General features: G+C 32.9%; 1 protein-coding gene and 1 long non-coding RNA gene across 7 annotated transcripts; both read right to left on the bottom strand.

Annotated features, from left to right (window-relative positions):
- Positions 1-33,220: 33,220 nt before the first annotated feature.
- On the bottom strand, positions 33,221-34,302 carry LOC128284378 (uncharacterized). The gene is made up of 2 exons (XR_008274805.1): positions 34,177-34,302; positions 33,221-33,478 (listed from the first exon to the last, which is right to left on the bottom strand). It is a non-coding gene; the product is annotated as an uncharacterized LOC128284378 (long non-coding RNA).
- Positions 34,303-51,024: 16,722 nt separating this feature from the next.
- On the bottom strand, positions 51,025-59,948 carry LOC108473667 (phosphoribosylaminoimidazole carboxylase, chloroplastic-like). 6 transcript variants are annotated; one of them, XM_017775361.2, is made up of 19 exons: positions 59,756-59,948; positions 59,530-59,642; positions 56,321-56,610; positions 55,223-55,568; positions 54,859-55,077; positions 54,665-54,776; positions 54,454-54,516; positions 54,214-54,352; positions 53,751-53,806; positions 53,494-53,567; positions 53,219-53,366; positions 52,943-53,116; positions 52,674-52,761; positions 52,448-52,564; positions 52,200-52,297; positions 52,000-52,117; positions 51,814-51,908; positions 51,636-51,742; positions 51,025-51,530 (listed from the first exon to the last, which is right to left on the bottom strand). In XM_017775361.2, exons 4-19 carry the CDS (start codon positions 55,474-55,476, stop codon positions 51,437-51,439), a joined length of 1,956 nt encoding a protein of 651 aa, XP_017630850.1. In that variant the 5' UTR covers positions 55,477-55,568; positions 56,321-56,610; positions 59,530-59,642; positions 59,756-59,948; the 3' UTR covers positions 51,025-51,436. The 6 variants fall into 6 exon arrangements, with proteins under 6 accessions (XP_017630850.1, XP_052877068.1, XP_052877067.1 ...); XM_053021108.1 differs by having other exon boundaries at positions 56,321-56,672; positions 59,756-59,935; XM_053021107.1 differs by having other exon boundaries at positions 56,321-56,603; positions 59,756-59,935.
- Between the last annotated feature and the right edge of the window lie 12,141 nt (positions 59,949-72,089).

The raw sequence follows: 72,089 nt of genomic DNA, 5'->3' as shown, positions 1-72,089 counted from the left end.
ATTATCCTATCATATAGATACCAAATCAACAAACCAACTATGCATTATAGGTTTCAAACAAAACTATGTCATCAAGTACCAAACCAACCAAAATATCATTAAGTATTTACATCAAAACACATATTTCATATTTCAAATGGCACAAAAGATGACCAATTGATCTTAAACATACATATACCAAAACTCTATTTACATGCCACTTATAACCGGGACAAAATGAACAAATAGCTACTAAAAGAGTTGAAGAATAATGTGATCTCCAAAGACGATCCAATCGACAACTCGAATCTGACAATCTACAAGGAAGAAAATGAAACAAGGTACGCTTAAAATAAGCTTAATAAGTTCGTAGAACATAACATTGCATACCTTCCATTTTAAATATACAAATCATACATAATTTAGAATTAGCATTCCTTGCCATGTTTCATAATTCCTACCGTATCAAATGGTTAGATATGAACATATAATATCATCAAGTTCACAAGATATCAAAGTTCAAATACTAAATCATAACCAACAAAACTTTTCATGTCATATAATTTGATTTCCATTTCTTTTACTAGTTATTTTTCCTGGAGAACAATAGCAAATTAACTTTGGAAACGCAAGAAAAAATGCTCACACGAGCTGATCATCGAGACGTTAACGATTATACGATATTGCTCACACAAGCTAACGAGAATCTACAACAAATTCTAGAATTAAGCCGTCGGTATGGTATCCACCACTTGTATGTAGAACCTGGAAATATATCAGCGATACAGAGTGCCTAGAAACTATAACACCGGTACATAACAACTCAAAATATATCACTGACATAGAGTGCCTGGAAACTATAATCATCGGCACCTAGTGTTAATTCTAGTGGAGAGACAACTGTAGCCAACTCAAGATCGTGTGTCGGATAATTCTTTCTATGTGTTTTAAGTTTTCAAGAAGCATATACAATCACCTTACTGTCTTGCAACAAAACACACCACAAACCACTCAGAGAAGCATCATTGTGAACAAAAACTTCTTTATAGAATTCAGGCTGTGTTAACACTGGTGTTTCTATCGACATACTTTTCAATTGATAAAACTTCATTGAAATTTAGCAGACCACTCAAAACTATTTCTGTAACAGTTTCGTCATCGGTAAAGCTATTATCAAAAAGTTCTTAACAAAATGTTGATAGTTCCAACTAAACCTAGAAAACTACGTACATCAGAAACATTTTTCAGAAGTTTCCAATTCAAAATAGCAGAAATCTTGCTTGGAACAACTCCTATCCCTTTCGCTGAAACCACATGACCAAGAAATCCGACTTCACATGACCAAGAAATCCGACTTCTTTGAGCCAAAACTCACATTTACTAAACTTTGCGTCCAATTATTTTTCACACAAGGCTTGCAATACAGTTCTCAAGTGTTATGCATGCTTAGATTTTTTTTCTCGAAAAAATCAAAATATCACCAATGAAAACAAAAATGAACCAATCGAGATGCAGCTGAAAAACCCAATTCATCAGATCTGTAAATGTTGCAGGGGCATTAGTCAATCTGAAGGGCATAATTAAAAACTTGTAATGTCCGTAATGGGTTTTAAATGTTCTTTTCAGCACATTTACATCTTCAACTCACAACTGATAGTATCCAAATCTAATATCAATCTTTGAAAACACCATAGCACATTTTAAATGATCAAATAGGTCATCAATACGAGCCAATGGATAATCAACCCATCTTTCCTTTTCACAAATAGTACGAGTGCGCCCTAAAGTGACACGCTCGGTCTAAAAGGACCTTTGTCGATCAATTCTTGCAATTGAGTTTTTAATTCTTTTCATTCTGTTGGAGTCATTCTGTATAGGGTAATCAAGATCGGAGAAGTCTCCAGCACTAACTCTTAGCAAACTCGAATTCTCGCTCAAATAGTAAACTCGACAATTCCTCAGGAAATACATCAGTGAACTCACAAACTATCGGTACTTAATCAACTTTCATTTCAGATACTCTAGAGTCCAAAATATAAGATAAAAAGGTATTACAACCTTTTTGGTTGAATTTTTGAGGAAAACAAAAGGAAAAAAGTTTTGGGGGTTTGGGGGAAGTAAAAGTTTTGGGAGAAAGTAAAAGGAAAAAAGTTTTAAGAGTTTAAGGGAAAGTAAAAGGGTTTGAAAGGGTGGGTTGGGGGAAGGTATGTAAAAAGGTTTGGTATTTGGTTTATTTGAATTATTGGAGTTATTCGAATTCAAAAGTTCAACTCGATTCGAATTTAAAATTCAAAAAAAATTGAATTGATTCAATTAACTCGATTAATTCAATTTGAATAATTCGAAATTCGAACTTTTTTTTATTTTTTTCAATTCGAATAGAATTTTTCTCACCCCTAGTCGTAACATGTATATCAAATCGAGGTGGCATGTGGTTTAAGTCTCTTGTCATTAAATTATGTAAAACTGACTTTGAATTTTTTTATATAATCGTTTGTATATAATGAATGGTGGCATTTCTCCAATTTATTAACTTTTATGTTATCTGAATTAGGCCTTACTTTTATTTTTCCTTAATTTATGTCTTAATTCTTTTAACCCACCAAGTGACCTTTTGGAATGTATACCTTTATTTTATTTTGGTTTTGTTTTAAAAATACTATTCTGCCAAACATCATTTTAAGATTGTATTATTAAAATCATATTGATTGGCTTAACTACCAAAACTAATGTTTTTGTTATTATGAAATGATTTCTATATTTTGGTAACATCGTCGTTCACTGGTCAGACGGTCGAATTGGGGTGTTACATGCTTAAACTCCTAAAATGGTTACATTTTACCTCTCAGTCTCAATTTTATCAAATTAGACAAGTTAATCCGATTTATCTCTCGATCTCACCAGCTAACCTGGGACTAATGAATAGATGCTCAACAAGATTACTTCTCAGTCTAACTTGCCTAGGTTTTCCCTTAGGGGCATCAATCCTAAGTTTTTAAGTTTATTCAATTTAGTCCAATTTGTTGCACTTTAGTCCCTTTCTCAAAAATCAACTTACCTATATCTCTTTCAATCAACCCCTTTAAGGTTTAGTTACTCATGATAAAAACTAAGCTAGAAAAGAATAAAGAAGGAAGCATGGCAGCCATTAATATCAAGGTCAACAAGAAAATGAAAGCTTTGATTTTTAACCTAGAAAACTTAAAAGAAAAGTAAAGACAAGTTTCTAACAACCAAATAATAAATGAAGAACACTAAAGATGATTTTTTTAATAGATGAAAAAAAAACTGAAATAGTATTAACATAAAGAGTTGAATGTCATTACAACTAAAGAAGAGGCACTAAAGGTGAAAATAAACCCTAGTTACAGTAAAAACTAACTTAAATAACTTAAGAAATGGAAATAACAAGAAGAAAATGCTACAACTATGGAAGAAGATAGAAAATGATAAACCCTAGAAAAGATTAAGAGAAACCTAAGGGAAAATTAAAGAAAACTATCTAAAACTATGCCTAATGTTCTTCTTCTCTCTCATAAGCCAAAATCGATTATTTTAGCAGAAAATTCTAACCCACAATTGTTGACCAAAATGCCCTTGAACATTTCTTTCTGATTGGTGCTTCGGTTGGACAAGGGCTACCCCTGGTGTCATTTTTTATCTCCTCGCAATGTCGATATCGCGATACCCAAGTATGGATGTCGCGATATTGTTGGTAGTTTCAAAATGAGGAATCCTTGGGGTTGGGCTATCGTGATACCTAAAGAGGATACCGCGATACCACTGTAGGTGGTCTCTATTGTAACACCCCTTACCCGTGTCCGCTACCAGGACAGGGTACGAGGCATTACCAGACTTAAACATAACTAATCATACAAAACCAGGCCATAAAATTTTCATTCAAATCAAATTCATCCATACATGTGCAAACTGTCCCTTATACGTGCCTACGAGGCCTAAAACATACATCGGAGGCGATTGGGACTAAACCGAAGACTTTAGAAAACTTTGGGATAACCCAAAAATTTTCCTACTTTGGAGAGTCACATGCCCGTGTGGAATGGGTTGTGTGGTCGCACATGCCTGTGTGGCTTGGGACACGCCCGTGTCCTCATCCCGTCTAACTCTCTCTTTATGATGTCATCAACCAAATAAGATCACACGGCCAAGCCACATGCTTATGTGCTTAGGCAATGTGGCGAATTAAATTCCAAAAATTAAGTGCAGACTTCACACAGCCTGGGAACACGCCCATATCCTAAGGCCGTGTCCTTCACACGGTCGTGTCTCTGCCCGTGTGTTTACTACTGAGATTCTGTTTTGCATAATTAGGGTGCAGGGGACACACGACAGGATCACACGCCCATGGGGCGGACCGTGTGTCACACACGGCCAAGACACATGCCCGTGTGTCTAACGGTGTGGACAATTTCTAGGCTATTTTCCAAGCCATTTTGTAACACCTCTAACCCTAAATCGTCGCCGGAACAGGGTTACGAGACATTACCAAACATATCAGACAATTTACAAATAATTCTTAAATAAATAACAAACATATTATAATATAATCATAAATTCATATAAAACTTTTGCTAATTGACTTTAAAAAATAAAACTCAATATAACCCCTTTATAAATATTTAACCTTCCCTACAATTTCAAATCGCAACCAATTTGAAACCAATATCACAATCCATACAATTTCATAATCAAATACACCTAAACATAACTTAAACGTCAACTTAGTAATTTACTAAAAAAACATCCGCATATATTGTTTAATTTAATAAACTTCATTCATTCTATTTCAACTTGTTACCAACTATACCAAATATTTTATGATAATTCTATTTCCATTTCATTAAACCAAGTATCAAAATATCATTTCAGTATCAATTTCAAACAGAAGCATAAGACATTTTCAAGTGACCAATATAATACCCTAGTACATGCCACTTTACCAAAAGCAAGATTACATCACCAAATTTTGTGCTGGAGTCGGGATCACTCTAAATGCTAAACCGAAACCTTAATTTCCACTAACTTGCGCACGGAAACAACCGTACACTGAGTATTTCATACTCGGTGGTATTACTATAATTCAAATTATTAACCAAGTAAATTAAATCATTTAACTTTAAAATTTACCAGACTAATTCATATATAACTTCCATTTCTCAATATTTACAATTCAATTTGGTTTTTCATTTGTTAACATCATATACTATCACATTGAGCCATTATTTATCTTATGAACATTTAGTTCATGCTTTCTATTCACATTTTCATATTCAATTCAAATTTTCAAATCATATTCCACATTCACGTTTCTTTTCAATGGCTCAACTGATTCATTTCTTCTGATTTAACTTTTCATTTAATTACCCCTATTAACAGACTCGGACTTTGGCGGATACATGGATCCAACCAAACACACCAAAAAGGCACCCAGTGCCTCATCAGATAGTTCGAAGTAATATTTGACACCCAGTGTCTCATTGGCCTAGCCAAAGTAAAGTGGTACCCAATACCTCATCGAATCTATCCAAAGTAAAATAGTGACACCTAGTGTCTCATCGACTCGAGGTTGAAGTATCCCTGAACTCTTCCAATCCTATGGCATGCCAACTATATCCGACTCAGCCCGACTAGTTAATAGGATATTCGATCCATTTTCTCAATTCAATATCACTTTCAATTCATTTACAAATCAATTCAATTTCACTTTATCAATATACAAATCAATATTAATACTTATCCATCATCAATTCAATTTCCTTTTCAATTCCATAATAATACTTACCTCATAATTTACCTACCATGCATATAATTAAAAATTTAACATTTAATCAAAATAACTTGAATTATAGTAATACAAACCCGGATTTGTTCGATTACTCCTCGACAATTTTTTCCTTTCCTTTCGGTGCCGGTGCCTCGGGTTCTTTCCTAACTATGGAAATTAAAATAATTATACTATTAATTACAGCATTAATTGTAATAAATAATTAAATTTCTAATCAATTCCTACCTTATTCCCAATTTAATCCTAACTAAGTTTACTTACGTTCCTAATTCAATTCACTTTCTATTTCTATTCAAATTTTATCCAAACTCAAATTTAACTATTAAATTTCCAGCATATTTTCCAAATCTCGAATTTTTCTCAATTTAGTCCCTGCAACATAAAACTTATAGCTTACTTCACAATTTAATTATTTTTTTTATCAATTCTAACTTGAAATTCATTCAATTAAATCCCTTTTTCATCTTTTTGTTCAACATAAACTATACTTGGAAACCTATGAACTCTTAAAATATCAACTTAATTTCAATAAAACCTTGTTTTAAAAACTTTTAAAACATCAAATTTAAGAGAAAAGGACTTAGTTTAGCTTACAATTAAACTTGAAGCTTCCAAATCCCAATTCACCCTTTTTCTTTTCTTTCCCCTTTCCTTTCTTTCTTTTTCTTCTGTTCTCTGTTTCTTCTTTCTCTCTTTTGTTTCCTTTTTATTTTATTATAGTTTATTTACTTTATTTTATTTGTTAGCTTAATATATATTATATTTTTATTCTAAATTTCTATTAATTTTCAATCATATATTCACATTTGTACACCATCAATGCCATACATTTGTCATATACTTAGCTTTCAAGTAAATAAATAAATATAATACAAATGTATATATTCTCATTATTACAATTGTCACTAGTTAATTTGTTTATTATACAAAAATCTCACAATTTAATTATTTATCTCATAAATATTTTTTAATAATAATAAATATCTATTTACTAATTAAATAAAATATTACAAATGTACATACTTAAATTAATACACTTGTATTTTATCTTTACCATAGACTTGGCAAAATCATAATTTATTATCAACTAAAAATCTTATACTAATTATTTAATTATTAAATATCTTTTAATTTAATAATAATAGATAATAAATAATAAATATCTTGTGCTTAATTAATAAGCAAATTAAATCTATAAAATACAATTGTATACATATTTTAATTACACATGTATTATTTTATCACCATCCATTTGTTAAAATCATAACTTATTGATCATATAAAAATCTTATAATATAATTATTTTAAATTAATTTAATACAATTTATAACTAAAATAATATATTTATAATTTATAACTTAACAAAAATCTTAGATTTTTGTTTTAATGTTTGCCGCCTCATATACCAAATGTGGCTTAATTGTCCATTTGATCCTTTATGATTTCTTTTAATCTATAATTCAACTTTTACACATTATTCTATTTAGTCCTTTTTCCTAATTATTCTTAATTAGACTAAATTCACCTAATTAAATCCTAATTAAGCACTCAACTAAACTCATAATTACTTCTAATAATTATTTATGACTCAGTTTACTAAGACGGAGGCCCTATAACTCACTTTTTCGGTGCTCGTGAATTTTGGGTCATTACACATTTACAACCCTTAAACACTCACATACTTACACTCACTTCATGGCATGCAACATGGCACATTTGATTACTTAAGCATTCACATTCATGGTTAAATTATGACTTGGTAATGTCAACATATCACCTATTCAAACTATCATGCTTTCATATGGCATTCCACACCAATTTCATATTTGTCTATCATCTTTACTAACCTACTTTCAAGTTACACACTTGCATCATTTTTATTGTTATACACATTAATCATATTTCATACATCAAACATACATGCCATCCATCACACTCATTAACCATAAGCAACCATAACCACATTAAAGCATAAGCACATTTGCATGCATGCACCAATAATTAGGGTTACAACCCAAATAATCAATATGAGCCACCTCTCATGACCATATACAAAATAATCACAAACTTTCATGAGCCATACTCAAATGATGAGATTAGCTATACCCAAATATTCAATTGATAGTGTGATCGAGTCTCCTACGTCCTCCAATCCCCGAGCTAGCTTGGCGACACTATAAGAGATGGAAAGGAAAGGGGGTAAGCATTAAAGCCTAGTAAGTTCACATGCAAATAAAATGCAACTTAAACAAGTATTAATCATACATTTAACATAATGAACATAATCTTATATTTTATCAAATCTCTTAAGCTTATTCTTTATATATATATATATATATATATATATATATATATATATATATACATACATATTCTTACCACAAGTTAATCATATCTCATGTCATTCTCATGAGTTCGATGTACCTACCTGTGCCCACTTGCACATAATGGCGTACTTTTTTGTCTTTGACGTATTCATCAAGATTACCCATTAACTTCTCTTAGAACTACCCGTTGAACACTTGGAATACCATCGGATACATCAGAAACTCGCACCTAAGTGCCTCATATATAGCCAATGCTACCTTAATATCACATATCACATGTTGCTCACTTTTGAGCTACTCACGGGTTTGCTCACACAAGCTATCGATTAAGATGTAGCTACACAGTTGCTCACACAAGTTGTAAGGTATCCGCAACACATGCCGGACTACCAGCCATCGGTAGAACATACAAGACCAGTACCCGGAATGCCAAAACATGTGTAACATATATCATGAACTAAGACCACAACTCATGAGTTCAGATGTCACATATATCATGAACTCAGACCACAACTCATGAGTTCAGATCACATAGTCCCTAGTGACATGTCACTTGTATCCTAAACTATTCCTAAGGTTCAAACGGGATTCTTCGATACCACATTTCTGTCGAACTTGCTTGTAATGTCTATTTCAATACTCATAGCACCAATCACAAACTCATGGAATAATCAAAGCATAATTCATAATAAAATTTAAGCATTAACACATGGTACGACATCACATTAATTATATATATACTTACCATACATGCAATATTAAAGCATTTAAAGTGTCGAAACTGTAACACCCCAAACTTGGCCCAGACGTTAAGGCCGAATCCGACGTGCCACTTTGAAGTCAAAAACCCGTGTTCCCTTTTTAGTGTTTTAAAAAAGCCGACTTTTGTCAAACTAACCAAGTGAATGGAAGCTGGGCACCAGGTAGGTATCCATAACAGAGGAGGTGAGCCATGAAGGCTACTTAAGTACCAAGCTCTCCGATTGGATCCAATCCTAGACATGTCTACATCCATTACCACACTTGGTTATAACAAGTTGAAATTTCTTTGGTAAATCGAATATTCGTGACGTCGCGTTATTTTAAAAAAAACAAGTATCGTTTTGAAATCACGCCCTAAGTCTAGCCCATTTGAATTAGTATGCATCAATTTAAAGTTGTTTTTAATAATATAATCCCAGAAAAATCAAATAAGAAAATAAAGTTAAAATGGCCTCATTACAACCCAAAAATTAAATAGTAATTAAAAATAACTTAAGAAAACCAGTCTCTTTTTTTTTTCAACCCAAAAGTATTCACCATGGCCACTCTGAATCCCCTCCGGCTCCAAGTCACCCACATCAAGGCTCACCTGCAAGGTTAAAGAAGGGGTGAGTTTGGGGAAACTCAGTGTGTAAGGAAAACCCATTCAAAGCCCAAGTCATCCCAAGCCCATTGGGCCTAAGCCCATTCAGGTAACAGTGGTATTAGGCCAGAGCCCTTTTCAGATTACAATAAACTGGGTCTTAGCCCCTTATTCAGATAACAGTATGGCCCATAGGCCCATTTCAAAATACATGCAACATCAGTAAACATATGCAAGCCCATTTGGGGAGACTACTCAACCCACCAACCACTACACTCCACCCGTACCAGCCATACACTCCATGTGGGGAATAGCTCAACCCACCCAGCCCAACACTCCACAGTTGCAGCCTTGCTGCTCAATTAACAGTAAATTGAGGCAAAGCCTCCAGTACATGGACAAGCCACTTTCAGTACTTCCTCCGTCAATATCCCAGTCCCATGCATCAGATAATAACAACATGGCATGAAGTAAATAACAACAGTCAAACATGCATTTAGGTCAATTTAACCCTAGGGGTATTTCGGTAATTTATCTCCTAGGGGTAAAACTGTAAATTTTCCACATTTAAAGGTATTTCAGTAATTTATCTATTTTAGGGTTTTTCATGCATATTCCTACCTTTTACGTACTAACAGAATCACTACCTAGGGTTCTTACCGAATTGGGCCTGTTGGCCCATCATTCCAATTTTGGCCCATTAAGCCCAAAAATATCGAGGGCATAGAAATCATGCACTTTGCAGTCCAAACATTGCAGCTTACCAAAAACATTAATCGATTTACCTCATGAGCATTCGCACACTCGTAAATCTACGAAATACCGGTTTTCGACATTTCGGCTTTTCGACTTTTGCCGATCTAGACTAAGAAAGAGGGTGTTAGTTACACACCTGTTTGTGACGATATGCTGATGAGATCCACACACAAACCGCCTACAATTAGATTACTAACACGTTAATCAACTATTCAAATACAAACTACGTATTAACCCCTTACAATATTCCGCCAACCACACCTACAGATCATAGTAAGCTTATAAGAAATCAATAAGCAACTCATTAACAAATTTTTATCAATGTTTACCACATAATCATAATTTCACTGCAAGCTGTCTTCCTGAGCAACAGTCACTAAATCATTTATAACTGGAGCTACGAAACTCCAAATCAAGTGCCGTTAATTTTCCCTGAAAATAGACTCGTATATCTTCTATCCATAAAATTTTCAGAATTTTTGGTATGGCCAATCAATACCAGATTTTTCTTAAAGTTTCCCATGTTTCACTGTTTGACTAATCTGACCACTCTTCATTGCAAATCAAATTTCTCATTGTGCAGAATTCAAAATATGTTCTTGTTTATTTCATTTGAAACTAGACTCATTAAGATTTAATTACATAATTTATTCAGCTTCTAATTCATCTCCCACAATTTATGGTGATTTTCCAAAGTCACGTTACTGCTGCTGTCCCAAGCAGATTTATTACCAAATCACTCTTTCACACCTAACTTGCATGCTTGTTATTTAAACATGTATATCACCAATCAATCATCACATATCTATGATTTTACTTAAGTATAATCTCCATTTCATCATTTTAAAGCACAACATGTTAGCCGATTTTTCTCCTTAGCATCTAAGGCACATGCATGCTCATTTGTTTGGCTCAAATTCACCTATCTTCCATTTTTCATCAAAAGAACATGAAACAACAACCAAAAACCAAAATATGCTTCATGAGTTAGGATAGAATCAAGAAGAACTCATGAACATCAAGATAGAAGCAAAGTACCAAGAACTTACCTTCAATTTTTCCCCCTCCTAGTGACCGAATATTCAAGGGTTTCCTCCCCTATTTGCTCTCTCTCAAATTCGGCTATGAAGAACAAAGAATGAACAAAAACCTTCCTTTACTTCCTTTTGTTATTCTTATCACTCAACATTTTATGACACATAAATGATATACTAATATTTGTGCCATACTCATGCCATAATTCCAATAAAAATATGCCCATAATGCTTACCATGCCCATCATCCATTAACTATTAAAATGCTAATGCCCATCATCCATTAACTATTAAAATGCTAAAATGCATACATTATCAACTATCCATCACCTTGGTCGGCCACTACATTAAAAGTGGGGAATTTGACATGCAAATCCTCCTATTTTGCACTACTATTTATCTGGCCACTACAAATTAGCCTATAGCATTTTCAAACATTTTCACATAGGTCCTATTTCATAATTTCACTCCCTTTTTTCTTATGGAACAAAAATTAACTAAAATTACCGGGTTCTATATTAAGTTGGGCCTTCTAGAGGCCCACTAACATAATTAAACCTATGCCAACATTCACAAAATTCACGAAAATTGGGGCGTTACAACTCTACCCTCCTTAAAGAAATTTTGGCCTCGAAATTTACCTGATCCAAATAGTTGAGGGTATTGTTGACGCATAGTCTCTTCTGATTCCCAAGTAGCTTCTTCCCTTCCATGATTACGCCACAGTACTTTTACCAACGGAACCGACTTCCTTCTTAGAACTTTAACCTCTCGATCTAAAATTTGTATGGGTTCTTCCTCAAAGGTCAAACCAGTCCTTACTTCAATCTCCTCCACTGGCACAACATGTGAGGGATCCGATCGATATCGTCTTAACATAGATACATTAAAAACGTCATGGATTTTGTCTAACTCTAGTGGTAATTCTAACTGATACGCTACTGGCCCTACCCGCTTAAGAACTCGATAAGGCCCTATAAATCGCGGACTCAATTTGCCTTTCTTACCGAATCTCAAGATCTTCTTCCAAGGTGAAACCTTTAAGAAAACCATATCCCCAACTGCGAACTCTATCTCTTTGCGCTTTAGATCCGCATACGACTTCTGTCTATCAAATGCCTCCTTTAATCGATCTCTTATCAACTTAACCTTACTTTCAGTATCTGCCACCAACTCCGGTCCAATAACTTGTCGTTCACCCAACTCTGTCCAACACTTAGGCGTATGACATCTCAACCCATAAAGTGCCTCATATGGAGCCATCTGAATACTTGCTTGGTAGTTGTTTTTGTATGCAAACTTCGCCAATAGCAAGTAGTCCTCCCAACTCCCACGAAAATCGATGATACAACCCCTTAACATATCCTCCAAAATCTGAATAACCCTCTCCGATTGTCCATCTGTCTGTGGGTGAAAGGCAGTACTAAAATCCAAACGTGTACCCAATGCCTCCTGCAACTTCTTCCAGAACCAAGATGTAAACCTAGGGTCTCGGTCGAAATAATCGACACGGCACTCCATGTAGTCGCACTATCTCGCCACATACAACCTAGCCAACTTTTGCAGGAGTAATCAAGATCGAACCGGTATGAAATGGGCAGATTTTGTTAACCTATCCACCACTACCCACACAGAATCTTTCTTGGTGGGTGTCAAAGGTAGCCCACTCACAAAGTCCATAGTGACTCTCTCCCACTTCCACAATGGAATTTTCACCGGTTGCGATAATCCGTATGAAATTGATGTTCAGCTTTCACTTGCTGGCATGTCAGACATTTCCCCACGAACTCCGTTACTTCTCGTTTAAGCCCAGTCCACCAGTACAGTTCTCGCAAGTCGTGATACAACTTATTCCCTCTAGGATGCATGGCACAAAGTCCCCCATGAGCTTCCTTCAATATTGACTGTCTCAAGTTAGAGTCCTTCGGAACACAAATTCTTCCTCGGAAGCATAAAACTCCTTCAGTATTCAGTCCAAAATCCTCATTCTCACCTTTCCCAACTTGCTGAAACCGAAGAACCAACAAGTTATCCTTCAACTATTTTTCTTTAATTTGTTCAGTCCAAATAGGCCTCACTTGTAATTCTGCTAACAGACTTCCATCATCAAACAGACTCAAACATGCAAACAAGGCTCTCAAATCAGAAACAATCCTTCGACTCAACGCATCAGCCACCACGTTAGCCTTACCTAGGTGGTACTCAATCGAACAGTCGTAATCCTTAAGCAACTCTACCCATCTTCGTTGCCTAAGGTTTAACTCCTTCTGAGTTAACAGATACTTTAGGCTCTTATGGTCCGTGTATATGATACACTTTTCTCCATATAAGTACTGTCTCCAGATTTTCAATGTGAAGATCACTGCTGCTAGCTCTAAGTCGTGCGTAGGGTAGTTCGCTTCATGAGACTTAAGCTGCCGCGAAGCATAAGTGACCACCTTACCCTCTTGCATCAGTACACATCCTAACCCCACATGTGACGCATCGTTGTACACAGTGAAGTCCTTCCCAGACTCCGGTTGAATCAACACGGTGCTTCATCAACACCTTTTCAAATGGTCAAAAGCTTTTCTTGACTCTCGGTCGGACAAATGCTACCCTTTCCTTAACAGTTTCGTCAATGGTGCAAACAATCGAGAAAATCCTTCACGAACCTTCGGTAATAGCTTCGCCAAACCCGAAAACTCAATTTCCGATCATCGATTTTCTTGGCTTCCATCCCGAAGCGCTTCAACTTTTGAGGATCCACTTTAATTCCTTCAAGAGAAACCACATGACCTAGAAAAGCCACTTCTTTCGCAACCAAAATTCACACTTACTAAACTTTGCATACTGTTCCTTCTCTCTCGACTTGCGACTGTACGTAGATGCTCCTCATGTTTCTCCTCGATTTCTGAGTATACCAGAATATCATCGATAAAAACTACCACGAATCGGTCCAAGTAAGGTTGGAACACTCGATTCATCAGATCCAAAGCGGCAGGTGCGTTAGTCAACCCAAACGGCATAACCAGGAACTCGTAATAACCATATTGAGTCCTGAATGCTGTCTTATGAATATCCACTTCCTTTACCCTTAACTGATGGTATCCAGATCGAAGGTCAATCTTGGAAAATACCGAAGCTCCTCTAAGTTGGTCAAATAAATCATCAATCCTTGGCAGAGGGTATTTGTTCTTTATCGTCAGTTTGTTCAACTGGCGGTAATCGATGCACATGCGCATTGTCCTGTCCTTTTTCTTCACAAATAACACCGGTGCTCCCCATTGAGACACGCTTAGCCTAATGAAGCCCCTTTCCAACAACTCTTGAATTTGAGCCTTTAACTCCACTAACTCCTTCGGTGCCATCCTATACGGTGCGATGGACACAGGCACCGTTCCAGGCAACAAATCTATTCCAAACTCAACTTCTCGATTCGGAGGCAATCTTGGAAGCTCCTCCGGAAAAACATCTTAGAACTCCTTTACAGTCCTAACCTTATCCACTGTCAATCCCTCCTCTTCTGACTGACTTACAAATGCCAAATAGACCTCACAACCTTTCCGAATCCACTTTTTAGCTCTTAATGCCGACACCACATTGGACAAATAATCCCTTCGCTGACCTATCACCATAACCTCCTCATCCTTTGTGGTCCTTAACACCATTCGTTTAGCAGCACAATCTAAAGTTGCTTTATGCTTAACAAGCCAGTCCATTCCCAAAATGAGATCAAACTCTCCGAACGGTAACTCCATCAGATCTCCAGGGAAAATCTTACATTGAGTTTCTAAGAGTACATCCTTATACAGTTTGTCTACCCTAACCGAGTGACCCAAAAGACTTAGTACAGATACCCCACTCACAATCTCCTCAGAGTCCACACCCAACGACCCAGATATGGCACATGCAACATAGGAATGAGTAGATCCAACATCCACCAAGGCAGTATACGGCATGCTAGAAATCAAAAACGTACCAGTCATGACGTCAGGTGCGTCACCCTCCTCGCGGCGACAAGCAGCATATACCAAAGCTGGCTGACGAGCCTCAGTGTTAACAGTACCCTTGCCAAGTGCCCCACGTTCATGGCCATTGCCACCACGACCTCAGCCATGACTTCTCGACGGCGACGATCCACCTCGCACTGTTTGCACGGGTTGCATAGCCCTTTGTTCAACAACTTGAGCCTGAGCTGGCCTCTTAGGACAATCCCTGATCTTATGTTCCTTTGATCCACAACGAAGACAAGCCCCAGAATGTTTCCAACATTCCCCCAGATACATTCTACCACAATCTCCACAAGCTTGTGGTCTAACAGTATTCATCGTAACTGCTCGAACTGGTTCCTCTATCCTAGCTCTCTTAACATTCCGATTTGCAGCACCAGTTGGTCCAGCATCTCTCATGAATCTATTTCGATCCCTGTCGCAGTTCTTTCGTTCAGCTTGCTTCACCTCTTCAGCTATCTTAGCCTTTTCTACCAGTGCAGCAAAATCGCGCTCTCTCTGCGGAGCTATGAGCACCCTTAGCTCATCCCTGAGGCCATCCTCAAAGCGAACACTGCGCTCGTATTCGGTAAAGACAATACCATTAGCATACCGGCTCAATCGCAGAAACTCTGCCTCATATTCAGCAATGGTCTTACCACCTTGGGTCAGGTTCAGGAATTCCTTCCTTCGCGCATCCACATAGCTAGCTCCGACATACTTCGCCTTGAAGGACTGCTTAAACAACTCCCAAGTTACCCTCTCAGCTAGGGTACCCTATCTCACAGTGATCCACCACTGATACGCCTCGTCCCGTAGTAAGGATACTGCTCCTTTTAACTTTTTCTCTACTGAGCAGTCCAAGTCATCCATAATTCGCTCCGTGGCTTCCAGCCAGTACTCAGCCACATTTAGGGCTACTCCAGATACACCCCTAAAAACTTCTGCTCCGTTGGCCCGGAGTCGCTCAGAAATGGACCCCCTATTCATGGGCCAGATATTAGCTCCGGCTACCCTTTCCAAAACTCTTAACATGGCTTGGGACAGAGCGTCATCCCCCGCGGCCCAATCATACGGCCCATTCTCATCCACCGGTGGTGGTCGTGCTACTCCAGCGGGTATGTGTTCAGAAGACGAAGATCCAGCTTGAGTACTACCTCGGCCTCGACCACGGCCTCGACCACGGCCTTGACCACGGCCTCGACCACGGCCTCTTCCCCGAGTAGCTCTCGTACTCATATCGATTTACCTAATTACGAATTTTATGCAGTTTGTTTACTGTTTCCACTGTTTATTACAGAATATCTTATGAACAGATAAGGTTTCAGAGTTGTTCTCGCGTAACCACAGTTTAGCTACTGTCTCAGTTTCCTAGGGATTAGTTTACCCTACAGTCTCAGTTTCGTAGCCTTTACGCTATATTATCTATAGTACTATCTCTAAGGTTTAGTACTAAATACAAGATCTGATTCGATATAAAAAAGCGAATAGGACTTACTGACCTTGGTGCCGGGATTCATGTGCCACCTCATCAGTTTTCAGATAAACTCAAAAGATTTAGACTTTTTGAAATCCATTTTCCAAACATTTGTGTTAAAAAAAAAACAAGTTCGGAGATTATCTCCTTTAAACAGGAAATTTTCAAAAGTCAGATTTTTCCAAAAATACCCTCTCTTTTTTTTTGGCATAAAGTTTTGAAAACCCTTTTTGAACCCGATCCACAGCCGAGTTGTTGTAACCTAGGCTCTGATACCACTAAATGTAACACCCCAGACCCGGTCCAGACGTTAAGGCCGAATCCGACGTGCCACCTTGAAGTCAAAAACCCGTGTTCCCTTTTTAGTGTTTTAAAAAAGCCGACTTTTGTCAAACTAACCAAGTGAATGGAAGCTGGGCACCAGGTAGGTATCCATAACAGAGGAGGTGAGCCATGAAGGCTGCTTAAGTACCAAGCTCTCCAATTGGATCCAATCCTAGACATGTCCACATCTATTACCACACTTGGTTATAACAAGTTGAAATTTCTTTGGTAAATTGAATATTCGTGACGTCGTGTTATTTTAAAAAAAATAAGTATCGTTTTGAAATCACACCCTAAGTCTAGCCCATTTGAATTAGTATCCATCAATTTAAAGTTGTTTTTAATAATATAATCCTAGAAAAATCAAATAAGAAAGTAAAGTTAAAATGGCTTCATTACAACCCAAAAATTAAATAGTAATTAAAAATAACTTAAGAAAACCAGTCTCTTTTTTTTTTCAACCCAAAAGTATTCACCATGGCCACTCTGAATCCCCTCCGACTCCAAGTCACCCACATCAAGGCTCACCTGCAAGGTTAAAGAAGGGTGAGTTTGGGAAACTCGATGTGTAAGGAAAACCCATTCAAAGCCCAAGTCGGCTCAAGCCCATTAGGCCTAAGCCCATTCAGTGCAGTGGTATTGGGCGAGCCCTTTCAGATTACAATAAACTCGGCCTTAGCCCTTATTCGAGATAATGATATGGCCCATAGGCCCATTTCAAAATACATGCAACATCAAGTAAACATATGCAAGCCCATTTGGGAGACTACTCAACCCACCAACCACTACACTCCACCGTACCAACCATACACTCCATGTGGGAATAGCTCAACCCACCCATTAACACTCCACGATTGCTTGCCTTTGCTCGATTAACGATAAATTGAGGCAAAGCCTCCAGTACATGGACAAGCCACTTTCAGTACTTCCTCCATTAATATCCCAGTCCCATGCATCAGATAATAACATGGCATGAAGTAAATAACAATAGTCAAACATGCATTTAGGTCAATTTAACCCTAGGGGTATTTCGGTAATTTATCTCCTAGGGTAAAGCGTAAATTTTCACATTTAAAGGTATTTTAGTAATTTATCTATTTTAGGGTTTTTCATGCATATTCCTACCTTCCACGTACTAATGAACCGATCTGGGGTTCTTACCGAATTGGGTCCGTTGGCCCATCATTCCAATTTTGCCCATTAAGCCCAAAAATATCGAGGGCACGTAAATCATACACTTTGCGGTCCAAACATTGTAGCTTACCAAAACATTAATCGATTTACCTCACGAGCATTCGCACACTCGCAAATCTACAAAATATCGATTTTCGGCATTTCGATTTTTCGACTTTTGCCGATCTAGACTAAGAAAGAGGTGTTAGTTACACACTGCTTTGCGACGATATCTTGTGAGATCCACACACGAACCGCCTACAATTGGATTACTAACACGTTAATCTAACTATTCAAATACAAACTACGTATTAACCCCTTACAATATTCCGCCAACCACACCTACAGATCATAGTAAGCTTATAAGAAATCAATAAGCAACTCATTAACAAATTTTTGTCAATGTTTACCACATAATCATAATTTCACTGCAAGCTGTCTTCCTGAGCAACAGTCACTAAATCATTTATAACTGGAGCTACGAAACTCCAAATCAAGTGCCGTTAATTTTCCCTGAAAATAGACTCATATATCTTCGATCCATAAAATTTTCAGAATTTTTGGTATGGCCAATCAATACCAGATTTTTCTTAAAGTTTCCCATGTTTCACTGTTTGACTAATCTGACCACTCTTCATTACAAATCAAATTTCTCATTGTACAGAATTCAAAATATGTTCTTGTTTATTTCATTTGAAACTAGACTCATTAAGATTTAATTACATAATTTATTCAGCTTCTAATTCATCTCCTACAATTTATGGTGATTTTCCAAAGTCACATTACTGCTGCTGTCCCAAGCAGATTTATTACCAAATCACTCTTTCACACCTAACTTGCATGCTTGTTATTTAAACATGTATATCGCCAATCAATCATCACATATCTATGATTTTACTTAAGTATAATCTCCATTTCATCATTTTAAAGCACAACATGTTAGCCGATTTTTCCCTTTAGCATCTAAGGCACATGCATGCTCATTTGTTTGGCTCAACTTCACCTATCTTCCATTTTTCATCTAAAGAACATGAAACAACAACCAAAAACCAAAATATGCTTCATGAGTTAGGATAGAATCAAGAAGAACTCATGAACATCAAGATAGAAGCAAAGTACCAAGAACTTACCTTCAATTTTTCCCCCTCCTAGTGACCGAATATTCAAGGGTTTCCTCCCCTATTTGCTCTCTCTCAAATTCGGCTATGAAGAACAAAGAATGAACAAAAACCTTCCTTTACTTCCTTTTGTTATTCTTATCACTCAACATTTTATGACACATAAATGATATACTAATATTTGTGCCATACTCATGCCATAATTCCAATAAAAATATGCCCATAATGCTTACCATGCCCATCATCCATTAACTATTAAAATGCTAATGCCCATCATCCATTAACTATTAAATTGCTAAAATGCATACATTATCAACTATCCATCACCTTGGCTGGCCACTACATTAAAAGTGGGGAATTTGACATGCAAATCCTCCTATTTTGCACTACTATTTATTTGGCCACTACAAATTAGCCTATAGCATTTTCGAACATTTTCACATAAGTCATATTTCATAATTTCACTCCCTTTTTCTTATGGAACAAAAATTAACTAAAATTACCGGGTTCTATCTTAAGCTTGGGCCTTCTAGGGGCCCACTAACATAATTAAAACTATGCCAACATTCACAGAATTCGCGAAAATTGGGGCGTTACAGAAACCGTTTTTAAATCGAGTTTTGGAAAATAGGAATCAACTTTAAGAAAAACGAAAAACGAGAGTCGCCACCAATCTTTTTAGGTGTGATTGGATCACCTTATAAAATATTTTATTTTAAAACATTAATTTTGGTCTACGAAAGTCGAGAAAATGGATTCGGGAGTCGGTTACGTACGAGGAAGGGTTAGCACCCTCGTAACGCTCAAAAATTGGTACCTAATTGATTATCAAGTGTCTTTAATGTTAGAAATTTGAAAGTTTTAAGATGCAAACCTCTTTTAATTAGAATGTCTCAATTTTGAAAATTAAGGCTCACATATTTTAAACGAGTCAAAACATCACGTCCAGTAAGTTAGGACGCAACATTTTAAAACCTTCAAAACTAAGCTCGTTTTTTGAAAATTTCTATCTCGAAATAACAAAACGCCATATCCAGTAAGTTAGGACACTATGTTTTGAAATCTCGAAATAATTGTTTAAGTTTTGAAAACTCAAAATCACTTAGAATGGTGCTTGACTATTCGAATTCAACGAGAAAAGTCGCAACCCGGTAAGTTAGGACACTACCTTTCTCGAAGTTTCCAAACATCAAGCATTGCCTTTTATATATTTTTTTTTTAAAAAAACCTTGGAATATTATTTTAAATGACGTTTTAGGATGACATATTAATGCATCATGAAGCATAGATGTACAAAATATTCTAACATTTCGATACAAACATAAATAATATCATTAAGACAAAACTAAATAACATGAACATACGTTTAATGAAAAAAATCATACTAGGGTAAATATAAGATAATAAACAAATAAAAATATGAGTAAACTAAAAGAAAAACATAATACATGCAAAAATTATACAACAATATATATCATAAAATAGCATATAAAAGAAATAATTAAACATAGCATATAAAAAAATGAAACTATGCACAAATAAGATAAATGACATACACTAAAAAATGAATAAATAGAACATTTACAAATTATAAAAATATAATGCAATAGTTCAAAATACATGAAATGATAATATAATATATATACATGCATAGAAAATATATATTTGAAAATAAACTATATAAAAAGGTTAAATATTATAATATATAAAATACATAATCAAATGTATAAAATATAGGAATAAATATACATATTTGAAAAATGAAGAAATTAAAATAAAAAAAGGGTTGAAAAACTAAGATAGATGAAGAATAAAATAAGAACAAACCACAGAGAGTAAAAACGCAAGAGGGAGAGAAATTTGAGTGAATGCTCTCAAGAATTCTTATTGCTTCCCAAAACTCAAGTGATTTACAATGAAGGGAGAGGCCTCTATTTATAGTTGAGCCTCCTCAAATCCAACGGTACAGATCAATTACATCAACGGTTAAGATTAAAGGATATCTACAAATTAAATCTCCAAGATTACAAGATCATATCTTCAAGATTGCATATCATATCTAAGATTGCATATCATATCTAAGATTGTATCATATCTAATATCGCATATCATATTTAAGATTTCATATCCTTAAAGATTATATTTCCATATGAGTCAAGCTCATAGATGGACCTTCAATCTTTTCAAGTAATGGGTCATTTCGATTGGGCCAAATTATATGTTTGTAATTTTGTACTGGACTTGGACTTTGTTTTTTTTTTTTTTGAACTCATTTCTGGGCCCGGGCAAAATTGAGTGTCTACATAAAGTATGGTACATGTTGCATAATTTGCAAATGAACTTACCTTGGTACAAAATGATAAAAACGAGCCTAATCATCGTAAACCTTATTTTTCCCCCGATCAAGACCCGAATCACATTTTTCTTAATCTATAATGCCAAATTTAACTTGTTCAATACACACATTGCTCATATTGACTCATAACACATACTTTGGTAAAATTACCTTTTACCCCTAACTTTTCACTTATTTACACTTTAGTCCCTACGCTTGTAAAATGAAATGCATGCATTTTGTTTGTTACCCAAGCCTAGCCAAACCTACACCATGTTCATATCAGCCCAAATTTTCCTTTATTTCACATTTTACTACTCATTTTTACACCTTTTACAAACAAGTCCTTTTTAGGTGTTTTCACTAAAAATCACTTAGTAAAAAATGTTTATCATACATCAAACTTTCATATTCCTCCATTAAACATCAAAATACAACCATGTCACACATGGGTCAAATTTCATACATGAACCTAGCTCAAAATATGGCTAGAAATAGGTAAATCGGTTGATGACAGCTTCAAAAATGCAAAGAACATTAAAAACTGGACTAGGATGCACTTACTTTTGAGCTTGAAAAGTGAACAAACCCTAGCTATGGTGTCTCTTGGAATTTCGGCACACACATGTAGAAGATAAGCAAATTTTGCTTCATTTTTCCTTTTTTATTCTTTTATTTACCAAATAACCAAAATGCCCTTAAGGCCTTTCTTTCAAATTTTTCCTATTCATGCCCATTTTTGTCCAAAATTTTAGAACTTGGTCAATTTTCTATTTAAGGACCTCTAATTAATAATCCAATGCAATTTCATGCTTGAAGCTTCTAGAACACAAGTTTTACAACTTATTCAATTTAGTCCCTAAAGTCAAATTAGACACTTTAGGTATAGAATTTCTTCATGAAAATTTCACACAAACATGCAATCATATCATGGATCATCAAATAATCATAAAATAATTATTTCTATTTTATATTTGTGGTCTCGAAATCACTGTTCTGACTAGACCCTAATTTGAGATGTTACATCTATTTTCTTTATTTCAACACTGTTTAGGGTATCACGATTCTCAGGCTTTGATATCGTGATACCTCTTCCTTTGGTGATGTTCTCATTCAAATTCGACCACCAACATGTTCCTACTACACTTAATCATTCGTTAGGGTCCCCAATGGCACAATTGGCCAATTTGGGTCTCAAAATGAGTAAAAATAGGCCTTCACACTTATTTAATTGCAAAAACTAAAATTAAGCTAAAGTACTAAAAAGACATTTGAATTGCTTAAAAACAAGCTAGGTAATTGACACGAGGAGCCTAATTTGACATATCAAATTACATCATATCATAGGTATTTGAAATTAGTGTATAGGTTAAAAACATCAAGAGAATTCCTAAGTTGGTGTATAGCTTATAAAAATTAACTAAATCATTGATTATCACTATAGTTTGATTCCCCACTACCTAAGCTGGTGTATATCTCATAAGTAGCCTCATAGTTGGTGTATATCTTAGTGAGCTAGGTACTAGTTCACTAAGGTTAATCAAACATCTTATTGCACTCTTTCCTAGTATTTTTATTAACCTATTTGTCATCTAGATTAACTATTAACAATAAATTAAATAATTAATTTAATCACGGTATAAACCTATGTTTAACCTATTCCAATTATTAATTCATCAACCGACAATTTCACAATCACTTGGAAAGATTAGTTCATTATGAAGTTCAAATTGACACAAAACATAAACGCGAACATAACAGCAATGGAAAATATTAAACAAAAAAGTAAAGAAATCTCCTTCTTTTGAAGCAATGGTCTATTTAATAATTTGATCCAAGAGCTTATTAAAACCTACAAATGAAATCCCTAAACAACCACTCTTAAAAAGAAAAGAAAACTGAAAATCAAAAGTCTAAATAACCTTATGTCATAGCATACTTAACATAGCCTAAAAGGTGTTATTTATAAGTATTTACATGGCTTTTCAATGTTACTACTTGTACTTAGCACTAAAAGGACAAAAAAGGGTCGAAAGAAGACAAAACCTCGTCAAATTGGCGTGTACGGTGAGAAAATGAGTCATAGCCGCCCACATCCTGGTTCTCGTGGTGTCATTTCCTCAATTTCCTTTTACATTTTGCCTTCTATATAATCGTGATCCTTTGCTCCTAGCTCACTTTAACCTACGGAAAATCCATAAAACACTTTTTAAAGTTAAGCTACCTAAAAACATATAAAATGTAATAAAAAAAACTATGAAACATGCAAAGAATGCAAAATATATGCATAATGTGCAAATTACACTAAATCCTGCAAACAAATGTAATATCACTTAAAAGAAAAACCAAAATGAAGTAAAAGAGGCATAAAATATAATTATAATAAGAACTTATCAACACTGTTTAGGGTATCACGATTCTCAGGCTTTGATATCGTGATACCTCTTCCTTTGGTGATGTTCTCATTCAAATTCGACCACCAACATGTTCCTACTACACTTAATCATTCGTTAGGGTCCCCAATGGCACAATTGGCCAATTTGGGTCTCAAAATGAGTAAAAATAGGCCTTCACACTTATTTAATTGCAAAAACTAAAAGTACTAAAAAGACATTTGAATTGCTTAAAAACAAGCTAGGTAATTAACACGAGGAGCCTAATTTGACATATCAAATTACATCATATCATAGGTATTTGAAATTAGTGTATAGGTTAAAAACATCAAGAGAATTCCTAAGTTGGTGTATAGCTTATAAAAATTAACTAAATCATTGATTATCACTATAGTTTGATTCCCCACTACCTAAGCTGGTGTATATCTCATAAGTAGCCTCATAGTTGGTGTATATCTTAGTGAGCTGGGTACTAGTTCACTAAGGTTAATCAAACATCTTATTGCACTCTTTCCTAGTATTTTTATTAACCTATTTGTCATCTAGATTAACTATTAACAATAAATTAAATAATTAATTTAATCACGGTATAAACCTATGTTTAACCTATTCCAATTATTAATTTATCAACCGACAATTTCACAATCACTTGGAAAGATTAGTTCATTATGAAGTTCAAATTGACACAAAACATAAACGCGAACATAACAGCAATGGAAAATATTAAACAAAAGAGTAAAGAAATCTCCTTCTTTTGAAGCAATGGTCTATTTAATAATTTGATCCAAGAGCTTATTAATACCTACAAATGAAATCCCTAAACAACCACTCTTAAAAAGAAAAGAAAACTGAAAATCAAAAGTCTAAATAACCTTATGTCATAGCATACTTAACATAGCCTAAAAGGTGTTATTTATAAGTATTTACATGGCTTTTCAATGTTACTACTTGTACTTAGCACTAAAAGGACAAAAAAGGGTCGAAAGAAGACAAAACCTCGTCAAATTGGCGTGTACGGTGAGAAAATGAGTCATAGCCGCCCACATCCTGGTTCTCGTGGTGTCATTTCCTCAATTTCCTTTTACATTTTGCCTTCTATATAATCGTGATCCTTTGCTCCAAGCTCACTTTAACCTACGGAAAATCCATAAAACACTTTTTAAAGTTAAGCTGTAACGCCCCTTACCCGAGACCGTTGCCGGAGTCGAGCACAAGGCACTACTAAACTTATTTGAGCACTTAACCAAATTTAGATAATTTATATAATACTTTTCAGACAAGCTGTCCAACTGTGTCATAGTTGCTAAATAATTCATATCTCGAGTTATAAAACTCGAAATCCAAATCCGTAAATTTTCTATGAATTTATACTCATATATCTACTTACCAATTTTTTTCTAGAATTTTTGGTCAAGCCAATTAGTACATTTTATTATTTAAAATCTCCCCTGTTTCAGGGTTTGACTACTCTGACCTTTGTGTATTACGAATCAGATATCTCTCTGTACAGAGCTTCAATGACTATGCCGTTTGTCTCTAATAAAACTAGACTCAATAAGCAATCTGTACATATAAAGTATGACTTCTAATTATGTTTGTAAAATTTATGGTGAATTTCCAAAGTCAGAAAAGGGGATCCAGAAATCGCTCTGGCCCTGTTTCACAAAAATTTAAACATCTCATAAAATATAGCTCATATACCTGTTTTGCTTCTTCCATATGAAAATAGACTCATCAAGATTCGATTTCATAATTTATTCATTATTTAATTCCATTTCTACTATTTTTAGTGATTTTTCAAATTCAAACTACTGCTACTTACGAAAACTGTTTTAGTACAAATATTGTTAACTAGTTTATAACATCTTTACTTCAATTCATTCAAACTCTATACATGCCATATAAATCTTTAAACATAAAACAAAACTACGGAATTGATCTGAATAGTGTGCCTGTTGTGTTGATCCGATCTACCCACTTCACTTCAAGTCAATCTACATAAAAATATTAAACACACACAAGTAAGCTTATTGAAGCTTAGTAAGCTCATAGGCATATAAACACAAATCATATCAAAATATCGTACACAATCATATATCTATTAGTTTAACTATTTCATCCTCCAAATCACAATTTCATTAATAACTCATTGGAATAATTTCCATATGGCAACTCACAATTTAACTCCCTTAGGCCCATTTCTCATTTACTTCATTGTCAAATTAGGGAACAATAAGGAATTGAGTGCTTCATTATCACATTGCCATAGTAAACTATGGACTTTCACATTGATCGCATCACACACGAAGCCATAGCCTTGCCATGGTCTTACGGTTCACATATCATACCGAAGCCATATCCCGGACATGGTCTTATACGGAATCACATTATCACATTATACCGATGCCATAGCCCACTATGGTCTTATCTGAGTCACATTATCACATTGCACCGATGCCATAGCCCAGCTATGGTCTTAAACGAGCACACTTGTCACATATGTTTCATCAACTCATCGAGGTCACGAATAGAAGCACTCAAATCCATTGTTCCTACTAATTTGTACTTTTAGTTACACATTATTCATTAGTTAATGCAAATTGATAGTATTCATCAACAATAAAATACTTTAACAATCATAATATTTTCATATCAAAACATTGAACTTTGCCATATGAACTTACCTGGACTAATTTGTAAAAGTCGTAGAAATTCAAGGACTATTCTTGAATTTTCTCCTTTCTACGATTTAGTTCGTTTTCTTGATCTATAATTATAAAATCATTCCTTCATTAGCATCCATTTCAATTCTATTTCACTTCACAATTTATGCTGTTTAAATTTTGAAATTACACTTTTACCCCAAAATTTACAATTTTCACAATTTAGTCCCTTCTCAATTCACCCATCAATTGAACTAATTTTTCTAAATTAACACTTTATTTTATCATTATAAACTATTTCAAAACCTTTTATATTCTTAATTTCAACAGAAACCTTCAATTCACAACTTTTTCACAATTAGGTCCTAAATATCATTTCCTATCAAAATCACTTAATAAAACCACCTTAATATAAAATTAGAACTTAAATTTCATAATAATTCATCATAAAATTCCCTTATCCATCCAGGGTAACTTCCAATTTCACCCATAAAATCAAAAACTAATGAATTCTACAAGTGGACCTAATTGTAAAAGTCATAAAAACATAAAAATAATCAAGAAAAGTAAGAATTAAACTCACATGATGTAAAATATGAAAAACCAGCTTTCTCCAGACCTTCTATGGCGTTTTAGCTGAGAAAATATGAAGAAATGTCTAGATTTTTCAATTACATCATTATTTAACTATTAACTTTTATGCTATTTCCAATTTTGCCCCTTGTTCACATTGTTTTCTTGCTTATTTCATACCCAAACCGTCCAGCCATTAACCTTTGGGTCTAATTGCTCTTTAAATCCATCTTTTTAAATACTTAAGCTATTTACTCACAATTTAACAAATTTTGCGCTATTTTCAATTTAGTCCTTTTTAATTAATTAGCCATCCAAACGTTAAAATTTTCTAACGGAACTTTAATACTAACTCAATGACACTCCATAAATATTTATAAAAATATTTATAGCTCGATTTTCAACTTTGAGGTCTCGATACCTCATTTTTGACCCGTTTGACCTAATAAATTCTTTTAATTCACTAATTTCACCATTTCACAAATTCTTCTAAATTCTTACTTGACTCATAAATATTAAATTACTATCTTGTTCAATCTTATTTTTCGAATTTAGTGATCTCAAATCACCATTTCCGACACCACTGAAAATTAGGCCGTTACATAAGCTCTCACCTTTAAAAATTTCGTCCTCGAAATTTGTTACCTGAAAACAGATTTGGATATTGTGATCTCATTGACTCCTCTGTTTCCCAGGTTGCCTCCTCCAATCCATGTCTATGCCATAACACTTTTACTAATGGTACTCGTTTATTCCGTAGTTCTTTAACTTCCAGAGCTAATACTTTCACTGGTTCCTCCGAATAAGTCATATCTGATTGTAGCTCTATCTCAGTATGAGGAATCACATGTGAAGGGTCTGATCTATATCGTCTCAACATAGATACATGAAATACATTATGGATCTTCTCAAGTTCTGGAGGCAAGGCCAATCTATAAGCTACCGGACCGATCCTCTCAATGATTTCGTATGGTCCGATAAATCGTGGACTAAGCTTTCCTTTTCTACCAAACCGTAAAACTTTCTTCCACGGAGAAACTTTCAAGAACACACGATCACCCACATTGAACTCTATATCTCTTCTTTTCAAATCTGCATACGACTTTTGACGATCGGAAGCAGCTTTCAAACTTTCCCGAATAATCTGAACTTTCTCTTTAGTTTCCCGAATTAAATCCACTCCGACTAATTTCGATTCACTTAATTCTGACCAATACAACGGGGTTCTGCACTTCCTTCCATACAGAGCTTCAAACGGTGCCATTTTGATACTAGCTTGATAACTGTTATTATAAGCAAATTCATTTATAGGTAAGTACCTTTCCGGTGCCTTGAACTCGAGTATACAACACCTTAACATATCTTCCAAAATCTGAATCACTCGCTCTGATTGTCCATCTATGTCCGAGGGTGAAAAGCTGTACTAAATTTTAACTTAGTACCTAAAGCTTCCTGTAGTTTATTCCAAAATCTCGAAGTAAACCTCGGATCTCGATCGAAATAATTGATGTCGGCACCCATGTAATCTCACAATTTCGACACATATAATTCCGCTAACTTATCAAGTGAAAAATGCATTACGACCGAATAAAATGCGCCGATTTAGTTAATCATCTACTATCACCCAAATCGAATCTTTTTCTTGAGTCACCGGCAATCCGGATACAAAATCCATCGTCACATGTTCCCACTTCCATTTCGGAATCATTACGGGTTGTAACAAACACAGTAGGCACTTGATGTTCAACTTTTACTGTTGATGATTAAACATTTTGCCACAAATTCACAAATTTCCCGTTTCATACCAGGCCACCAATACATTTTTTTCAAATCACAATACATCTTCGTACTACTCGGATGAATCGAGTACATACTACTATGAGCCTCTGATAAGATATCCTTCTTCAATTCTAGATTATTCGGGACACAAATTCTATTACGATGGTATAACATACCACTATTATCAATAGAGTAATCTAAGTTCAAATTATCCCGAACCATTTGTCGTTTCAACACCAACTTCGGATCTTCATCTTGCAATTCCGAATTCGTTGAAAGAATCTGGTTTTGTCTTTAATTCAACTAATATAGAACCATTTTCATTAATGAGACAAATGAGCATTTAACGCTAGAAGAGCAAATAATGATGATTTCGACTAAGTGCATACGCCACTACATTTGCCTTACCGGATGATAATCAATGATAAGATCGTAATCTTTCAACACTCTAACCATCGCCTCATCTCAAATTCAGCTCTTTCGAGACATTAAATATTTCAAACTTTTATGGTGCGTATACACATAACATTTCTCTCCATATAGGTAGTGTCTCCAAATTTTTAAAGCAAATACTATGGCAGCTAACTCAAGATCATGTGTAAGGTAGTTCCTCTCATGTGGTTTCAAGCGCCGAGAAGCATATGCTACAACTTTTCTGTTGCATCAATACACAACCTAAACCATTCAGAGACGCATCACTATATACTACATATGGCACTTTTGATTCATTTGAGTTAACACCGGAGCCTCTGTCAACATTTTCTTTAATTGATCAAAACTTTGTTGGCACTCATCGACCATACAAACTCAACATTCTTACGTAATAATTTAGTTATCGGTGAAGCAATCGGTGAAAAATCTTTCACAAATCGACGATAGTAACCAGCTAATCCAAGGAAACTTCGCACTTAGTAACATTCTTTGGAGTTTTCCAATTAATCACCGCTGACACCTTACTCGGATCTACCCGTATACCATCAACTGACACAATGTGACCTAAGAATCCCACTTCATGAAGCCAAAATTCACATTTACTAAATTTTGCATATAACTGTTTTTCCTTAATATCGTAGTACAATTCTCAAGTCTTGAGCATGCTCGGATTACGTCTTTGAATAGATCGTTATATCGTCAATAAACACAACCACAAATCTATCTAGGTAAGACTGGAAAATTCGATTCATTAAATCCATAAAAGCAGCAGGAGCATTTGTCAAACCGAATGGCATAACTAAGAACTCATAATGACCATACCGAGTTCTAAAAGGCATTTTCGGTACATCACATTCCTTTACCTTTAAGCGATAATACCCAGATCGAGATCTATTTTTGAAAACTTGTAGCATCCTTAAGGTGATCAAATAAATCATCAATACGAGGCAAAGGATATTTATTTTTAATTGTTACCTTATTCATTTGCACTGTAATCTATGCACGACCTCAATGAACCATCCTTCTTTTTCACAAATAAGACAGTGCACCCACGGCGACATACTCGATCCGATAAACCCTTTGTCTAATGACTCTTGCAAGCTGCGTTTTTAACTCTCTTAATTCTGCTGGAGCCATTCTATACGGTGTCACCAATATGGGAGCTATTCCCGGAAGCACATCTATCACGAACTCAACTTCTCTATCGGGTGGTAACCCTGGTAATTCTTCAGGAAATACATCCATGAATTCATTTACAATAGATAGTTGCTCTAACTTTGATTCGAACTTGAGTATCAAGAATATAGGCTAAATAAGCCTCATTTCCTTTACGCAACAATTTACGAGCGGACATAAAGGAAATCATTCTAACCATGTCATCCAAATTTCCAGACTCAACCAAAATAATGTCTCTGTTTGACATTTCAAGCTAATTCGTTTTCTCGACAATTCACTATTGCGTCATGTTTCATTAACCATCCATGCCCAAGATAACATCAAATTCCGAAAGGGTAGCAACATCAAATCGGGAAATCACACCCTTAACTTTCGGTGGGCGGTTATGACATATTAAATTAACTACCACACTTTGACCTAACGGATTTGTAACTTGTACATCATAATCGATAGGCTCAACAAATAAGTTCTTTTCAGATGCTAACATAGTGCAAATATATGAATGAGTAGACCGGGGTCTATTAAAGCATACAGGAACATCATAAAGATAGAAAGTACCAGCAATTACATCCGGAGTGTTGCTTCTTCTCTCGCTCGAATGGCATAAGTACTGAGCGAGGAGCCCTAACCGATCGGCTAGTAGTATCTTTCATACCCGAACGAGTAGCCCTGTAACCTTGCGCTTCGACGGGCGTCTTCCTTTGAGGAAGAATTTTCGATTTCTCCTCTGTTCCACTTCTTCTACTTGTAATTGGGGACAATCACGAATAAAGTGATCGGTGGCCCCACATTTATAACAAGCCCTAATTTACTTCTACATTTACTGGGGTGACTTCTTCCACAATGTTGACACTTGGGCCTTTGGGTATTTTGTACACTACCCACACTAACAAAGCAGGTCTGTCGGATGCTTTGTAATCAGATTGTCTTGGCCTACTTTTTCGATCTTTCGGTAATCAAGTGGCTCATTGAATTCCTCTTTAGATTTCTTCTTTGGTAAAGCCGAAAATGACTTAGATGCACTTCTTTTGAAAGATTCTTTACTTCTTCTATCTCGTTGCATCTTTTTATTATATACTTCTTCAAGCTTCGAGCACGATCGATAGAACAACAAATTCTCGTAACTCAATGCCCCTATCATCATTTTAATCTCATCATTAAGCCCTTCTTCAAATCGATACACATTTCTTCTTGATGGGTACTATATCTCGAGCATATTTGCTCGGATAAACAAATTCTCTTTCATATTCAGCCACGACTTGTTTCCCGTCGCATAAGTCGAGAAATTCTCTTTTCTTCTTATCCGGATATCTTCTACCGACATATTTCTTCTTAAATTCATTTTGAAAAAATTCCCAAGTGATCTTCTCGGTAGGTACAATGCTTCTATTGTTTCCCACCAGTTATAAGCTTCTTCTTTCAATAATGACACGGCACATATTAAGTAATCATCTGGTGAGCACGCCATTTGCTTAAAACCCTCATTATACTTTGTAACCAATACAGACTTTAACGGGTCATCGTCTATTCTTCCCAAATTCTTCACCCCATGTTTTTCGAGCTTTTCAAATGGAGAACGTTTGCGATTCGGTTGTCGGAGGAGGTGGAGGAGCAACCGGGGTACTACAGATGTTGAGATAGGGGGAGGAGGTTGCGGAGTCTGATTTCTTTCTCGCACATTCTCATTATACCACTGATTCATGAATCCATAAATCATATTTTTGAGTTCTTGTTCTCGCATCAATGAAATCGGAGCTTCACTACTTGTTCCTTGTTCAGAGATTTGTACTCTGCTATTAACTTCTTCTTGCTCAGTTTGTTCTGGTCTATCGACATATTTTCAAATCGAAGATAATCTATAATAAAAACAAGGATTAGATCGGATCATACACAAGACACTATCACGATTTATATGGCATGTAATTCTAGACACTTTTCACATCATACATATTCCGAGAATCGGCTAAACCGAAGCTCTGATACCAATAAATGTAACGCCCCTTACCCGAGACCGTTGCCGGAGTCGAGCACAAGGCACTACTAAACTTATTTGAGCACTTAACCAAATTTAGATAATTTATATAATACTTTTCAGACAAGCTGTCCAACTGTGTCATAGTTGCTAAATAATTCATATCTCGAGTTATAAAACTCGAAATCCAAATCCGTAAATTTTCTATGAATTTATACTCATATATCTACTTACCAATTTTTTTCTAGAATTTTTGGTCAAGCCAATTAGTACAGTTTATTATTTAAAATCTCCCCTGTTTCAGGGTTTGACTACTCTGACCTTTGTATATTACGAATCAGATATCTCTCTGTACAGAGCTTCAATGACTATGCCGTTTGTCTCTAATAAAACTAGACTCAATAATGAATCTGTAAATATAAAGTATGACTTCTAATTATCTTTGTAAAATTTATGGTGAATTTCCAAAGTCAGAATAGGGGATCCAGAAATCGCTCTGGCCCTGTTTCACAAAAATTTAAACATCTCATAAAATATAGCTCATATACCTATTTTGCTTCTTCCATATGAAAATAGACTCATCAAGATTCGATTCCATAATTTATTCATTATTTAATTCCATTTCTACTATTTTTAGTGATTTTTCAAAGTCAAACTACTGCTACTTACCGAAAACTGTTTTAGTACAAATATTGTTAACTAGTTTATAACATCTTTACTTCAATTCATTCAAACTCTATACATGCCATATAAATCTTTAAACATAAAACAAAAACTACCGGAATTGATCTGAATAGTGTGCCCTGTTGTGTTGATCCGATCTACCCACTTCACTTCAAGTCAATCTACATAAAAATATTAAACACACACAAGTAAGCTTATTGAAGCTTAGTAAGCTCATAGGCATATAAACACAAATCATATCAAAATATCGTACACAATCATATATCTATTAGTTTAACTATTTCATCCTCCAAATCACAATTTCATTAATAACTCATTGGAATAATTTCCATATGGCAACTCACAATTTAACTCCCTTAGGCCCATTTCTCATTTACTTCATTGTCAAATTAGGGAACAATAAGGGAATTGAGTGCTTCATTATCACATTGCCATAGTAAACTATGGACTTTCACATTGATACGCATCACACACCGAAGCCATAGCCTTGCCATGGTCTTACACGGCTCACATATCATACCGAAGCCATATCCCAGACATGGTCTTATACGGAATCACATTATCACATTATACCGATGCCATAGCCCAGCTATGGTCTTATACGGAGTCACATTATCACATTGCACCGATGCCATAGCCCAGCTATGGTCTTAAACGGGCACACTTGTCACATATGTTTCGTCAACTCATCAGGGTCACAGAATAGAAGCACTCAAATCCATTGTTCCTACTAATTTGTACTTTTAGTTACACATTATTCATTAGTTAATGCAAATTGATAGTATTCATCAACAATAAAATACTTTAACAATCATAATATTTTCATATCAAAACATTGAACTTTGCCATATGAACTTACCTGGACTAATTTGTAAAAGTCGTAGAAATTCAAGGACTATTCTTGAATTTTCTCCTTTCCACGATTTAGTTCGTTTTCTTGATCTATAATTATAAAATCATTCCTTCATTAGCATCCATTTCAATTCTATTTCACTTCACAATTTATGCTGTTCAAATTTCGAAATTGCACTTTTCCCCAAAATTTACAATTTTCACAATTTAGTCCCTTCTCAATTCACCCATCAATTGAACTAATTTTTCTCAATTAACACTTTATTTTATCATTATAAACTGTTTCAAAACCTTTTATATTCTTAATTTCAACAGACACCTTCAATTCACAACTTTTTCACAATTAGGTCCTAAATATCATTTCCTATCAAAATCACTTAATAAAACCACCTTAATATAAAATTAGAACTTAAATTTCACAATAATTCATCATAAAATTCCCTTATCCATCCAGGGTAACTTCCAATTTCACCCATAAAATCAAAAACTAATGAATTCTACAAGTGGACCTAATTGTAAAAGTCATAAAAACATAAAAATAATCAAGAAAAGTAAGAATTAAACTCACATTATGTAAAATATGAAAAACCAGCTTTCTCCAGACCTTATATGGCGTTTTAGCTGAGAAAATATGAAGAAATGTCTCGATTTTTCAATTACATCATTATTTAACTATTAACTTTTATGCTATTTCCAATTTTGCCCTTGTTCACATTGTTTTCTTGCTTATTTCATACCCAAACCGTCCAGCCATTAACCTTTGGGTCTAATTGCTCTTTAAATCCATCTTTTAAATACTTAAGCTATTTACTCACAATTTAACAAATTTTGCGCTATTTTCAATTTAGTCCTTTTTAATTAATTAGCCATCCAAACGTTAAAATTTTCTAACGGAACTTTAATACTAACTCAATGACACTCCATAAATATTTATAAAAATATTTATAGCTCAATTTTCAACTTTGAGGTCTCAATACCTCATTTTTGACCTGTTTGACCTAATAAATTCTTTTAATTCACTAATTTCACCATTTCACAAATTCTTCTAAATTCTTACTTGACTCATAAATATTAAATTACTATCTTGTTAAATCTTATTTGTCGAATTTAGTGATCTCAAATCACCATTTCCGACACCACTGAAAATTAGGCCGTTACATAAGCTACCTAAAAACATATAAAATGTAATAAAAAAAACTATGAAACATGCAAAGAATGCAAAATATATGCATAATGTGCAAATTACACTAAATCCTGCAAACAAATGTAATATCACTTAAAAGAAAAACCAAAATGAAGTAAAAAGAGGCATAAAATATAATTATAATAAGAACTTATCAATATCATGACTGAGGTGGGCTTGATACTCTAATAAAATCTTACCTTACTATTGTATCTCAATAAATAGGGCCAATCTAGAAAAAGAGTCCACCTTTGCATTTTTCGCTCTAAAGATTTGTTAGAGCCTGATTGCTTTGAATCTTTTAAACAAATCTATAACCAACTTGTAATACTAAGTCAAAGTAGATTCTTGTACCTCATACTCCCATTAGAATTGCTTTGTGACGAGCCAAGAGTTTGCAAAAATCTGTTGCTGTTTCATCCCAAGTTGCCAAGCTAGTGCTAATCTTGCTATAAAAGCCTCAAACTTTAATTTATTGTTTGAGGCATTAAACTTGAAACACAAACCATATTTTCATTTATTTCCTTCCGAGTCAATTAGCAATATTCTTGCACCTGAACTTGTAACAGCCCATATTTCAGAGAAATCGGAACAGTGGTTTTGGGACCACAAATCTGATCCGAAAATAAAGGTTATTTTTATTTTATTATATGATCCGTATTATGATATACATGTCTTGTGAAAATTTTGATACGAAAATTTTATTGATTAAGTGTTTAATTCCGAGAAGGACTAAATCACATAAAATGCAAAAGTTGAATTCTAGTAGCTATAAAGATTAAATAGCTATGGAATTCAAAAATAGAGGTCCTTATATGGTAATTAGACCATTAAAGAAAAGCATGTAGATTTTTGGTGACTCATCCATGAAAAAATTAGAAAAGAGTAGAGACTAAATTGGAAATTAAAATAATTAATTAATTAAAAAGATGATAAAAGATATCATCTTATTATTTTGTCACCTTAAACGCCAAAATTATATGGAAACCCTAAGAGAGGGAGAAGAAACTCTCAAGGCTTAATTGGGTAAGTTTTCATTTCCTGTTTTTAGTAATTTTGATATTTTTGAAACCGGGATAGCTTAATCTATCTATCTTGGGGATCAATTTAAAAAGTTATCAAAGTATAGGAAATGGATAATGGATGAATATGCTGAAAATTAGAAATTTATGGTAGAAAATGAAAGGTTGTTGATAGATAAACAACTTTTACAAAGTGATTTTTGATGAAAACATGATTTAGAGACTAAAATGTAAACTTGTGAAATTGATGAAAAATTCTGAATTTTTATAAATACATGTGCTGTAAATTTTGTAATGGGATTTTGGTTAGGCTTGGAATAGGGAGTAAATTGCACAAATTTCATTTTTCGAGCCTAGTGACGAAATTGCAATTTATGGAAAAGTTAGAGGCAAAATGGTAATTGTTCCTAGGATGTAAATTGAGTCCAAATGAGTATGAAATATGAGAAATTGATGATTAAAGCTATTTATATAGACACGTACAACTCACATTCGAGGTTAGATCAAAGAAAAGAAAAGGTTTCAGATTAGTAGATTTTATACACGAACAAGTGTCGAGGTAAGTTCGTGTAACTTAATCGAGCATATAATTATGTTAATTGAATGTTGTGTTTGTATGTAATGTGACTTATATTGAAATTTATTACTTGAATACTATAATGGAAAATTTAATACCTGCTTGAAATGGTAAAAACGGGTTAAGTCTCGATTGAATATTGAATTCTGATGAATATATGTGCTTTCCCGAAATGGATGAGGTCCTGTATTTGTTGCGGACGGGATTTATCTCAGACGGGTAATCCTATTGACCTCATTATTGTAATACCCTGAAAATCTTTACAGTAATATATTATCCTTGATATAATAAAATAAGGAAATAAAGTGATAAAAAGGGAAGTTTTGAGTTATGGCAACATTGGGAAGTAAATTATGATATCTTGATTCAGGAAAGGACTAAATTGTAAAAGTTAGAAAAGTTTTGTTGCCTAAGAGTAAATACTCAAGACTTAAAGGGTTAAAGTGTAAATATGAAAAGTTGAAGGACCAATAGTGTAAATATTTTAAGGATAGAATGATCTAGAAACTAAGGAAAATGGATGAATTAGGACCAAATTGAATAAGTGAAGAATTATGAGGACTAAATTGCAATTTTACCAAATTAAATGATGACTCAAGGATGGAATTCTAAAAGATCATGAAGCATAAAATGGTCAATTAGTAAGAGAGAATTCTAGAATGTAATGATTATGTTCATAATATTTTAAATTAATTAATTAGATAAATATTATTTTATTAATATTTTATGAGATATTTAATATTATTTTATTATTATTTATTTAGTATATAAGGAAAGAAAGATGAAGAATTTTCATCATCTTTCCTTTCCATGCAAACTAACGTGAGAGAAAGAGAGGAAGAAAGAAAGTTTTACTTTCTTCACAATTTGGTCCTTTTACCAAAAATTCACCATTTTCACCCAAAAATCAAATGAATTTCCATAGCTACCAAGAGAGAAAAATGTTAAGGAGAACATGGGGAGTTAGAATATCAAGTTGGATTCAAGAAATAGAAGCTGGAGGAGAGAAAATCAAGTTAAAGATTGGTATCAAGAGAATAAGGTAAGTACATCAAGATTTCAATATGTTTTAAGTTTGTTATTGTTGATAAATCATGGAAATAATGTTATAGTAGAGTTTTATTACATAAGGTCCTATGTTCTTGATATGTTAGTGAAGAGAAAATAAGAGAAAGTGATGAGAAATGGTGTAGAAAAAGAAAATAAGGGTGTTATAACATGGTAATTAATATCTTGCACTAAAACAGTTATGGACAGCAGCAGTAGTCTAACTTTGAAAAATCACCATAAATTTTATAAATTGAATTAGAAGATGAAAAAAATATGGAATTAAATCTTAATGAGTCTAGTTTCTCATAGAAGAAACAGTGTAAGCAATGAATTTGTAAATTTTGATATATAATGAATTTTGTAAGACAAGGTCAGAATGAATTCGGGTTCCCCTGTTCAGACTTTGAAAAATAATAAAAAAAATTAATAAAAATAATTAGAGGCTTAAATTTATATTTATAGAATCCTGAATGAGTCTAGTTTTATTAGGAACAAACTAGAACATCATTTGAATTCTGTAAAAGGAAATAACTAATTTTTAGTGAAGAAGGGTCAGAACTGTCAGACAGCAGAATAGGGGTGACTTTAATGAATAAACTGTACTAATTGGCTAAACCAAAAATTCTGAAAATTTTATGATAAGAATACATGTGAGTCTAGTTTTAGGAAAAATTAACGGATCTTAATTTCGAGTTCTGTAGCTTAATATATAAATAATTTAGTGACTATGACGCAAATGGACAGTTTTGAATGTACATATAAGTAAATAGTGAAATTATTGATAATGTTACTTGTTGTATGTTATATAAATTAAGGATGTGGAATGGAGAGGAGGAGGAGGAAAATATGTATGAATATTCATCTAGCATGGCTAATTTGCATGTTTTAGGCTCAGGGACTAAATTGAATAAAAGTAAAATTTTATGGGCAATTTTGTAAAAATGTCGAAATGACTAAATTGCATGAAATAGATTATTTTATTATTTAAATTACAAAATTTAACGAAATTATCAATTTAGTTCAAGATCGGGGAAAACATGTTTTAGGGATTAAATTGAAAAGTGTTGAAATTATGGAAAATTTTGATATTTTATAGAATTCATGGACTGTTATCATTATATATGAGAATAATAGTTGGAAATAAGGATTAAATTGCAAGAATTTTACTTTCCGTCCCTAAGGATGAAATCGTCATTAATTAAAGTTTAGGGGCAAAATGGTAATTTTGCCTAGAGCATTAATTAAATGTATTAGAATATGAAATGAATGAAAATGATGATCAAATTTATTTATAAAGATCCGGACGACACAAATACGAGACTTGATCATGGAAAAGAAAATATATCAGGATAATGAAATAATAAACACGAGCAATCAATGAGGTAAGTTCGTGTAACTTGAATTATATTCTGAAATGCTTGAGATTGTATGTTATTGATGTGAATATGATTTGAATGTTCATTGTATGAAAATTTATAAAACATTGATATATTTGATAAAATGGGAAGAAATCCGGTTGAATGAAAGGAAAATTCGATGGATTTACGAAAAGGAATTGACGGTAAAAGGATCTAGCAGGACGGGTGATCCTATCTGATATAGCCCTCCGAAGAATATGTGTAAAATGGATTTAGCCGGACGGGTAATCCGAATTAGGTCTGAATTTAGCTTTGGGTGGTAATTGAGATCCAAGCTCATTAGAGTAATTGTCGTTGCGAGGATTTAGCTTTGACCGGTAATCCCGACAATACTCTATGAGTTTATATTGCGAGGATTTAGCTTTGATGGTAATCCATTGCAAGGATGAGGTTCATGAGTGTGCTCTCGATATGAAATGTGTAAGACCATGGTTGAAAGATACCATGGCAACATGATGAAAATGAGTAAGACCATAGTTGAAAGACACTATGGCATCATGTCAAAGATAAATAAGACCGTGGATGGGAGGCGCTCTAGCATCTGTTGAACAATTGATATTCGGGTAATATGTATCGGATGACGAATGGTTATATGAAATAATTATGAAGATAGATAAACGAAATAAGTACAAGTACATGAAATATAATTTATGTTAAGTTTGATATAAGCTATTACTAGGAATAAATATACATAAAATATATGGAAATGATGGAGCATGAAATATTGATATAATGAAATGAATGATATATGCTTATGAAGAAAGCGGTAAGAGCATGATATGTTTCATGACATGTACATATATGATTATCTATGATATGTTGATACAAGGAAATTATGTAATTGAGACTATTATTAAACTCAAGTACGATATGTCGAGAAAATAGATATATCAGTGTTGAATTTATATGAGATATGTGCAAGTATACTAACAATGTTGCTGTTTGATGCTTATACAACTGTCAAACTGTTGATTGAATGGTAATATATTTATTTATATGATGCATTGAATCGGTAAGTATTTAAATTTTTTTTAGTGATCTGTAAATGGTAGTAATGCTCCGAAACCCTGTTCTGGCAGCGGATACGGGTTAGGGGTGTTACAATTATAGAAAGGATCTAGTCTGAATGGATAATCCTGATACAATACCTCTCGAGTATACGTTATGATTAGGGTTTAGCTTGGACTGGTAATCCTAATTGAGCCCTTTTGAGCATACGTTATATAAAGAATTTAGCCTGAGCTGGTAATCCTGTAATACGATATGTGGTTCAAGAGTGTGTTCCTTGATTTAGTGCCCTAATGGGTACCCTTGAATAAGAATTGACATATTATTGAATCGTACGCCACTAGTGTACTACTTGAGTATCCATCAGAAATTTTAATGATTCAACGGACACAACTCTTGACATGGTATGATAATTTTGAGATGAAATGATAATGACTTGAAAGAATATTGCATGATGAGCTCATCTATGTTTACTTGATTGATATGAAGATTTTGGTAACTAACATGTTTGATTGAATGCATGTCTTTAGGCAATTTTGCTAGTGGATGGAAAAACATGATATTGTATGCTTAGATTTAATAAATAGGATTGGTAAGTTTAGTTTCCGTTATACGAACTTACTAAGCATGTAGTGCTTACTCCATTTTATTTTCCCTATTTTATAGTGCTCGGAAGCTCGCGAAGGTTGGAGATCATTTGAGCATCGTCACACTATCAACTAGTTATTTTGGGTATATATAGAAAAATCATTTTGGTATAGTGGCATGTATAGGACAACTTGACCATTAGTGGTTTAATAATGATGCTTGTAATCTAGCAATTGGAATGGCTAGTAATGGTTGTTTTGATATACTTGTAATGCCATGCTATGGTAGCTATATATATATATATATATATATATATATATATATATATATATTTATATGTTAAGTAGTTGATCAAATCATGTTTAACACATGGATTGAACTAAGGTAAGATTGTAACATGTATGAATGCAATGATATGCCATGTTGAATTATGGAAATTGCTTAATTTGGATGCTTGAAATGGTTGGAATGTGTTTGGTATGTTTTAGTGCAGGAAAATGGTAAATTTGGATGACAAATGAGGCTAGGAAATGGCTTTATTTTGTCCACACCGGTAGACACACGGGCGTGTGTCTAGAACGTGTGTCATACACACGGCCTAGTACATGGGCGTGTAGTTAGGTCATGTGTCCCCTGCACCTTAATTTTGAGAAACAGAATGCTCAAAATTCAAAATTGAGCACACGGGCAGAGACATGGGTGTGTGCCTCAACCATGTGTGCTACACAGCCTAGAACACAGGCGTGTATCTTGGCCATGTGAAACCTACTCCTAATTTTGAATTGAATTAATTAACCACACGGCCTAGCACGTGAACATCTGGCATGGCCATGTGCACAAGTAAGAGAGGTACACGGGGTCAAACACGGCCTCTAGCACGGGCATGTCCCAGGGTCACACGGGCGTTCCCTTGAACCACAAGGGCGTGTGAGCCCTGCACCTTAGAAAATTTTTGAAATGTCTCTTAGAGCTCTCGATTAAGTTTCGACTTGATTCTAATGCTAGTATTGGGCATCGATGGTCCAATTAAGGGACGTTTTGAATGATCTCGATTAATGAATAGTAATTTACATAAATTATTTGTAAAATGTTCTGAAAGTTTTGATAATGCTCCAAAACCCTATTCTGACGACAGATACGGGTTAGGGGTGTCACAGAACCATTCTTTCTAGATGAACCATTAACATATAACATCCATTGTTCGTAAGGCCAGGGGCTCACCTTGCTCAATGTAACTATTGTGCATCTTGTTTTGAAATAGATGTACTTGGACCTTCGCTAAACATCAAAAATCAACCACAAAGTCTGTAAGGATTTAAGCTTTAATATCCTTATTGGGAAAATTGTGAGGTCAAACTCACTTAGCTCAGTGATATGCTTCACCATTCTTCCTATAAAATCTAATCTATTAAGCAATTCCTTAAGAGGTTGATCAAATAAAATAGAAATTAGATGAAAATATGGTTATGCTTCCTCACTATTACCACCAAAAAAAAGTTACCTTATCTTGTTTTTTGTAATTTAGCTCACCTTTTTGAAGAATCCAACTAATATAACAAACATTACTCTGGCTAGCTATCTCTTCTTTAACCAATTAACTATTATTGTCTAATTTGATTTTATTAAGTAAAGCTATAAGTGATCTCCTAACAAGGGCAAGGCCAGGAATGAAGGAGAACATAAATAAATTTTCAACCTTCAAAAGACTTCTAGCAAGTCTTATTCCACTCAATTGAGCTTTCAAGGCTTTAAAAAATACGGAGCACTTGTCCACCATTTTGGAAGCAAATCTATTAAGTGCCAGAATCTTTCTTGTTAATCTTCGAATATCGTTAATATTTCGGGGAGGATTCATATCCAATTTTGCTCGTATTTCCTCAAGATTTGCTTCAATGCCCTTGTTGGATACCATATATCATAAAAACTTTCTATCTCTTACACCGAAGGCACATTTGATGTGATTTAATCTCATGTTGTAGCCTTGGAGCACTTAAAAATCCTCTAGCAAATCTCGCACATGTTGTTCCATAAAAGAACTCTTTGCTAACATATCATTCAATGCCCCAATCTTGTCATTAAATACTTTATAAACTAGGCATTAGATTAGGGAGTAGGGATTTAGGATTAAAAGGTCTTAGATTTGAATTTATAGTTAAAAATAAAATTGTTAAAAGAGTTTTATTTCTCATATACCAAATACATGTACATATAGGATGTAAATGATTGAAAAATATCTCACCATAGAGAGTTTAAAAATGGGAGGAAAATTTTGGTAAGGGTGGGATTGAACAAACACAAATATAGAAGTATGATTTGAAAACAAAATGGGGGAATTGGGACCTGAAGGCTCACATGCAATTCTTCTAGTGTTGTCTAGTCAATTTCCAACTGCACCAAAATTAGGACATTTCATTTCTATTATTATTTCTATTATACAAGGTTCAGTCAAAATGACCTTCCATCTTATCATTTCTCTCCATCTATACAAATTTCTTGGGTGCCAATGCTACTGCCATGTCCTCTTTCCCTAAATCTATTTTTGGACTGAGGGTCACCATATCACTCACCCATCCATGCCCTTGCCTCACCCTTCCTTCCATTCCATAACTTACCCCCCTTTTTCAAACACATTCCTTTTTGTTCTTTTTATTCCATCTTTCTATAAAACCAAATCAAAACTACGATGTTAGAAATGTTTAAACTTAATCACTTTAATCAAATAACTAACAATTTTATTTATTTATTTATTTTAGAAATGGATTTTTGTGCCATGAAATTTTATGTTAAAGAAAAAAAAAGGTATTTGTAAACATGTTCAATCGATATCACTAATACAAGGATTTCGTAAGTTATTGTACAATATTAATGTTGATTAAAAAAAACATCTCACTTTCACTTACAAACTACACAAAATATTCTTACATTAATTATTAAATTGCATTTTGTTCTTTCTATTAAAAATGGGTAAATTAATTTTGTATTTTAAATCAAAAAGTAAATTGGTATTTCTATTAAAAATTCATCCATTACTACTATTGTGTAACTATTTGATTATTTTGACAACCAAATTAGTTTTTAACAATAAAATGGATGAAACTTTTAACAAAAAGATTAGTTTGCTCTTTGACCTAACGTATAAAGATTAATTTATCTATTTTTAGAGTGGAAATGACAAAATACAATTTTATTTCTAGTATAGAGACCTCTATGATATTTTTACCTATTTTATCACAAATTTAATTTAACAATTTTAGTTTGCATCAATGTATTACGAGTTTGAACTAAATTTAATATATATATATATATATATATATATATATATATCATTTAAGTTTTTTCTTAATGAGTTTGGGTTTTTTTAATTTGGTTTAAAAATTATGTTTTTTATAATCAAAATATCATCCATGATCATTTTATTGTTTATGAAGATTAATTTTTTTTTTAGATTTTATGATTGTACCTAACAATATCGGGTCCAATGTTTGAATATGAGTTCTTTTCCTGAAAGTACAATATGTCTTACTACTTGTTCCCAACCTTTATTGATTAAAAAACCATATGTTTTAGTCATGGAAATTTTTTCTATACAATTTTGTGGAATTTTTTAGACTTTACAAGCGGGTTGAGAGTTTAACACGTATATTATAAAGTATAGTAAAAAACTAAATTATAAATAAATGTGACACTTATCACATTTTTATGGACTTATGGCATCTAAAAAACTTAATGTATCAAAAAAATTACTCGAATATTAATTTGAAAAGATTAATTCAATTAATAAAAAAGTGAAATTAAATACAAAATATTCCATAAGAGGTTTTTTAACTAGAAGTAAACATAAATGAAAGAGGGGGAGTGGGGGCATAGCCGCATAGTGGAAAACAATGAAAGAAATAATGAAAGGTAATGGATGGTGTGAGGTTCAGCTCCCCTAACATCATGTACGGCTAGGGTTGTCTCGTTCATTTCTCTACTCCAAGTTTCAATCCTATCTTTTCTTTTCTTCCCCTTTTTTCCCCTATTTTTTAAGAATAACTATATAAAATCAATATTAGTTTGATATTTTATTTCACACATTTGCTTAATTTTTTTAATTCAAGATTTCATATAATTAAATTGCAGAACCCTTCATACCAAAATGAATAATATAATTTTAAAATTTTAAAAACTAACTTACAAAAAAAATTTCATAAATTTGAAATCCTAAATCACGCCCATTAGATTATATTACACTCACTAAATAGATAAAAAGAAAAAAATATAAGACTTTATTTAATAAAGTGTTAAAAAATTCAATCAATATTTCTAACAACTTAATTTTAATACACACCTTTGATAACTCAAAATGAAAATTATTAGATAGATTTTTTTCTACAAAAATATGTAGAAAATGACCAGTGGATAACGACCTATCACTTAATGGTTTTTATTTTGTTTGATTGCATTTAAGATTATATTATCCTTTTAGCAAATAATCTAATTATATTTAATATTTAATTTTCAATAAAATATCAAAACATATTTTATTATTTAAATTTAACACTTAATTGTTTAATTCTTATTTTTTTAGCACTTAATTTTTCAGTTTATCAAACATAATCTAAAATAATATAATTTAAAATAAAACGATAGCTTCTGAAAGAGTAATAAGTTTGACGAGGTAATTATTTATTTTTTAAAAAATTATGTAGGTGAAAAAGATTATGTAAAATAAAATAATTAAAACGGAAATTTTTCAGAAAGAGTAGCAATTTTAGTTGGGGATAAATATCGAAATATACATAAATTTTTTTCAATATGCAATTTGAAATTTGAGCTTCAATTTGGTACAATTATACACATGAAACTTTGATTGTGGTTCAAATGTATACATAAATCTTTAATTTTAATTCTATCATACACATTTAAAGAAATAAATATATCAATTTATTTTTATATTAGATACATATAATTATTTGCTCGGCAATATATAAGTATAAAATGATGTTATATCGATACTTATGTTAATAATTTAAGAGAACTGAATCAAATTAAAATTTCATGTATAAAATTACACATTTAGCCAAAGTTCACATATAATTTTGAGATTTATCAATTCTTAGCTGGATATTTGTTCATTTTCAAAGTAAAAATAATATTTTAAAACCATTACTTATTTATAAAGAGAATTTTAATCTTTTTCAAAGATAATTTAGGGTAAACTCCACCACATGTCACTGTAGAGTCGTTCATATTTTTGTCACTCTAATTTCTTTTATCAATTTAGTCACTCTAATTAAGATAACTGCTCAAATAAGTCATTGTCGTCAAAAATTTCATTAATCCACTAACAAATTGCTGACATTGTAATTTTTTTTACTTTTGACTAAAGCTAAGAACCTCTCTACAATTAACCCAAAAACATTTTTTTTTTTATTTACAACACAAGAGTAAAGCTTGTTAGTTTTCTCTTTTTCCTTCTTGTTTGTTTTCTTAAAAAAGTAACCAAAGAAAATGAGAATAGTTGTGACTTGTTTGTTTGACTTGTCCAAAACACCCCATGTTCGAATTTCTTACTCAAATAACCTTATCACTCTTTTCTTTTTCTTTAATTGATTTTCTATTAATATTTTTATGAGATAACATTTTTATGATAAAACATGCAAAGGAGAAAATAAAAGAAAAACTCAAAATTTCCTTTAAAAAAACCTTAAAATCTTCTCTTGAGCACCCTCAAAATTATCCTTTCATTATTAACATTCATTACCCAGTAACAATATCGTAATTACCATGAAAATGAAAAAGACCAGAAATATTTATATCAGAAAAAAAAATTGTTTGGGGATTCATTATTTTTCATCAAAAAAGTTGAAAACTAAACCAAATTCATTAATAAACCAAACACACACATAAAGAAACAAAACACAACTGGAAATTTAAGAATTAAGGGGGGAAATAAAGTTTTCTTTTAAAAAAAAAGGAAAAGAAAATTTTATCACACTAAAATTAGATCTTGAAGAAATTGCAAAAGATATCCAAAAAGCACATAGTTGAATCCGAGGACAAATCAAATGTGTACAAATAAATACTATAAACATAATACTTTAAAACCTACAAGTAAAACAAACAAGTCAAAACTATCATAATTTTTTCCTGTTACTTTTCCTAGGAAACAAACAACAAGGAAAAAGAGAAAACTTACAAGCTTTAATATCACATTGCAAAAAAAAAAAATGTTTTAACTAATTACAGAGAGATTCTTAACTTTAGTTAAAAATAAAAAAAATGTCACATCAACAATTCGTTAGTTGGTTAACGGAATTTTTAATAATAATGTCTAATTCGAACAATTATCTTAATTAGAGCGACTAAATTAAAAAAAAATTTAAAAACCAAAGTAGGGACGATACTTTTTTAAAATTACATGCAATATAGTTTACCTTATAATTTATAGATTTGACCGAGTTAAAACAAGTAAAAGAATGTATTGGATAAAAGTATTTACAAGCCAGGTAGAATAGTAAATGATTAGTTTATTTAAAATATTGTATAAAAGTATTTATTGAGAATGCTTTATCCGACTATTCATTCATTATTATTTTATTTAATTCTACATTATAATTATTCGGATATATATTTACATTACACTATACTTATAAACTGATTATATTCATAATAATATATATTTTAAAATCTTACTCCAAAAATGAGTGCAGTCATTTAAAGTAATTAAAATTAATTTTGTATTAAATAAATATACTTTTAATGATTGAATAAATAAAAAAAATATGATTCCAGTTCCATCTCAAATAAATAACAAAAAATAACATTTTTTCAATAGATAATTGTACTCTCCTTCACGTTGAAAGGACATATTCTTCCCAAATCACATGGTGTTTTTTTATATGTTACTTCATCTTCGATTTATTGGTGGAAAAAAATAAACACTACTGTACTTGTTGACCAAGTAACTCTTGTATTGTAGGTATGGCATCTAATTTCAGCTATTATAAATTATGGACACAAAATTTACACATATATATAAAACCCCCAAAAAACATGATTTAAATATAACAAATATTGACCACTAAGGAAAAAAGAAAGGTTGGGTCATTAAGTAAATTGAATGTTGGTAGGTTTTAGAATAGAATAGGGTGTAAGATGAAAAGCCATTGGAAAGTGTGCCAGAAAAGAAAGGTTTTTGCAGTCAAATTTTTATTTTATGAATTATGATAGCTATGCTAAGGCAGCAAACTCATGTTTTGTTGCTTTATCAATCACAGACATGGTGTCCTTCCTCACCTTCACTACCTTGTATCTTCTTCATTTTCATGTCTTTTTTTTTTTTTTCTTGGCGTATAAAAGGGACAAAAATCAATGGAAATTGATTCCATTAATTAATAATTGTGGTTTTTTTAGATAAAAATAAATTATAAACTTTTAATCTAACTGATGCAATCCAATATTAAACGATTATTCTTTTTCCTTTAGACTTGTTTTATTTTCTTTCTTTTTTTTCAGAATCTGACCACTCACCATGTGACTGTCATGAATTGAAAGGGAAGGTTATATTATGAATTTTATGACCCACATTTTTTTGGCACCCCTAGGGACACACACTTCCAAGCCAATAGGATAAATTTAAGATTAAAAAACTAATCTTATTATATTAATATAGGGATGTAATCTAACACATTTAAATTATATTTTAATATTTTTAAAATTTATATTTTATCAATAATGTTATTTACTGAGATTTAAATGGTATCTTTAATAAAATTTATAAATATAATTTTATTTAATAAAATATTATTAATATATTTTTTTTGTTATAAAATAAAAGATTGAGAACAAAGAACAAAGATAACGGGAAAGCAAAGAGAGCGTATTTTATCGGGAAAACTATCAAAAAAATCACAAATCATGTTATAATTAGATCTCCAATACATTCAAAATATCTAATAATATAAGGATACTCGTAATTAATATATATTTCCAACTTTCTTTGAGGATTTACTCATCTTTGTGCGTTGTGGTGAAGCCATTGGAACATATACGCACGTACAAAAATTCAAAGATGAGAAATATTTAGCTCTTAACCAAAAATCAATTGTAATGTAGAGTATTTATAACTTACTGGTTTGATGCGTAAACTACATAAATCAACATAATTAAATGTTGAAATAAGAAGTTTAGTTCTCATAAGTAATGGTTTAGACATTAATCAAAGGCGTTCAATTAACAATTTCTCTAAACTATTATGCACATAAATAAGAAACTTTTACAAAAGTTTTTCAAAATCAATCAATAAAAAATTGAGATATAAACTCATCAATATTAGCAAGATAAATTGTCTTAATTGCATGATCAGAAATTAATTATTTCAACAACCAATCTTGCAAACAACAAGTTGCAAGTTGATAACACATATGTGATTATTTTGTAGATGCATCTATCAAAATCATATAATATCAAAACTATTTTGTAGGCGCAAGATGGGCACCTAGCAGCCACCACCGCTACGTCCAGGTATATTAGTGCAGGGGTTTCCACCAGACGGCGGCACCGTACCCCTTTGAAGCACTTGAATTATAAGATTTTTACTGAAAACCGCAGCAAACAGTTAATCTTCAATATCAGGAAGAGGCCTTATGGCGGAAACATGTTGGTAGGGGAATAACAAAATAATGCTGAAAAGGAATGTAACAGTAACTTTAAGCGAAGCCATATTGGAAACACAAAAAGTTTCAAGTGTTGATGATATGAAAAATGATGGGTTAAAAAATGTTATATACAAGAAATGAGAAATGGAAAATGGGAAATAGATGTGTGTTTTGACCGTTTAAAAAGCCGCGGTATAATGACTTTAGAATAAGGGGAAAGTCTAAATCAAATACACGGACCTTGAATGCCAAGCACTATACTCCATACATATATGTGACTTCAAATTTGAATCAGTCTATTTCATCTAACTTTTTTAAATTAATGCTTCTCTCTCAAGTAACTCATGCTTTTTTATTTATGATTCAATTCTAAAGACTTGAATTTTGTTCTTTTCTTATTATTTAAATCATATTTTGAGTTTACTTGATGCTTAGAAAGTCAATCTTTACTCATACACAAAATTATTTTTCTATAAAGATTTTAATTGAAACAGTAAAGTTGATTTATTAAATATTCTAATATTTTAAGTTTAACTTTTATTATTTATATTTTTTAAAAATTTTACATAAATTATTATATGATAAAATGTCCTTATATTAATGCTTGTTATTTAATAAAATGAATATGTTTTTAATAATTTTATAATTGAGTTTGAAATAGATAACATAAACTCAATCAACTTTTAAATAATACACTTGTATGCATGTGAAAAATCATATGATTAGAATACAAGTGCAGCGTTTAAAAATAAAATATAATAAATAATGAAATGTAAAATTAAAAAGTAATAATAATAACATATATGCTAAATTTAAAAATAGTTTAAATTGTGACACCGATTTAATCAATAACATTATTATTTGATCTTTGTAATTTTTAAATATTTTATTTAAAAATAATGTAAAAATATGAGAAAAAACAAAAATTGATTATAATAATATTAATGAGATATTTCTATATTAGAATTACATATTAGACTATAGATTATGTTAAAAGCTCAAATAATAATAATAATAATAATAATAATAATGATAATAATAATAAAATGAAAGGACTTTCTTTTAATACCTAAAAAATGAGTACTGATTAATCAGATTAATTTAATTTAATTTTTTTATGAAACGATAGCCCTGGCCAGCAGGGAGCCAGTGACATGCGCAGTAACACTTTTTATTAGAATGTGACACCCTTTTTTGTTTTTTGTTTTTTGTTTTTTGTTTTTTTTTTTAGCATTTTGACTAGCAGAGATAATAAAAATAATTTCTCTAAAAACACCCATTAAAGGAACCACCATTGGAACTTGGAAGCATATATTCCAATTAGCAGTTTTCAGCTTTTGAACATGGGACATAAATTTGCATGTTACTTTTGCAGAAAATCATCTTTTTTTTTTTATTGCTTCAAAATGCAGTTCATAAATCAGTACAAACCAGTGTCTTGAACATGAAATAAATCTCCATTAACAAATAACAAGTTACTGCACTTCAACAAAAATATAGATGAATTCAAGTTATTAAACTCAAAAAGAGAGACAAGAAAAGAATAATCTTTACAGCAAAAAAAGGTTTCTGCGATGAACTTTCACCTGTTCTTCCCATCAATTCTTCACTTGCATTGTTGGTACTTTCCAACTGAACCAATGCCAGTTTTGGACAGGTTGTAGTAGCTATGGTGTCTCAGTCCATTAGTAAATTAGCTAAAGATCATGACAGGGTTGTTATTTGATCTCATTGTTTATGGTGTGAATTCCCAGCAGAAATTCTAGTAAGCCGTTACTCTTACTGATTTAAATAAGCTTCCCAACCATCCTTCCGTAGCTTCTCAGCTTTTGTCAAGACATAGTCCCTTGTGTCTTCTTGATACTGATTCATTCTAAGGATAAGTGCGACACAAAACACGAATCAAAATTAGAATTCACAACGTTTCAATTTCAAACGCATCCATCTTTTATTTATATAAAGAGAGATGGGAACTTACCTCGCCAATAGATCAGCATCACCAACTCCCAACATCCTTACTGCCAGCAATCCTGCGTTTGTAGCGTTGTTTACTGCAACCGTTGCAACAGGAACACCCCTTGGCATCTGCATCATTAAAATGAGTATAAACATCGAGCATTTGGGAATGCAATGTCATGTACAAGTTCAAGTCTTACCTGCACGATTGACAAGAGTGAATCGATTCCATCCAATGTAGAGGCACGGACAGGGACACCGATAACAGGTAAAGGTGTAAGTGAAGCTACCATACCTATAATTCAAAACAGGCCTCATCAGTGTCACTAACATAGCTAATGCATGTTGGAGAACGATGTTAAACAATAGTTTTATATATAACTAGCCTGGTAAGTGAGCTGCACCACCAGCCCCAGCAATGATAACCTGAATGCCTCGCTCCCGAGCAGAGGAGGCATAAGAGTACATCAGTTCAGGGGTCCGGTGTGCTGAGACTATCCGAACCTGCAAATAAATTAATCAATGGAGTCAAAGTGGATTTGCATCATTTGTAAACAAAAATTCTAAGCTAAAAAAAATATGCTACCTCAGTAGACACACCAAACGTATTTAAGATTCTAGCTGCATCCTTCATAACCGGAAGATCTGAATCCGAACCCATTACAATCCCAACACGTGGTGCAACTGCATTTAGCAACAAAAAGGATCCAAAATGTCAGTTATGTCCGCATAGTTCTAATTCAACCTTTAAATAAATTTACATTCAGTAAGTCTTAACAAAAAACAAACTGAAAACGAAATTGAAGTTCAAGTATCAACTCTAGGTCAACTGACCTTCATTTGGATTTTCATAACCTTCTTCCCTCAGCATTGATTTCAGCCGTGCTTCTAAAATACCAACAGAAGGGCCAACAAGAGTTATATGACCCATCTTCCTTTGCCTTCGCATTTCTGGTAAAAACATCATGACAGCCAATTAATAAGAACATGAGAGAAAAAAAATGAAAAAAAATATGACAGCGAGATGGATAACCCTGAGGAAACTTGAAGCAGACCTAACCTGGCTTATCATACCAATGAGCAGTAGCTCCTGGAATCTCTAGTGCCCTTGCTATAAGTTGATGAGCCACTCTGAAACCTGGCTCCCCCTGAAACCATACAATTTTTAGTGTAACTCAAATCTAACAAACTAATTCACTGCCCACAAGCACAAGGAAAACAGAAAATTTCGGTAAATCATACTCATGTATAAAGTTATTTTAGTTTATGATAAGAAACATAAAAGCAGAAAGGTGTGGAAGGTACGGAAAAGGAAGAGAAGGAACCTACTTCATCCTCACCCAGTAGATTGTACATGATAGCAGCTGGAGTTTTCATGGATGGATCACCGAGAGGAAGACCAACAACAGCCCGCAAATGCTGTTCAAACTGTGATGTATAGCAGGACTCAATAGTGTGATGACCACTATTATGAGGTCTTGGAGCTACTTCATTTAGTAGAATCTATTAGAAACAAAGAATAGGTCAGTCAAAGGCGGAATTGCTGAATTATTGCTGGCCATCTAGGAGTGGGATAAAAAACTCATAAAGATAGCAGATGTACACCTGACCATCCCTCGTCAAAAACAACTCCACTGCAAAGACACCAGCACCTTCTAATGAACTTATAGCTTTATATGCAACATCATTTGCAAGTTTTCTGATCCTCCATGGCACGTCAGCAGGTGCCTTAACAATGTGACATATGTTTTCCCTGTAAGAGCCCACAAATTTACAATCATAGTAGATTTAGAGAGCTCCTCACAAGTCGAATGTAAATATTATCACATAATTCTAATTTACAATAAATGGAATTCTGGTAAGGAACGTGAATGTCTTACTTGTGAATAGTTGCAACAACTGGATAGCACAGGATAGAGTTGTCTCTTCCTCTTGCCACGATGACAGCCAACTCCTAAAAGCAATGTCAGTACAATTCAGAAGTATGTCTATAAACAAAGAGTAATTATCTGTATCATGATGAGGCAGTTCGGAAAATACCCCATCAATACAGTGAGCATGAAGTTATCAAGTATAAATAAAAAAAGAGGAAATAAATGCATAGTAAAAAAGTCAACAGTACATTCTAGACATCCACCTTTATGAAAGGAGCCCATTTCTCAACATACAGGCCACGACCAAATCCACCAAGGACTGCAATAAAAATGAAAATTCTTTAAACTGGAAAAGTAAATGTTCAGTATCTAAGTTACAAAAATGGAGTTTATGAGAAATTTCAAAGTCAGGAAGAACAAGGAACTAGTCATAGGCAAAATTAGATACTAATAAAGAAAAGGAAAGAATACAAGACAACTTCTCCAGTCCCAAGTGACAATCACCATATGAACATCTACATCAAATTAGACATGTTCTTCTGTAAATATTGATACAGTCAACATTTATACAAATTTTAGATTTGGAATGATACCCACAACCAACATTTTAGTCTTCGACAAATATTTAGAGAAATCCTATGCCTTAAAAAATTAAGGTAAGTCATTATGAATTAAGAAAATGATGAAATGCTACAAAAATCTCCTTTCTAATATCATCTCCCTTACCATCTATGGCCAAAGAAAGCTCTCCTTCACTCTTTGCAACAACATTTCCTCGCCCATCATAAGCTGACCTCTTGCTCTTAATCATAAGAGGATAGCCATATAGTTCACCCGCTCTCTTGGTTTCTTCTAGATTATTAATCTATTTTTATCAATACAGAGAGACCAATATATCAATATAAGTTTTAATGAATTTCAATACAATAGAATAAGCCCCTATAAAATAAAAAACAGGAAGGCAACCTCCATAAACTCAGGAAGTGGAATGCCATGCCGAGAAAAATGAACTTTCTGGAGATATTTATCCTGTAAAATAGTAAATCCAGCTTGATGACTCGCGGTAAAAAGTACATTATGCTTAACATCCATTCACGTATCAACAGTAAAAGAAAACTGATGCAATTTATTACAGGCATTAGTACCGCTCGCAAGTAAACAAGCCTAGGGAATTTACTTGGATAATTCGAATGGTAGAAGCTTTAGGTTCACAATTAATTCCTTGTTGTTCAAGCTTCTCTAGAGTGGCAACATCCACATGTTCAATTTCAACTGTCAAAACTCCACATCTAGCTACCAAGAAACAGATAATGAACATAAATACTTCATTTAAAACAAATAAAAGAAATAATTTAAGTATCAAAATTGGACCTTTTAGCAAATTCTTCAACAGTAGCACTGTCATCAAAGCTCCCAACCATGTGATCATAAGCAAGGGCACTGGCTGGGCAATTCTCTGAAGGGTCCAAAACCATAACTTTAATGGCCATCTTGGAAGCCGCTTGGCATAACATACGACCCAATTGCCCTCCTCCTAATACACCAACTATCTTTTCGGATAGACCATGAACTGGAGAATCATCATCCTTCCTACAAAAAAGAAAAAAAAAACCATTTGAAAGTAAATAATTCACGATAACAAAAAAGACCCAAATTTTTTATTCTTTTGTTTTCGTTGGAAACATATAAAAGCAAGAAAAAGGGTAATAAATTAATTGCCAGAAGAATATAAAACCTGCGAGAGGAGTTGATCTCGTGAGAGTCATGTGAGGCGCGGCAAGCGAAGATGGGATTGTAGAGTTTCGAGGAAGAAGAAGAAGAGTGCCAGAGGCGATGACTAGGGTTGCGGTTATCAGCAGCGATGGAGACGGAGAAGAAGCGGAGTGAGAGAGATGGTGGTGGTCGGGAAAGAAACTGAGATGGCTTGAAAGAAAAAACTGGTTCAGAGGTAGAGTTCGGAAACACAGCCATTGAGGTTAGTGGGAGCATAATGTTTTTTATTTTCTAATTTTCTGTCACTTCCCCAAGAAATTTTGATGAGAGACGCAGTGAGTTTTGGCTCCAAAGAAGAATAGCATTACCTAAGAAGTGTTACACAATTTGATCACAATTTCGAACCATTGCATACAACATAACATACCAAAAGAACTTCAACAACATTACAACATAAGCCTAAGACAAAGTATAATTTAAGTTTCAGCTAACCTTGAGGTAGGCACAAATATGGTACTAAAGACAAAAATAACAACATAAATATCCCAGAAAAAAGCATAGAAAATAAATAAAAGTTCAAACAAACAAAGCAAGAAACAAAACTGTCTAAGTTAGAACCGAGAAGGACCAATCGGAATAAATAAAACGACTAAAATAGGCAAAATAAAGAATAACCAGAACGGGAAATATATAAAAATGTTTAGAAAAAAAATAATTTATTCGAAAATAATAGCAATGAGAACTGATTTATGTTTGAAGTGCAAAAACTGAAAAATTCCCAACATAAAGAAATTATACTAGACATAAAAACAGCATTACATTTCTAAGATTTATGTTCAATGGGATCAAATTTTCTTACTTGAAGACGTCAGAATCAATCAATAACATAAACGAGTAATCCCCAAAGCTAAACTAACCAACTCCAACTTAAATAATAACAAAAAAGAAAGGCATAATTCAAGACATATTCATCACAAACTGTAGTACCCAATAGAACAAATTTAGCATAGAACCCCCCCCCCCCAAAAAAAAAAGAGAACTTCTGGAAACACGTATCTTATATACATGAATTCAGAGTGATAAGAGTAGAAGAACAGGAAAAGTAAAAGGTTGAAGTGACCTGGAGAAGAAGTTGGAAGAAACGGATGGTGGCTGGAGTCGATACTCAAAGGGTAATTTCGTCGTCAAAGAGCGAACAAAGGCTGTTAGGCACGGTCTGAAGTTGTTTCTATTTTTAAAACGAGAGAAGCCTCAAAATGAGCCTAACTCGAAGCAGAGATGGAGAGAGTAGCGTCGATCAGAAAGGCAGAGAAGAACCTTAAAACCTAAAACCCTTTGCCTGTGTTCTCCAAATTGTGCTTTGGACTTTGGGCTTTTAAGCAGACTGCACGCATCCTCATGAACTGTGGGCTACAAATCGAGCCATCTTTTAGTTATTGTGATCTAATATTATTGGAAAAAGGACTTCTATGCTGCAATTATAGTAATTTATTCTTGTGAGCATTTAATGGAAGGCAATTACAATATCAATATTTTTCATCCATTATAGATTTAATAATTAATTTAGTTCTCTAAATTTACACATTTTCTCATTTTAGTTTTGATTTAATAAATTTAGTTCACAATATTTACACATTTTATTAGTTTGGTCATCATTTAATAAATTTAGCTGGCAACATTTACACATTCTATCAATATTTACACTAAATATATAAATATTAAGTACTAAATTTATTATTATACTAATGATATTTAATGGCAAGCATTAACTTTGTGATTAATTATTTTTAGTTGTTCACTTTCAAATATGACAAGGATTAAATTGCTTCAAATTTTGTTAGAGGTACTAATTTACTCAATATTAAAATTAAAACATGGGCTAAAATATGTCCCTAGAGAACGATTTTGCCACGTCAGCACATTTTGTGCTAACATGGCAAAATAACTCCCCCAAGGACGCAATTTGTATTTTTCGACCCTTTCTGGTAAATAATGAAAAAAATTGATCTATTTCTGTAAATAGAGTTAAAAAATGGGCCTTATTGGTAAAATGATCAAATTTGATGCATAACGAAAATATAATTATATGAATATTATTACAAGATATAAAATTAAAATTAAACTAAAATAATCAGTCTTGCATAACTAAATTAATTTTTTATTAAATAATTAGAAAAAGAAGTGAAAATATAAAATGAAACCCAAAGGAAGGACAGGCTGGGGAAGGGAAGGGAAGTGGCAGTGCCGTTCTTCTTTGAAGCCAAAACTCGCTGCTTTTCTCATCAAAATTTCTTGAGGAAGTGACAGAAAATTAGAAAATAATAAATATTAATGCTCCTACAAACCTCAATGGCTGTGTTTTCGAGCTCCACCTCTGAACCAGTTTTTTCTTTCAAGACATCTCAGTTTCTTTCCCGGCCACCACCATCTCTCTCACTCCGCTTCTTCTCCGTCTCCATCGCCGCCGATAACCGCAACCACAACCATCGATCTCGTGAGAGTCACGTGAGGCGCGGCAAGTGAAGATGGGATTGTCGAGTTTCAAAGAAGAAGAAGAGTGCCGGAGGCGATGGTTGCAGTTGCGGTTATCGGCGGCAATGGAGACGGAGAAGAAGCGGAGTGAGAGAGATGGTGGTGGCCGGGAAAGATACTGAGATGGCTTGAAAGAACAAACTGCTTCAGAAGTGGAGCTCGAAAACACAGCCATTGAGGTTTGTAGGAGCATTAATATCCCTAGATCACAGCAGATAAGAAAACACATCAGGTAAGAGCTTGGACCATAATATGTGCTTTGCATAAAATAAACATACGCATAAAATAGCTTCAACAGTGAGAATTTTATATGAGAATTTTGTACTTTAATAACAATGAAAAATTAAAACAAGTTACAATCAAAATATTTACATAAATCGCAAAAGAAAATTTAAAAGAATATTCCATATTTCTTTAAGTTGAGTAAAAGCAACCTTTTTTCCTACATAAACCATATTAATAAGGTTATGACATTTATGTTATGAGATATATGGAATCCCAAAATAAATATTACCATATTTTTTCATTTAAATTTCATAATATTATATTATTTTATAAAAAATAAATTGCTAGCTTTGTTTAATATTGTTTCAATAAAGAATAGGTAAATTGGCAGCAGTCCGATAAAGCTATTTGATTGCCCATTTTATGATTCTTCAAAACCATAAGCCTATCATTTTAAAGAGAGAAAAATCTAAAACATAAGTTTAGTAGATTGATTGAATTTAAAAGAAAAAAAAAATTGGAAATTAGTTTTTCAAGATTTGGATTTAGAAATTTTGGAAATTAGTTTTTCAAGATTTGGATTTAGATTTTTAAAATAATGTAAATTGAGTAATATCTGTATGGGCATACATTTGTATTGTCAAAAGAAGATTTCACCATTTCACTTTGTGTAAATAAACAACAATCTAGGATATCATATTATTCTCCCATACCAATCCAAGTCTTATGCTTTAACCTCAACAACTATCAGAATAGCCCCCCTTTGAAATACCAATGTAAAAGCAGCTTTACACACAGCTGGAATTCTTTAATCCTCCAAATTCCAGTGGAGAAAGCTTAATGCTAAGGCGTGCACCTCATCATTTCATAGTGAACCCAACTCATTACACTACTCAAAAAGTCAAAACACCGATCATAAGCTATAATGCCGCAGTCAACAGATAAGGAAGTGGTAATATAAGATGATAGCAACCTCAAAACAAACCCCAACATTTGCCTCAACCTTACCAAGTCAATAAAGCAGAAAGCCTGATACTACAGGTTGAAGTAAATAAGAAACCCACATATTCTCTCAACCAATCAGGAACCCAGAACAATGATACACAGCTTACAGAACTTAATTAAAGGAAAAAGCCATAATCAATTCAATTCTAAGAAAATTAAAAACACATCCCCACATCTCCACTGCCTCCGTTTTGGGTATAAACTACATATCTATGTTCCTAATATACACACCTCAACTCAGTTCAACATTTTCATTGTTTTAAAAAAAATTAATCTAAACCAACACTCAAACTTTAGTATAAATCAGAATGATTGTTATTGAACAAGAGTCATGTAAGGAAGGGTTTAGGGCTTCCTTATATATTTATTTTATTTTTAAATAAAATAGACTTAATGGAATAAGGTTAAATTGGATTTATGTTCATATTTGGCAGCAATGGAGATGTAATATCAGCAAGCCATTCTTTTGATTAATTCTTTTCCATATTATTTACATTTACAATCATGCCCGGTAAAGATTTAAATTTTATTTCCCACAAGCATGCTAAAATTCAAGAGAACACTAACCTTAATAAGCTTCCCAAAACAGTAGGTTCAACACCAAGCTTCAATCCACTAACTTCTCTTCACCTTTGATACTCCTTTCACCCTTGATCTCTTCTCTAGCTTCAAGCATATACCTAACATTTTCCATGATAAAAAGTTACTGTAAAACCAGCATTTATTAAAACCCAAACGTTAAATCTAGCCATGCTAAATCTCGGAAAAGCGACGGCAGAGGCGTGAAATTCACCGATTGGTTGCGGCAGCGGAGAGCGACGGCGACGGCGACGCAGCATAGGGGACAGTCGACGGCGATGCCGCAGGTGGTCGGGTCCGCGTCTTCAGCGGCAGATGGGTTGGGATTTTGATTTGGGGAAAATTTCGGGAATTGGGTAAATTTTGTTGTTGGGGGGTGGGGGGATAACAACTATCGGGTAACTAAAATATCAATTTAGTATTTTCAGAATATTTTTAACGTAAATCCAAAAAAGTCTAAATTTATCAAAAATTCTAAAATGAAAATTTTATATTTTTCTTTGAAATTATAAAATATTTTTAAATTATAATTATGTGCAAATTAATTATAAATTTTAAAATTTCTTAAAATTCTAACAAGGTTTTTTTTCTTTTGAAAAATGCTGGGTCCATGACTAATGACTTCACACGGCCATTTTCTTCTTTTCACTAGGCGATAATTTTTAAATTTTTTTAAGAATTTGTTTTGGATTTATTAAAGAAATTTTAAAAGTAATTTTTTTTTGTGAAATTTTAAAAGTATATATTTTTTGTTAAAAGTATATTTTAGTAATAGTTGAAAGCTTGTAAGTTGAGGTGCCATGCCATCAGCTCTTTATGAACAAATCGATAACATTAATAATTATTTTTGTAAATTTTATAATTAGATGACCCAATTGAAAATTTATTGATAATTAATTGACTAACAGTGCAATTGAGGAATAACAAATTAATGATAAAAAGCTAACAAAGAGATAACTTAAATGATGAATTTCAAATAATTGAATAATCAAATTATAACTAACCCCATTATATAAACTTACTAGTAATTGTGAAAATATTTTTAATATAATTAAATTTAAATTGTAATTTCTATTTATAATATGTTATATTTGAATAAAGAAATTAAGATAAAACGTAATCTAAGCAGTAGTCATAGTCTTATTTTATTCGAAAAATTGGTCGATAGTTTTTTTCCAATACTAACACTGGACTAATAGTAAAATAAATAAAAAGAATTATCAACTAATTGAACCGTACAATAATTTTCATGAGTTTCTCCCAAAAAAAAAATAATTTACAAGAAATAATTTACTTGTGTATACAAATTTGATGAAACTTTATTGTTTGATCTGTTTTCGTGGAGGCGCAAGACGGGTACCTAGCAGCCACAGCCGCTACGTCCAAATATATTAGTGCAGTGGTTTCCACCAAACGGTGGCACCGTACCCCTTTGAAGCACTTAAATTATAAGATTTTTATTGAAAATCGCAGCAAACAGTTGATCTTCAACATCAGGGAGAGGCCTTATGGCGAAAACATGTTGGTAGGCAAATAACAAAATAATGCAGAAAAAGAATGTTGTTGGAAAATTTAGACATCACATATATAATAAGGATAATTACATGTTATTATTTACTATCATGATAGGTTAGCCCAAATTAAAAGTGATCTAATTTAGTTAGAATTTTATTGGGCTTTTAATTATTAAATAAAGTATGAGTCAAATATGTGTAGATACTCTTCTAATCAAATTCTAATTAATGATGGACTAATTAGAATTTGATTAGAACTAATATGCTAAGGTTATAAATATTAGGGTTATGGTCCCCAAATTATACACAAGATGTCTTTTCTAATATCCTATCATTAGGAAAGAAAGAGCAAATATTCTCTAAATTTCTTGTGTGCTAATTTGGAAGATCAAATCCCCAAGATCCCGAAAGTTTCAAGGAATCCATGGATTCTGGTACGCTTCCGCATCTAATTTTGTTCTTGATTTATTCTTGATGATTTGACATGACAGATCCTGGTTTATTAAGTTTTATTATAGATTTATTTTAATAAATCTAACAAGTGGCATCCGAGCCTCGTCATATCGAATCATTGGAAATTGATTCAGATTCTTCATTTGAATAATTGATTCATGAAATTTCATGGGTTTTATATTTCGGATATATATGTTATTTTTGAATATTTATATTAAAGTGTTTTTATTATCTTGAATACATATAAAAAATTCAGTGATTTTTGAATTAATAGATTCAATTATAAAGTTTAAAATATTTTTGCAATTTGATACCAACGTTTTTAAGCTTTATTTGAAAATATTGCGATTCAGTTCATGTATATTTGCAAGGCATGTGATTATTATTTTAATCCTATATGACATTTAAAATATATATATATATATAGAAATTGATTCATATATATGTTTTGTTTGTATATATAAATATATAATATATGCATGCTTTGATTGGTTTAATGTTTTAGAAAATTATATAAATATATATATGTTTTATCTTTTAATTTGATTGAAAAATGAAATTAAGGTAAATATTTGAAACAAATAAATTCAGATTTTGACTTTTAATTAAGGATGTCTAAATATTTTAAATAAATTAGTTGAAACAAAATACCGCCCAAGTGACCTCTTTTGTGTAGATTAGTTTATTTGAAATATTAAGATAGTTATATGCTTTTGTAATTCATGCGTTTAGTGATTGACCCAAAGGTAAGTTAATATTTGGCAGAATTACAACGACATCTGTGTTGATAAATGTGTGACAATTATAAGGTATTTTATGTGAGCAATAAGTTAGTCTAAAGATTAATTCATTGCTTGACATAGTTTATTGTCAGTGTTTGATTGCTACAACAAGAGTACCGCTTACTGTTATTAATGTCCAAAGACTTGATATTAATGTAGTGTTTGGTATCTTGAGATGAGATTAGCCATTATCTTGAATTTATTGTTTACTTATGAATATTGATTTAAGCTTGTGTTTGTTCTCTATTCAGCTAATTCATCTTCTGCTGTCACAATATCTGCTAATACAAATTCTATACCCATGCTTAATGGAACTAATTTTAAGGAATGGAAAAGGCAATTACTTATAGTGCTTGACTGTATGGACATAAACCTTGCACTAAGGGAAGAAAAACTTGCACCTCTCACTGCGGAAAACATCCCTGATATTAAGAGGGACTTTCAGAGGTGGGATCGTTCAAATCGTATGAGTCTAACGATCATGAAACACAACATTCCAGAAGCCTTTAGGGGCACAAAATCTGAAGAGATTACTCAGGCCAAAGGTTTCCTTGATGAAATTGAGAAACGTTTGCTAAAAACGATAAGGTTGAGATGACATCACTTTTGACTTCTTTGATGTCTATGAAGTATAAGGGTCAAAGAAACGTAAAGGAGTACATTATGGAGATGTTCCATACTGCTTCAAGACTTAAGGCACTTAAAATCGAGCTTTCTGAGGAATTACTTGTTCTTATGGTTTTGGTATCACTTCCTGCACAGTTTAACCAATTTAAAATTAGTTATAACTGTCAAAAGGAGAAATGGACCCTAAATGAGCTCATCTCTCATTGTGTACAAGAGGAAGAAAGGTTGAAGTGTGATAAGTCTGAAAGTGCTCATTTGGCCAATGCCCCTAAGGACAAGGGCAAGAAAAGAAAATATCAGAATGAAGTTGCTAAGGGTCTAGCTCAAAAGAAACAACAACAAGCTACAAAGAGTTGTTTCTTTTGTAATAAGTCTGTACAAGTAAAGAAAGATTGTACCAAATATCATGCTTGGCGTGTAAAGAAAGGTATAATTCTTAATTTGGTCTGTTCTGAGATTAATTTAGCTTCAGTACCTAGAAACACTTGGTGGATAGATTCTGGTGCTACTACTCACATAAGTGTTTCTATGCAGGGTTGCCTAAGTTACCGAAAGCTAAGTGATGGTGAAAGACACATCTTTGTGGGCAATGGAAGATCGGTAGAAGTGGAAGCAATTGGGCATTTTAGGTTGTTATTAGAAATTGGTTTTTTTTTTGGATTTAAAAGACACTTTTGTTGTACCGTCATTTAGACGGAATTTAGTTTTTGTTTCTTCGTTGGACAAATTTGAATATTATTATTCATTTGGAAACAATCAATTTAATTTTTCTTTAAATACAAATGTTATTGGAATTGGTTATTTAAATACCGATGACAACATTTATTTGCTAGAAACAATTGCATCCTATAATGAAACCTTGCATGTGGAATCATGTGGTATTAAACGCAAATTAAATAAGGAAAATTTAGCATCATTATGGCATAGGCGCTTTGGTCATATCTCAAAGTTAGAGTTGAACGCCTTATGTCTGATGGTATTTTAGAGTCCCTTGACTTCACAGACTTTGATGTCTGTGTCGATTGCATTAAGGGAAAACAGACCAAAACTAAGAGATTGGGTGCAAACAGATCTTCAGATGTCTTAGAATTAATTCATACAGATATCTGTGGGCCATTCCCTACGACATCCTGGAATGGTCAACAATATTTTATAACATTCATAGACGATTACTCAGGTTATGGGTACCTATATCTCATTCATGAGAAATCTCAGTCTTTGGACGTGTTCAAAACTTATAAAGCTGAAGTTGAGAATCAACTCAAAAAAAGAATTAAAAACGTCAGATCTGATCGTGGTAGTGAGTACTACGGTAGATATGATGGCTCAGGTGAACAATGTCCAGGACCATTTGCGAAATTCCTCGAGGAATACGGTATTATCCCACAATACACCATGCCAGGATCACCTAGTATGAATGGTGTAGCTAAAAGACGAAATAAAACTCTTAAAAATATGGTAAGGAGCATGATTGCTCATTCTACCTTACCTGAGTCCCTCTGGGGAGAAGCATTAAAGACAGCAGCTTAGATTCTGAGCAGAGTACCCAATAAAGCAGTTGCAAAAACACCTTATGAGTTTTGGACAGGTAAAAAACCTAGTTTAAAGTACTTTCACATTTAGGGATGTCCAGCTGAAGCAATGCCTTATAGGCCACATGAAAAGAAATTGGACTCCAAAACAGTAAACAACTACTTTATTGGTTATTCTGAATGATCTAGGGGCTATAAATTTTATGATCCCATAAAAAGGAATATTTTTTAGACGAGAATTGCAACAATTTTTGAGGATGTTGAGTTTGGAGGGAGAAATAAGATTAAAAACATTGTTTTTGAGGAGGAATTGGATTCTAACTCAATTTCTACTATCACTTTTGACGATCTTCAGGTTTTTATACCTATCATTAATCAAGAAGTGAATCTAGAACCTCTACAAGACAATGTTGAACAACTCCCCATTCAAAATGAGATAATTGTTCCAGAAGAACAAACTCAACAATCTTAAGAACAAGTGCCATTAAGGAGGTCTACAAGAGAAAGGAGAAATGCTATTCTAGATGATTATATTATATTTCTCCAAGAACATGAGGATGATAATAGAATGATGGAAGATGATCCAATCAACTTTCATCAAGCCATGAAAAGTTCTAATTCTCAAAAATGGATTGATGCCATGAAAGATGAGTATAAATCTATGCAAGACAATAAAGTTCTGGAACTTGTCCCATTCTTTAAAGGTGCAAAACCAATTGGTTGTAAATGGATATTTAAAATCAAGAGGGATGCAAATGGTAATGTGGAGAGGTATACGGCGCTTCTTGTAGCTAAAGGATATACTCAAAAAGAAGGTATTGATTTTACAGAGACTTTCTCTCCAATTTCATCGAAAAACTCCTTCAGGATAATTATGGCGCTTGTTGCTCATTTTGATCATAAGTTACATCAGATGGATGTTAAGACTATGTTTCTTAATAGCAATATTGAAGAAACAATTTATATGGTGCAACCAGAAAATTTTGAGTCGAAAGACTCAAAGAATATGGTTTGTAAATTGACAAAATCCATCTATGGATTCAAACAAGCTTCCCGTCAATGGTACCACAAGTTTCATCAAATAATTGTTTCGTTTGGTTTTGAGATGAATATTGTTGATGATTGTGTGTATCACAAATTCAATGGGAGTAAGTACATATTTCTGGTTCTATATGTTGATGGCATTTTGCTTGCCACTAATGATATAGACTTATTGCACGAAACCAAAAGGTTTTTATCCAAGCATTTTGAGATGAAAGATCTTGAGGACGCCTCTTTTGTTTTAGGAATTCAGATACATCAAGATCGATCTCGAGGTATTCTTGGATTATCACAAAAGAGCTATATCAATAAAGTACTCAAAAGGTTTGGCATGCAGAGTTGTAGACCAGGTGACACCCCTGTCGCTAAAGGAGACAAATTTAGTCTTACTCAATGCCATAAAAGTAACCTTAAAATTTAGGAAATGCAAAAGATTCCCTATGCATCAGCTGTTGGGAGTTTAATGCATGCTCAAGTATGTACGTGTCCGGACATTGCGTACATTGTTGGGATGCTAGGCAGATATTTAAGCAACCTTGGTATAGACCATTGGATAGCAGCTAAAAGAGTTATGAGATATCTTCAGAAAACAAAAGATTATATGCTTACTTATAAGAGATCAGATCTTTTGGAGGTCATAGGGTATTCTGATTCTGATTTCGCTAGATGTCAAGATAGTAGGAAATCTACATCAGGCTATATTTACCTGTTAGTCGGAGGAGCTATATCTTGGAAAAGTGTCAAACAGACACTTGTAGCTTCATCCACTATGGCAGCAGAATTTGTAGCATGCTATGAGGCATCAAACCATGGAATATAGTTGCGGAACTTTGTCACAGGGTTGTACATTTTGGAGAATGTAGAAAGACCATTCAAATTATTTTGTGACAATAAGTCAACAGTGCTGTATTCCAATAACAACAGGAGTTTATCTAAGTCAAAGCATATTGACATAAAGTTCCTAGTTGTAAAAGAAAAAGTGCAAAATGGTCAAATATCCATAGAGCACATTGGGACAAACTCCATAATAGCGGATCCGCTCACAAAAGGTTTACCACCCAAGGTCTTTCATTAGCACGCTGCTCACATGGGTGTTACATTATTTGAGGATATCATGATTTAGTAGGAGTTTATATTTCATACATTTATGTATTTGGTTATTTTCTTATCAGAAATGAAGTATTCAGTTTATTCACTCTGTTTATTATTTTGAAATTGACCTCACTTAAGTTTAAAGAGGACCAGTTGGAAATAGACATATTTAGATCATATTGCATGTAATTTCCATGCTACACATCCATACTTGATCTATGTCATTTGGCTGTGTTAATATACGTGATCATGGATGGATTTAGTTACGATATATGTAACGAAAGTTGCCTTGGTTCTATGTTAACATAATTAATGAACGAGATTGTTCGGAATACCTTTTGGATATGATAGTAAAATTTTGAGCTCGTAAGATTATATAATGACATGTAATTATAAAGTAATCAGTATATATATGTGGTCTAAGTGGGAGATTGGAAAATTTAGACATCACATATATAATAAGGATAATTACATGTTATTATTTACTATCATGATAGGTTAGCCCAAATTAAAAGTAATCTATTTTGGTTAGAATTTTATTGGGCTTTTAATTATTAAATAAAGTATGGGTCAAATATGTGTAGATACTCTTCTAATCAAATTCTAATTAATGATGGGCTAATTAGAATTTGATTAGAACTAATATGCTAAGGTTATAAATATTAGGGCTATGGTCCCTAAATTATACACAAGATATCTTTTCTAATATCCTATCATTAGGAAAGAGAGAGCAAATATTCCCTGAATTTCTTGTGTGCTAATTTGGAAGATCAAATCTCCAAGATCCAGAAAGTTTCAAGGAATCCATGGATTCAGGTACGCTTCCGCATCTAGTTTTGTTCTTGATTTATTCTTGATGATTTGACATGACGAATTCTGGTTTATTAAGTTTTATTATAGATTTATTTTAATAAATCTAACAAATGTAACAGTAACTTTAAGCGAAGCCATATTGGAAAACACAAAAAAGTTTCAAGTGTTGATGATATAAAAAATGATGGGTTAAAAGATGTTATATACATGAAATGAGAAATGGGAAATAAATGTGTGTTTTGACCGTTTAAAAAGCCGCGGTATAATGACTTTAGAATAAGGGGGAAGTCGAAATCAAATACACGGACCTTGAATGCCAAGCACTATACTCCATACATATATGTGACTTCAAACTTGAATCAGTCTATTTCATCTGACTTTTTTAAATTAATGCTTCTCTCTCAAGTAATTCATGCTTTCTGATTTAGAATTCAATTCCAAAGACTTGAATTTTGTTCTTTTTCTTATTTTTAAAAAATAAAAACATTCTTATTATTTAAATCATATTTTGAGTTTACTTGATGCTTAGAAAGCCAATCTTTACCCATACAAAAAATTATTTTTTATAAAGATTTTAATTGAATGGTAAAGTTGATATATTAAATGTTATAATGTTATAAGTTTGATTTTTATTATTTATATTTTTTAAAATTTTACATAAATTATTATATGATAAAAATGTCCTCATATTAATGCTTGTTATTTAATAAAATGAATATGTTTTTAGTAATTTTATAATTGAGTTTGAAATAGATAACATAAACTCAATCAACTTTTTAAATAATACACTTGTATGCGTGCAAAAATCATATGATTAGAATACAAGCGTGCGTTTAAAAATAAAATATGATAAATAATGAAATGTAAGGTTGGAAAGTAATAACAATAACATATATGCTAAATTTAAAAAATAGTTTAAATTGTGACACCGACTCAATCAATGATATTAGTTTAAATTCTGTCATGTTGGATGCATTTTTGTCCAACATAAAATAGTCTAACGAATAATTTTTTTCAAACAACTAAAAACAACTAGTTTATTTGCTATATAAACCCAAATCTTTTTTTTTTTTTGCATTCAAATTATATCTCTCAATTCTTTCAATTATTTAGTTATCAATTTTTTATTCAATTTCTCTCAAATTCTAGTTGTTTTAATTCTATATTTTGTAATTTCTTTGATTTTAATTGATCTTTATAATGGCGGTGTCATGTATTCGTTTAGACAACAAATATATTTCCGGCGTCCAATTGCAAATGGTAAGAAAATATTATTAAATTTTTAATTTTAATTAAGTTAATTATTAAGTTAACCTTATTAATTTTATCACTTTTTATGTTCATATAATTAGACCGAATATCGGATTTTAGAGACGTACATACACAATTTAAGTGCGAGGGCACCGCATGTTATTGAACATCACTCGCAAGAGGCGGGATTTTTGCATATGTCTCATATGCTCGGGGGGACTAAATTGGATCCCACACTTATCAACACTTTAGTTGAAAGATAGAAACCCGAGACACGCACATTCCATCTTTCGCGTGATAAGTGTAAAATTATACTCAATGACATAGCTTTACAACTCAGGTTACCAGTAGATGGGGCAGTCATTACGGGGGCAGTGGGCGCTCGCGATTGGAGGGCAATTTGCGAACAACTATTAAGCAAGATGCCGAACAAGTTTAATGGTAGCCAAATAGAAATGAAATGATTAAAATATAATTTCTGTTGGGGATTGACCCAGTTAAGCAATGAACGAGTAAAAAATAGCAGAAGAAATTGAAAAATTGGACACACAAATTTAACGTGGAAACACCCCTAAAAAGAAGATAAAAAAACTATGGGCAAAAAAAACTTTATTATAATGACAAAAGAATGAAGAGTACAAAAGATGAAGACAAAAACTAAACCCTGAAACCCCAAAAAAATAACCCTCAAAACATAAATACAAAATTCTCCAAAAGTGTTATGAGTTCTACTCTTTTAATGAATGTTATTTTCTAAGGTTGAAAAAGAGCCTATTTATAGGCTAAATTTGTAGGTCAAATAAATTATGCTAAAAAATGCTAAATATATTATACTAATAAATACTAAATCCTCTAGAAAGAAAGTATATTTTGTTTAACTTGACTTGCAAGCAATCTCTTATTTTATTTAATAGGAATTTGAGTCACACAACTTTAATAATCTCCACCTTGACATAAATTCTCACAACGCCATCTTTGCCAAAGCTCGCCACGGGCCTATCTTGAACTATGCAGGGAATTAACTGAGTCAAATCTGTGCTTAGAAGCTCAAAGACTTTTAGCCTTTATGCACTACCAAATCAAAACTAACCCGTGTTTGATTTTCATGAATACAATGCTTTAACTTTTCAAAACTTGCATCTAAAAGAGAACTTCTCTTTAACGAAACGGTTATACCTTTTTCCCTCATATGACGAAGTTGCCTTCGCTCCAAACGAGTTAACTTCGACTCTATAACAGACGAGGGATGTCCGGTTTCACCGATCATTGTAGAGCCTTCCAGAATATAAATATTGTTGGTCCTTTTACCTTTTAACAAAACTAGAGCTCCACGAGACACCTTAATGCCGCTCGACTCAATGTTGATTCTGCAACCTTTCGAGTCCAAAATACTCAAGGAAATAAGATTCTTTCGTAAATTAGGTACATACCTGACATTTGAGATTGTCCTACTCATCTCATTGTGTATACTAATTTTAACAGTACCAAAATCGATTAACTTATTGGATGAATCATTTTCATACGCATAACTCCACCTTCAACCAAACTGTATGTGGAGAACTATTCTCTGTTGAGACATATATGAAAAGAACATCACGGATCTAGGATTCACCCGGACGTAAGCTCAGAGCTATCGCTCGTTGACACTAACAAGAAATCATCACCGCTTTTGCTGGCCAAATTAGGACCAACTACATCTTCTTCGTTACTCTCAGTAACCCTTTTATTTCACAGTTTATAACAACCTACTTTGACGCAACCTAACTTCTTACAATAATGACACATTTTGTCTCGCTTCTTTGATGCTACCAAAACGGAAGCTTGCCTATCTATCTTGCTATTCAAACCAAACTCATTGTAAAGTTTGTCTTTACTCAAAAAATGATCTTTCACATCCGTAAACGAGATTTTATCTCTACCATAAATTAGGTTCTCCTTGAAAGACTCATATAAAGAGGTTAAATAGCACAATAATAGCATAGCCTGATCTTCATCGCCAATTTTAACCTCAACATTCATTAAATTATTCAAAAGAGTAACAAATTGACTAATGTGATGTCTAAGTAGCTCACATTCGTTCATGCAAAATGTAAATAGACGTTGTTTCAACACTAAACAGTTAGCCAGAGACTTAGCCGCATAAAGAAATTTTAACCTTTCCACAAGGCAGATGAGGTTTTCTCTATCAATATCTCCTGCAATACCCTATTCGTGAGGCACAACTGGATTTTAGACAAGGTCTTGTCATCAAGTTTTTCCTATTCTATTTGATCTAAATTCTTAGGTTTTTTTTGGTAACTACCATTTTCAAGCCTGTCTGAACAAGAATTGTCATCATCCGAACTTGTCACAGATTGAAATTTGTGACACTATCAAACTTCTCAATGTCAAAATATTTTGCTGCCATATCTGAACGTGCTAATCTACAAAAAATAAACAAGATCTAATACTACTTGTTGGGAATTGACCCGATTAAGCAACGAACAAGTAAAAATAACAGAATAAATTGAGAAATTGAACACACAAAATTAACCTGGAAAAACCCCTCCAAAAAGGATAAAAAATCAAGGACAAAAATAATTTTACTGTAATAAAGAATAAAAAGTACAAAAGATAAAAATAAAAATTAAACCTCGAAACTCAAAAACAAAGAACCCTCAAAACGTAAACACAAAATTCTCCAAAGGTGTTGTGAGTTCTAATATTTTAATGTGTATTATTTTCTAATGTTGTAAAATAGTCTATTTATAGGTTAAATTCGCAAGTCAAATAAATTATGCCAATAAATGTTAAATATGTTATACTAATAAATACTAAATCTTCTAGAAAATAATATATTTTGTTTAACTTGACTTGCAAGCAATCTATTATTTTATTTAACAAGAATTTAGGTCACACAACTCTAACAATTTCAATTATATCGACAACTCTGGGAATGTCATGGAAAGAGAACAACATGCCCGAGCATTCATGAAATGGTTAATCAGAGGTCTTTTAATACCCGATAAATCTTGAAATTTGGTGCATTTAAGGTGACTACTGTAACTCGTCGACTTGAAAGAAGCGGGGCAACTTGGTTGGGGATCAGCTGTGTTGGTGATATTGTATCGAGAGATATGTCAGGCGACGGGACCACAAAAAAATTAAAATCGGTGGTTGCATACTCCTTCAGTCATGAGCATTATACTGACTACCATTTTTACGTCCTTGAATAAATGCCACTTATGAATTCCCACTCGTAATAAAGTAAAAATTCATTTAATAATATAGTTATCATAATATTTTTTTAAATAATATATTATTTGAATAGGTGGAACAATTAGGCGAGTCAGGTCGGTATAGCGGACAAGCTCGAAGATATTCGGCTATTGTTAGATCAATGATAGGAAGTCGATGTTAGTTCTTAAAATTTAAAATTATATAATATTTAAGTAAGTATTTGA

This window comes from Gossypium arboreum, chromosome 11 (genome assembly GCF_025698485.1).
Source record: "Gossypium arboreum isolate Shixiya-1 chromosome 11, ASM2569848v2, whole genome shotgun sequence".
Taxonomy (NCBI): domain Eukaryota; kingdom Viridiplantae; phylum Streptophyta; class Magnoliopsida; order Malvales; family Malvaceae; genus Gossypium; species Gossypium arboreum.
The sequence above is the reverse complement of the archived record's forward strand: the minus strand, read 5'-3'. Positions and strand labels throughout refer to the sequence as shown.

Coding starts and splice junctions, on each gene's coding strand:
- LOC108473667 (XM_017775361.2), bottom strand. CDS start 55,476: ATGCTCCCACTAACCTCAATGGCTGTGTTTCCGAACTCTACCTCTGAA. Junction 52,565..52,673: donor TCATTGGTATGATAAGCCAG/GTTAGGTCTGCT, acceptor TGTTTTTACCAG/AAATGCGAAGGCAAAGGAAG. Junction 51,531..51,635: donor GATGCTGATCTATTGGCGAG/GTAAGTTCCCAT, acceptor ACTTATCCTTAG/AATGAATCAGTATCAAGAAG.